The sequence below is a fragment of the Micromesistius poutassou genome (assembly GCF_964030765.1).
Source record: "Micromesistius poutassou genome assembly, chromosome: 10".
In the NCBI taxonomy this organism is placed as follows: Eukaryota; Metazoa; Chordata; class Actinopteri; order Gadiformes; family Gadidae; genus Micromesistius; species Micromesistius poutassou.
This window is the reverse complement of record NC_140280.1, coordinates 10,827,314-10,889,278: the sequence shown is the minus strand read 5'-3', so window position 1 is coordinate 10,889,278 and position 61,965 is coordinate 10,827,314. Positions and strand designations below refer to the sequence as shown.

At 44.5% G+C, this 61,965-nt stretch overlaps 2 protein-coding genes across 2 annotated transcripts; both read right to left on the bottom strand.

The window, feature by feature from the left end:
* Positions 1-4,398: 4,398 nt before the first annotated feature.
* Positions 4,399-33,622, bottom strand: tex14 (testis expressed 14, intercellular bridge forming factor; the record flags this gene model as incomplete). The annotated part of the gene is made up of 24 exons (XM_084474220.1): positions 4,399-4,547; positions 4,632-4,697; positions 5,131-5,461; positions 5,575-5,699; positions 5,827-5,951; positions 6,149-6,275; positions 6,576-6,672; positions 6,815-6,907; positions 6,989-7,086; positions 8,527-8,609; positions 8,972-9,054; positions 9,203-9,984; positions 10,541-10,595; positions 13,289-13,479; positions 13,778-13,926; positions 14,081-14,259; positions 15,265-15,388; positions 15,981-16,076; positions 32,160-32,293; positions 32,388-32,475; positions 32,577-32,728; positions 32,836-33,004; positions 33,332-33,446; positions 33,538-33,622. 24 exons carry the CDS (start codon positions 33,620-33,622, stop codon positions 4,399-4,401), a joined length of 3,696 nt encoding a protein of 1,231 aa, XP_084330346.1.
* Positions 33,623-39,983: 6,361 nt separating this feature from the next.
* Positions 39,984-54,240, bottom strand: mks1 (MKS transition zone complex subunit 1). Its single transcript, XM_084474116.1, has 18 exons — positions 54,130-54,240; positions 52,642-52,763; positions 52,291-52,343; positions 52,016-52,174; positions 48,591-48,688; positions 47,773-47,901; positions 46,680-46,784; positions 46,169-46,277; positions 45,912-45,968; positions 45,743-45,785; positions 44,611-44,673; positions 44,219-44,289; positions 44,065-44,134; positions 42,947-43,054; positions 42,363-42,496; positions 42,082-42,164; positions 41,687-41,784; positions 39,984-40,563 (listed from the first exon to the last, which is right to left on the bottom strand). Exons 1-18 carry the CDS (start codon positions 54,204-54,206, stop codon positions 40,472-40,474), a joined length of 1,671 nt encoding a protein of 556 aa, XP_084330242.1. The 5' UTR covers positions 54,207-54,240; the 3' UTR covers positions 39,984-40,471.
* Between the last annotated feature and the right edge of the window lie 7,725 nt (positions 54,241-61,965).

The window sequence follows — 61,965 nt, the reverse complement described above, 5'->3', positions numbered from 1 at the left end:
TGATGGCTGTTACTTTAGCATGCTTGTTCTGAACTAGACATGAGTGCGAAATGTGATAACTAGAAATGTGTAACAAAGAAACATTTGTGAAATGCAGATTGTAAGATGACACCGGGCCCCCACCTTTTAGAGAATAGGAGCAGAGGAGGGTCTCTTATGGTATAGAAAGTTTTAAGATTTTGGAGTTCTTTAGAGTCTGTTGAAGCAGTTCGTTGCTAGCAGTCGCTTGGTGTTGATTGCTGGGGGTAGAGCTGTGTGGTCATCTCTCTCTGCCTATTCTGATCTCTTTTTCTCACCCTGTACTAACCAACTTTTATCCTCTTATTTTATTTCTAAAAGAAAAAAAAAAAAAAAGAAAAAGAAAAAAGGAATCCCGAAAGGGAAGATTCCACCTCTGATGCCGAAGCCTGCAAACAGAAGTTTCCCCCTTTAAGATTTGGAAGCCTGCGAATCTAGGAATTTTCCATTTCTGACTTGGAATCCCGAAAAGGGCAATGATCCACCCTTAAATTAGGCCAATTTTTAATTGTTTTAATTGTAATGGTTTATCTTGCACTAACCCTTTCACCATCACCATCTACATCTTTTCTATCTATCTATCTCTCTCTCACTCTCTCCCTTTAGTTTAGGAAACAGTGCCTTATATCAAAGTTCTAGTTAGGACCGAGCACTCTATATTTGTAAAAGTTAATTTTGTATTATTGGACCTAAAAATAAATCTACCTAACTACATTTGTAGTAGGCGAGTTTATCCCTTTTTGCGAGTCCCTTACCTGTCGACTCATCAAGCCGGCAGAAGCAGACCGACCGACACCTCACGGTAAGTGGCGCACATTACGAGCGGTGATTGGTGATTGTGACTGATGCGGGGCAACGCTAAGTAATAAGGGTTTTTTTGTGGTTTTTTCTGTGGCTCGACGTCGAGGGGCCGAGGCCGTAGAATTAACTAAAGCGATAGGAGCATTTGCGATCGGGGCTTAACCAAGTGACCTGGGTCGGACCCAAATAGAGCTGAGCCGAGCACACACCCTCCGTGAGACGACGGGATCATGGTAGGGGGGGGAGAGACGCGAGGGTTTCGACTTAGGTTAGTCCCGGGGGTCTTCCGACACCTACGGCGGCGTGTCTTCCGAGGAGGCCCTATAAACAGTGTGCGAAATACGGGGGGGTCCGGGGGGGCTGGGCCCCCCCGATTAACCCATGAGACCCCCTGAAAGCCTCAAAAGCAAAATTTGAAGGGGGTCTCAAATTATATATATATATATATATATATATATTGTGGCGACCACTGCCATGGACACCTATGGGGGTCCTGCGCAAGGGATGCTGGAGGGGGTGCACCTCTGATAGGGGTTTGGACCTTCTCGGCGCCCCCTGGATCACCTTGGGGTTGGTGGTTGGGGGGTTGTTCATTGTGTGTGTTCCCTTACTGTGTGATGTGCAGTGTGTTCATGACCGTGAGTGAGTGTTAGTTGTGTTGGTCAGGTGTGCCGTGTTTCTGTGCTACCGTGAATGTTCAAGATAAAGACAACTACCGGAGTCGAGCGGTGTATGGGGCACGGGAGTTGTTTGACCGTTTAACCCTGGGCTCCTGTCTCATTCTTTCCGTGCCGTCGCCACCATATTTTATTGACACTAATGGTCATTTAAATATGTTTAAGCGCACCATGTCCAGTATCCAGAATGTGAAACATTTATTCACAAATGTTCTATTTATTTTTTCACAAATGTTCTATAATTTTTTTTAAATGCGCGCCCATCTGTCTAAACACACGCAAATTAAACACGTAACGCATAATGCAGTCCATGGCGATGTATATTAACAGGGGGGCACATGCATATTATGAACACAAGTCGACAACGATAATGTATACAATACTGGTAACAAACGATGTTTGTTAATGTATTGCCGCATATCATTAAATAGACCCACAGTTGCGGCCATCGAGGACCGCGTCCGCATGTTTTAAGTTGTCTTGGCCGCAATTTACATGACGAATTAGTGTTTCTGAAGTTGGAGAAGAAAACGCTATTCCATGTGTTAATTATGCCTATTATTTGGCCATAAACTGAGCCATTTGAAGTTTGAAATCCATGTGGTCATGCATCTGTCTCAGCGGAGACTGCAAACGCGCTGTCAAAAATCAACTCGTCAAGTCAAAATGCGCTGGCTCTTAAAGGGGATGGGAGATGTCACTCTCATTGGTTTATTGCATGTTACGCCCAAAACACACCTACGGGTTTCAGCCCAACCCATTTTAGATTTGCGCTGGGCGGAAAGCTAATTTATCTCGCCGTCATAATAGCAACAGCGCCATAGAACCGCCCACAAAGTACTTTGACTTTGACTTTGAAGTATGCTATAGGCCTACTGTATGAGGAAAATTTAGATCGATATTGCGCAACAATCGTGAGATGCGGACCCCCCCGAATATTGAAGGGTATTTCGCACACTGCCTATAAATCATCAGCGCGGCGTAGGCAGCGTACAGCGCACGGCGCGGGTGACAACACTTCGACAACACCTATTCAACATTGCGTGGGAGTCTGGTACAGTGCCAAAGGAGTGGCAAACCGGGGTGGTGGTTCCCCTGTTCAAAAAGGGGGACCAGAGATTGTGTGCCAATTACCGGGTATCACACTTCTCAGCCTCCCTGGTAAAGTCTACTCTAAGGTGCTGGAAAGGAGGGTTCGGCCGATTGTCGAACCTCAGATTGAAGAGGAACAATGCGGATTCCGCCCTGGATGTGGAACTACAGACCAGCTCTTCACTCTCGCAACGATCCTGGAGGGGGCCTGGGAGTATGCCCATCCGTCTACATGTGTTTTGTGGATCTGGAGAAGGCATATGACCGGGTCCCCCGGGAGAAGAACGGAGAACGGGGGGGGAGGGGCTGCAGGAGTACGGGGTGAGGGGGTCACTCCTCAGGGCCATCCAACCTCTGTACTCCCAAAGCGAGAGCTGTGTCCGCGTTCTCGGCAGCCAGTCAGTTCCGTTCCCGGTGGGTGTTGGCCTCCGCCAGGGCTGCGCTCTGTTACCAATCCTGTTTGTGATATTCATGGACAGGATATCGAGGCGTAGTCGTGGTGGGGAGGGGTTGCAGTTCGGTGATCTGAGGATCTCATCACTGCTCTTTGCAGATGATGTGGTCCTGATGGCATCATCGGCCTGTGACCTTCAGCACTCACTGGATCGGCTGGCAGCTGAGTGTGAAGCGGCTGGGATGAGGATCAGCACCACTAAATCTGAGGCCATGACTCTTAGCAGGAAACCGGTGGATTGCCTTCTCCAGGTAGGAAATGAGTCCTTAGCCCAAGTGAAGGAGTTCAAGTACCTCAGGGTCTTGTTCGTGAGTGAGGGAACGATGGAGCATGAGATTGGCCGGAGAATCTGAGCAGCGGGGGCGGTATTGCGTTTGCTTTACTGCACGGTTGTGGGTAACCCTAACCCTAACCCAAAGGAGTCAGTGGAGGTGGTTCATCTGGTAAGGATGCCCACTGGACGCCTCCCTAGGGAGGGGTTCCAGGCACGACCAGTGGGGAGGAGACCCCGGGGAAGACCCAGGACTAGGTGGAGAGATTATAGCTCAACACTGGCCTGGGAACGCCTCGTCAAAGCTGGTCAAAGTGGCCCGGGAAAGGGAAGTCTGGGGCCCCCTGCTGGAGCTGCTGCCCCCGCGACCCGACCCCGGATAAGAGGATGAGGTTGAGGATGAGGATGAGGGTACTACTAGAATAGGGTTACATGCCTGTATGTTAGAAATACCCCTTATTATTCTCACTGTTCATTTCTGCAAAACCAATTTCACCATCAAAAACGTCTTATCAAAACTAATTTTTATCATGTCGCATTAAGGCCCCCCTCCCGAGTAGCCCAGTCTGCTGTGATTGGTCAGCACGCCAACTCTGCTGTGATTGGTCGAACGCTTTGCGCGTGTATTCGGCAAATTCACACTCCTAAGAAGTCATAAACATTGTGGGTAGCCGGGAGGGGCGACTTTTGCACTAAAGCACCGCCCACTTATTGAGGGGCGTTCTCGGTGGGCGCCAATACTCCCCCTGGCCTGGACTTTGATTTGTCTCGCTTAGCAGACGTAAAACATGTATACATACGTCATAGAACGTCATAGAACTTCTAAATGGTTATACGGTACAATGTGTGTGTGTATAAAAAGCTACACTACCAAAGAAATTAAAAACCACCACACTCACCCAAAAACATCCTGCACCTTTCCCTCTACGTTTCTAAGCCAATGGAAGTGTTGCATTCAAGCAACAGTTGATTGATTTCCCGAACCAATCAGGCAAGAGATGCCCTGATTGGTCAGAACTAAGGCGGGAGCGGTCTCATACAGAGGCAGCTGCATTCAAGTGGAAACAGATATCCTCTCAATGTTCTCACTCGTAATAGCTGGCTATTGTATTTCTAACAATAACAATCACATTCTGGCTCTCAAGTCTTAGCGACAGTGGGTACACACACCTGTCACTCCTTTCCAGTGAGCTGGGGTCTTCTGAGGGTTGACCTCCAACTGGTTGAAGGTCTGCTGGGGAATCGTCATTATCAGCCAACAGTGAACCACAGATGAACCTCCCACCACGCCAACTGAAGCCCACGTGTGTGTGCTCACCACGCTGGTCAGCACAGGCCTTATGTAGGGCTCCCTCCTCGTCCTCGTCCAGGAGTCCCTTCAACTCTTGGGAAAAGTTTATGTAAAGTCAACAACAAGTTGATGAACGCTCTTCACTTCTCCAAGGTTACTAAAATCACTTTCCACTGCACAATAATACAATAATACAAATAATACAAATAAAATTAATGGACAAGGACAAGGTGATGGACAAGGTGTCGCCCTAACTCTAGAAAGTTACTTGTTTTTTTATTTACAAAGGGATGGCACATAATGCCATGCAAAGATAGTAAATATAACTTCATATTCAGATGGGATCACCACGTGATGAACGTATCTGTGTTCTGTTCAGTCACTATCAACCATAGCACTCGTTCAATTGTGCAAATGCAAAGGTCCATGTGTGCTGATCTTGCCAATACCTTCCTCTAAAAAGGAATTAATTTTTTTTGTCAGAAGTAACACTTAACGGAATCCAGTGACGGGTCATTCTGCCAACCTCCAACGCTAGCGGCGCCACAGGCTCCAGGCTTGGGCTGCTCAACGGTGCCTCGGCGGTCCGGTCCTGCCTGCTCCGCTGCCTCCACACGGGGGCTCCTCCCGCCCCCCTGCTGTCCACCTCCATCCCCCTCATCCAGCCCTGCACACGCTGCTGCTCCCTGAGCCTGTGGCTCCTCCTGCCTGCCCTCCACTGCCTCCCTTCCTGCTCCTCCGGGCTCCTTCCCAGGCCCAGGCCCCGTGGAGCCACAGAGGGCCGTGTCAGGGCTCTGGGGGAGGGGACTAGGAGGCCCGGGGCCAGGGTCCACGTTTGTGGCTACCTGGTTGTTTTGCTGGTAATGGCAGAAGAAAGATAGTTGATAATTAACCAGTGCAATCCCAGACTATTACATTGTACCAGAGAAGTAGCCAATGGTTTGGGACTGGTGACAACAGGGCCACTTACGAGGCTGTCCCCTGAGACATCTGCAGCTGCTGTGGCAAAGCTCTCAGAAGAGCAGTGGACTCCTGGAGACTCCAGACTGAGGCGGGGCTTCACCACAGTGCCAGGACGGTTGGATTTCAAATGTGCTGTCCATAGAATTATACAACACAAACATCAACTGTTTTTAAAAACATGGATACTATTCAGCCCTAACAAAGGTTTGGACATTGTGCTACTCTTACGAGCAAAGGGCTAAAGGTAAAGGAGGTTCACCCAGTGGCGTGCTGTTGTAGGGTGGAGGAGGCCTGTTCAGGGAGGTCTGGTGGAGGCCGTCTTGGTGCTGGGCTGGAGAGCCTGTGATGATGGAGATTTCGGCCAGCTCTGTAAAGTGTTGCAGCCTGTTCATGGAGCGGCAGAAATCACCTCATTATTTGACCACAAAGGATGGCTTTAAAACCCTTCTTTTTAATTATTGAGTCAAAGAAGGAAGACCTTTACATAGGCTGTAGTCCTCCTATGTATCTCAGGAGTTGTTGCCTCTACAATCGTAGAGGAAAAAGTATATAAAGACACATCTATAGATGTGGACGTTTACATGTCTGAGTGGACTTGAGCCAGGCTGCATGTTGGTTCTGATGTGGTGTTCTCGAGACTCGACAGCGCTGGTCCAGCAGAGAGCCCATCCAAGGGCATCTCCTTTTCACTCAGAACACATTCTTCCTCTGGATGAAGTGATTACAAAGGAGCATTATTGGCCTTTACTGCTTTTTAAATTTAAATATTATGAACTGAAACTGGTTCATATTTGTATACTTAAGTCTACTCTTATTTTGTTCCAGAGAGCTTTCCATGGAAACTGTAAACGTCTTTTCCCACAAAACAGAGTTTGTCTACTAAAACGCTAATATTAAATAATACAATGAAGAGTAATGAGGAGCATTTCACCCATAGTTGCACGTATAGCTTATTCTCTTTGTGCATGGGTGTGATGAATAATTTTAGCTTTAATACTAATTTCTGACCACTGTGTGTGATGTTGGCTACAGGTCCTCCTGGTGTTCTAGCCTCGGGTCTGGACACCACTGGGATCACATCTCCACCCTCTTCTGAGCCAGGATCCTGGGTCGGATTCAAATGGAAGCACACTCAATACACTCGTCCACAGAATACACCATTCTGTGGCATCAGGAATATCCTGTGTGGCTGCAACACAGTGAAATAGTCAAATGACTATTTGTTTAGGGATGAACGTCTCCCTTACTTGACTCTGGGTAGCCTCTGGGTCGGGGTTATGCGCAGTAGGACATGGCCTCAGGGTAGTGTGGCGTTCGACTGTATCAGAGTCGGATTCCTCCTGGAAACACAATCAAACAGGTCAGGGCGAGCGTGGTGTTGTTTCAAGTAGTCCACACTCTGGGTTTGACTCTTGTTTTACCTGTGTAGGCTCTTGGTCGTCCCAACCTTTGGAAGTCAACGCCAAGGTCTGGTTGACTGTGTGGAAATCTCCGTCAGACTCACTCTCACTGCTGCTATCTGCAGTGGACCTCAGTATCAGTGAACAGGGGCAACATGAACACTTACTCTCATGTTTAGCTGACTCTTTGGTATTATACTTTGTCTTTGCTTTCAGATCAGATTCCATGAGGGCATTTAGAAAACCCTTCCAGCCAAAGACAGTCAGGACAACAGTCAGGATCCTGATGCCTGAGGTGATGAGGGTCCTGCCTTCCCCCCCAGGGTCCTTCTATGTACCAGGTCAACCAACCGACTGCTAGACCAAGAGGGTCAATCAGGCCCAAAGGAAGTGCTACATTATCTTTGCCTCCACCCTGACAAATTCAAACCACGCGGTTTCCCTTAGCAGGGAGTAGAGGTAGAGGTAGGCGGTAGAGAGGTAGAGGTAGAGGAGGATGTAGAGGTAGAGGTAGAGGTATAGAGGTAGGAGGTCGAGGTAGAGGTATAGAGGTAGAAGGTAGGAGGTAGGAGGTAGAGGTAGAGGTAGGAGGTAGAGGTAGAAGGTAGGAGGTAGAGGAAGAGGTAGAGGTAGAGAGGTAGAGGTAGGAGGTAGAGGAAGAGGTAGGAGGTATGAGGTAGAGGTAGAGAGGTAGAGGTAGGAGGTAATGAGGTAGAGGTAGAGAGGTAGAGGTAGGAGGTAGAGGAGGATGTAGAGGTAGAGGTAGAGGAGGAGGTGGAGGTAGAGGTAGAGGTAGAGGAGGAGGTGGAGGTAGAGGTAGGAGGTAGAGGTATAGAGGTAGAGGTAGGAGGTAGAGGTAGAGGTAGAGGAGGAGGTGGAGGTAGAGGTAGGAGGTAGAGGTATAGAGGTAGAGGTAGGAGGTAGAGGTAAGAGGTAGAGGAAGAGGTAGGAGGTAGAGGTAGAGAGGTAGAGGTATAGAGGTAGGAGGTAGAGGTAGAGGTAGAGGTAGGAGGTAGGAGGTAGAGGAGGATGTAGAGGTAGAGGTAGAGGAGGAGGTGGAGGTAGGAGGTAGGAGGTAGGAGGTAGAGGTAGAGGTAGAGGTATAGAGGTAGAGGTAGGAGGTAGAGGTAGGAGGTAGATGGCTTTGTTCATCGTTGTGAGCCTGGAGATGGGCGACCTTCATACCGTTCATTTTCGTCAAAATGTTTGCTAATGTTAGCCGCACTAGACGATGATAACCAACATATATGATTACAGTGACTACTCAAACTCAAACTAAACCAACATATATGAATACAGTGACTACTCAGTACTCAAACTAAACCAACATATATGAATACAGTGACTACTCAGTACTCAAACTAAACCAACATATATGATTACAGTGACTACTCAGTGCTCAAACTAAAGAAAATGGCATTGGGGCATTCCTAAATGTCCATTATGCGACTCTCTCCTGGCCTGAGTGGCCTAGAGACCACAGAACAGGCTCTGTGGAACAACAACAACTTTGTTGACCAAGAACAACCAAAAAAACCGAAGCAGGTTTATGGATTTACCGGTCTCCGTGGCGGGGGCCTGGACGCCCACCGGCTGTAGAGACGACTCGCTCCCTTCCAGAAGGTCAGGCGAGGCGCATGACCTGGAAAGAAATCCACTCACTGTTGCTGTACTGTAACTGCTGGTGGTCCTTTGGCTGTAACAGTGCTGGAGGTCAAGGAGTCGGCCCTTTGTGCCCCACACATTGTGTTGGGCACAATGTGGCGGGGAACATGCCAAGCCTTTCATCCTTTTTGTGTTCTACACTACTTTAGAAGGTCGTTTAGCAACACCTCATCAGTCAGGGTCAGTGACATGCTGCCAGCTACCTACCACAGTGCTCCCACCTATCACAACCCAAGCAGAGATGAACAGGATCCTCTGTAACCTCACTGACTGCTTCAGATTACAGTTGAACAGATGATAAGTAAAAGCATCCTGTTTCTACCTCTGTCAGAAACGTACCTCTCTATGAGGTCATTTATTTTCCGTGTTCCAGGGAGATGCTGAAGGTGGGACCAAACCCTGGAATTTATACCTCCGACTTCCTAGTACCAGGAACAAACCACATAAATACCTTATAAGAAGTGGAAATTAGTTACACAAAAATAATAATATATATCATATATATACAAAGTTATTAAAATGTACATTGATATGAGTTTGAGTTAATGTCTTCAACTAACAGTTCCTTACCTCATGCTTTGATCTTGGATGAATATCGAATAATCCGTTCTTAATCAAGCTGCTACTTCTATTAGTCTGCACAAAATATTTCTTTCTAAATTCCTGACAATCATTCTTCAAAAAGGGAGAAGGAGCCATCCCAAAGGTGAGCTCTTCTCTCTGTCTCTCCTGCGCTTCCTCTCCATAATGTCCTTTTCTGTCGAGTGTCGTGGCTAGAGGACGAGGTGGTCGGTGGTAGCGGGGGGAAGGCGGGCCGACAGCACTCCTGTACTTGGATGGGTTTGTGGGGGCAGCGTCTCTACAGTCCACCTCGTCGTTCCCTCCCCTGTTCTGGCGGTAGCTCTCCGCAACATCTAGGCTGGCGTTGCCCTGCTGCAGCAGTACCTGTGACACTTTGAGATTCAGCACAATGGAACTGATCTGCTCCTGTCTCACTTTTGACAGCCTAAGGCCACCCGCCGAGAGGTGTGTCTCCTGGGCTAGCTCCAAACAGTCCTCCCCACTGGGTGAGTGCATGGAGCCCTCGCTGAGTGTGAGCGGGGCGGTGGGGGACACGCGCCACTCATCCAACGGTAGTGCGCCATTGACCGAGGGGACAGGGTGGAGACTGGAGATCAGAGGACCTTCATCGCCTTTAACCTCTTCTGTCACCTGCTCAACTCTCTTTACTGCCCTCTCCTCCCCCGGCTGGGTCCCTTCATGCTGAAGGGGTTGCTGCCTGGCCCGTTTACTGGACACTTTGTGCTGAGTCTTTTCATTCACCACCTGCCAGGACTTTGTGTGAGGGGCAGCTAGACGAAAGAGGCAGAATTGAGAGCTTATCAAGAGCTGCTGCCACAGTGCTTTGAATAACTCTTGCATCTTGATGAATACAACATAATTTCCGTATATTAGGGGTATTATATTATTATTTACTTGATTTTAATCTTAGGCGAATATGGTCCAACCCAATACTTTGATTGACATCAAGAACTACAGTCTAAACTCTGTTCATCTGGGCACACTTCCTGGCTGGCATTCTCTGTCCTCCTAACCTCTAGTTAAGCCCTAGTGTAGTCAAATAATATGTATATGCATCAATTTGCATTACGAAGGAATGCAATAACGTTAGAATCTAGTGTAATCTCCAGGAGTCTTCTGCTGTGTGAGAAATACACCCAAAGCCACAATCTGGAAACCTGGGCTAATGCTAGAACCCGCGGCATGGCCACGGCGGTGCAGGCTGCGTTACATTGACTGTATGGAGCTGTGCCCGCAGGACACCGACAGTAGTGCAGATCCTTGAGCCTGAACGGTAGCCCTGTTTGTGCGACTACTTCACTGATCAGCAGGTTATACTAGTCTTACCTGTTGTGTTCCCCCAGTCTCCGGAGGAGCTGAACTTCAAGTCGGGCGATAGACTCTATGAAACATCCAAACAACATAAGATGGTACTTTATTACTATTTATGAATGGTCATTTATGGATTTGAATTTTTTTTCAATCAGTGTTAATTGTTTATAATATCTGTTGGTCAATACACACATTGATACTTTTGTTACTACATTTATCCCAGTCTTTCTTAACCCACATGAATCTCTTGCAAACCATCACAACATCCTGTTTAAATCGCCACCTATGTTACACGAAAGAAAGGGTTAATCTTATTATCTTATTAAGATTGTAAGATTGTAAGATAAGTAAGGGATCATGTATAGAACGCCGGTCATTATCGGTAAAATCAGCCCCGACAGGGTGGACCAGACCGACGTGGAGCGGAGGGGTCTTGCTTCACCCTGAAGTAGGGATGTCACGAGAACCGATACTTCGGTACCAAGTCGATACCAAAATTCAAAAAACGTGACGGTACTCGTTTTTCTTAGTACCGTAGGTACCGAGGACGCAATTCCTCTGGACGTCACGTGGGCAGCATATACACCTACACGGGAACATGGAAGACGGCAGCTGCAGCGAGTGCGACGGCTCCGCCTCGACTCGTCGATAAAAAGAATAACAAGAGTCGCGTCTGGAAGTACTTTGCGTTTGGAACGCTGCGCCGCGCGACTGTTTCAGACGGGACCCGTTTCAATGTTGCGCTTCTAAACACGCATGGTACGACTGCGTCCGGCATCACTTACATGATGTTGTTTTGATTGAAGATCGGCAGGTTGTAGTAGGTGCGGCGGTGAATGTGTGCGTGCGTGTGCGCGTGTGCGTGAGTGTTGCGAGCGTATGCAATTTCAAAGTAAACAAACCAACTCAAAGCCGATGCATGCATCCAAAATTATTCGTTCAAAACCAAATAAACAAATCAAAAACAGCGTTGCTTATTCGCTTCAAATACTTTTTCTTTTCAAAACTTGGTTAATTAATACGGCGCGGTACCGAGCAGTTGAAAACAATGTTGGCGTCTCCTGTGGCTGCCTTGCGCACCTGCGTTATATTACTTAATATTAGGTTGGAAGTTATGTTTTAAACCCCGCCATGCACGCAAGTGTAAACGCCAGTCCCATAGCTGCATGACTGCCTGCTTTCAGCGCGTATTATTATTATTTTTAATTATTATTACTTGAACGCTACATGCCACTGTTCTTTTTTTGTAATGTTAATAGTGGTTTATTTTTATTCATTACTTGAAGGCTACATGCCAGTGCCACTGTTTTTTGGAATGTTTAAATGTTTTTAATAAATAAAGTACATGGGATTTATTGTTTTGTTTTTGACCGTGGTATCGAATTGGGTATCAAGAATCGTGGAATTTCACTGGTATTGGTATTGACTACAAAATTTCTGGTATCGTGACAAAGTACATGGGATTTATTGTTTTATTTTTGTTTTTTGCCGTGGTATCGAAATGGTATCGAGAATCGTGGATTTTCACTGGTATTGGTACCGACTTCTAAATATTTGGTATCGTGACATCCCTACCCTGAAGGGGCTCATTCTAGATAATGACCGGCGACGTTCTATACATTATCCCTCTTATTACACGGCTACTTGCCAAAACGAAAGAATAACTTCACACGGTGTGTCTTTTTACAATTTATTTGTTACCATTCGTAGTGTTGATCAGCAGAGAAATAGTCCGCCAAAGACGTTGACGTTGCTTAGCAACCGAACACGCTGGGGTTGATAAGTTACCAGATAACTTGCGGAATGATATGAAAATCAGAGGCAAAAAATTCCCTTTCCTTGACAGCGGTCAATTATGCTTGGCAACGGTCAATTATGCAAAGATAATTGACCGCCAGACGTTGGGAAGGCCCATTCAAATGAATGGAGCATTCTACATTGTTAAGAAGGGCCGTGTAATAATAAGAATAATAATTCACCCATGGATGTTATAGGAGTTTGACCATAACCAACAATCAATATAACCTGACAGAGTGAAACAAAGCAAAACTGTGGTCTGTGTCTGTTATTTGAGCCAACCTAGAGGAAGACACGGCATGGCAGGGTAGCCCAATAATCCTAATGAAGATCTAAACACACTCAAAAACAAAAAATAAAAACACTCTAATGTCAGAGCGCAGTGTAACACAGAGGTCCTGCACACTGTGGGTTTGGTAACACACCTTAATGTCAGACCTCAGTGTAACACAGAGGTCGTGCACACTGTGGGTTTGGTAACACACCTTAATGTCAGACCTCAGTGTAACACAGAGGTCCTGCACACTGTGGGTTTGGTAACACACCTTAATGTCAGAGGTCCTGCACACTGTGGGTTTGGTAACACACCTTAATGTCAGAGGTCCTGCACACTGTGGGTTTGGTAACACACCTTAATGTCAGAGGTCCTTCACACTGTGGGTTTGGTAACACACCTTAATGTCAGAGGTCCTTCACACTGTGGGTTTGGTAACACACCTTAATGTCAGAGGTCCTTCACACTGTGGGTTTGGTAACACACCTTAATGTCAGAGGTCCTTCACACTGTGGGTTTGGTAACACACCTTAATGTCAGACCTCAGTGTAACGCAGAGGGCCTTCACACTGTGGGTTTGGTAACACACCTTAATGTCAGAGGTCCTGCACACTGTGGGTTTGGTAACACACCTTAATGTCAGACCTCAGTGTAACGCAGAGGGCCTTCACACTGTGGGTTTGGTAACACACCTTAATGTCAGACCTCAGTGTAACGCAGAGGTCCTGCACGCTGTGGGTCCGCTCCGTGGCGTGCGGTTGCAGGCCCACACAGATGAGGCCGTAGAAGGGCTCTGGGACGCGGCTGTCGGCCCGCAGAGCTTGGCCCCCTTCCACAAGCTGTTTGATCCAGGTGTGGTCCACCGCCCCCCAGGGCACCGCGTCTACAAGCAGAGCACTCAGCACGCTCAGCTCCTCACTTCACCTTCAGCTTTATCCAAAGGGGGGCTTGTTTGGTGGGGAATGACCCACCAAGGCAACAAAGACTGCACAAACGCTTATTGAGTGAAGAAGTGTTAAGGGTTGCCTAAGAGGAAAGTTAAATAGATAATAAAGTGCTTTTATATTTGTTTTTAGATTAATGCTGTTTGTACATTTTCCATCTTGAGTTTGTGAGAGAGACAGAAGCACTTTCTCTGGCGGTATACCTGTATATATACCTATACATATATATATATATACCTGTATACATCTCCTGAAGGATGGTGCACAGGCTGTACAGGTCAGCCTTCTCTGTGCACTTTCTCCTCCTGACCACCTCTGGGGCGGCCCAGTTGTACAAGCTGGGGGGGACGTCCAGCTGAACTGAAGGCTTTACACTGGGACCCTCCCTGAGAAGCACGCACACACACACACACACACACACACACACACACACACACACACACACACACACACACACACACACACAGGGTAGAAATAGGATTTTATTTAAGACTGCATTCAGTGCTTTATAGCTGTGTTGTTATGGCCACTACCACCTACCTATGAACCATAAAGCCAAACCCAGTAAGTTTGGCCAATCCCGGACGCGTGAGAACGACGCTGTGGGATGAGAGGGCTCTGATCACAAGCCCACGGCTGTGGAGGTGAATAACTCCTTCACACACCTGCAGCAACACTGCCAGCAGCCCCGCCCCCTGCAGTACTGGGAGCTCTGCTTGCTGTTTGGAAAGAACAGACAAAACGACAGACAAACACAGCCGCTAGCTGCAATGGTTCAGCTGAGACCTTTAACACCTCATGGCTCTGGCTACAGGCCTGAGACTCTAACGGACATCAGCCTCATGAGCAGGCCATAAGCCTCTGTCACCACACCAGGCAGGGTGCTACTACCGCCCACTACCACTACTCTGATGGCATGAGAGGACGGAGCCTATTGAGTCTACCAGACAATGATCACTACATTCAGCCATTCATACTGTATAGATAACCCTACATTCATTCATTCATACTGTATAGATGATAACCCTACATTCAGTCATTCATACTGTATAGATAACCCTACATTCAGTCATTCATACTGTATAGATAACCCTACATTCATTCATTCATACTGTATAGATAACCTTACATTCATTCATTCATACTGTAAAGATGCCGGTCTGAATCAGTTAGGATCTGTGCTCACGGATTGGGAAAACCGAGTATGGTTTTGGAATCCGAGGGAACGGTTTACAAATCTGTGCTCACAGATTTACACATCAAGCTTTTTTTCTACAATGCTCCGTAGATATCAGTTTTTTTTGCTATTTTTTGCAATGGCTCGTTAAAAAGTTCATAGTGTCACAAACCATGTCCTCGATATTTATGTAAAATTCACGCAAGAATCGTGATTCTTGATGTTAGATATCTGCTTTGATTCTGAATCGATCACAACTTCCAAAAATCATAATCTTTTTTGGTCTTTGGTTTGGTTTGCTTCGTGTATCAACATTACTGCAATCAGTTGGTACAACTTTTTATCATCTTATTTTAATCTTAATCTTTACTCTGCTTTCAGAGACATCCTTTCTACATCCTGAAATTAGCTCCCCTGTGTACTAAATCCAGAATTTATTTTTATCGACTCAATCTTAAATCAAATCGGGCCCCCCAAGAATCAGTCGAATGGGTACAATAAGCAAAGAATGATATCCCAAAGGACGATTGCTGAACCCTCCCCTTACTTTGTGGTGTAGCAGGTTGTGGAGGGAATCAACATGGACCCTCTCAAACACTAGCCTGGTCTTCAGAAGGTCAGCTGACAGACTCACTGCCATTAGCTGCAGCAGGTGGGGGTGAAAGAGCTGGCTGTTTGGGACACAAACACACTTATTAAACAGGAATGCTCAGACAATTTCGGGAAATAAGGATATTATTCCACTTGCAAGAAGTCAAACTACGTCAAACTACGAGTTAACCAAAATCAATGAAAGCCATTGAGATAAGACAGGCTTGTTGAGTAACAGTGCTTCTCCTTTGACTATGGGTAAGTGGAAAATAACCTTATTTCACAAAAAGTCAGAGTAGTCTTTTAATAACTAATCCGCATTATACATTACTGTTAGAATGACTTGAGGACCGCAAAAAAGGAATTGGATTGGTTCTGTCCTCCCTGTAGTTAACTAATGGTTCTGTCTGTCCTCCCTGTAGTTAACTAATGGTTCTGTCTGTCCACCCTGTAGTTAACTAACTCCCACCTCTTTGGGGCGACTCGGGTACAAGGAGGCCCTTTAAAGGCTTTCTGTGTTTGATTTAAAAGGACTGTTTAACAACAGTCCTGGTATTTGGTTCCCATGTTTGCGGTTCTGCCCTTAACTCACCTGCAGTAGTCCTGCTCAGAGAGGACAGGTCTTAACTCACCTGCAGTAGTCCTGCTCAGAGAGGACAGGTCTTAACTCACCTGCAGTAGTCCTGCTCAGAGAGCAGGAGGTCTTTGTATGCTGCCTTCGAGGCTTTGATCTGTTTCACCGTCACCCTGGAGCCTTTCCAGCTGTAACTGACACATCCAACATACATCCAGACACACAGTATTTTGGAGTAAATACTGTCTCTCTCTATATATATACAGTATATATAAATATATATTAGGGCTGGGCAATGATTAAAAGCGATTTTTTAATCGCGATTAATCACATAGTATTAGTGAGTTACCTCGCGATTAATCACACTTTTAAAAGTATATTTTAAATCCACTGCAATTGAAGTTAAATGAGATTATCAAATGGAATGACACATTATCATCCAACCTGGTCTCACAGGGTTCAGGATTAACTCACAATCCGTGGCCTCATGGAATCACTGATATCTCCGTGATATGCCCACAGATTTATTTATTTATTATATACAGAGACCACCAGACCTCCTCGAAGCAACGAAAGTGGTCCATACAATAGAACAATCAAGATGGGTGGGCAAGAATAGGGATATAGTGCCATACTGTCAATATGAATAGGGATATAGTGCCATACTGTCAATATGAATAGGGATATAGTGCCATACCGTCAATATGAATAGGGATATAGTGCCATACTGTCAATATGAATAGGGATATAGTGCTATACCGTCAATATGAATAGGGATATAGTGCCTGTCAATATGAATAGGGATATTGTGCCATACCGTCAATATGAATAGGGATATTGTGCCATACCGTCAATATGAATAGGGATATAGTGCCTGTCAATATGAATAGGGATATAGTGCTATACTGTCAATATGAATAGGGATATAGTGCCATACCGTCAATATGAATAGGGATATAGTGCCTGTCAATATGAATAGGGATATAGTGCTATACTGTCAATATGAATAGGGATATAGTGCCATACCGTCAATATGAATAGGGATATAGTGCCATACCGTCAATATGAATAGGGATATAGTGCCATACCGCCAATATGAATTTCATTCATAGAATTTCAGAGAGGATGGTCAATGGTCAGATACAGATCTTGTTATAACAAGAATTTATATCGATGAGAACGAGAAAAGATGTAATGATAACATAGCATTTGAACCGAATTCGGCCTATAACCTTATACATATAATAGTCTAACTCTATATACATGTCAAATGTATGATATGCTGTACGTATAGCCTAGTTTTTTATATTATAAACATTTGAATATTGTCTGGTTATACCTGAACCACACTCGCCATAGAAAAAGTAGACCGTGTTAGTTGGTGTTACAACCCTCTTCGTTGATTGGATTGGTGGAGGTGGCGATACAGATCTTGTTATAACAATAATAGCTACATGGTCTACTTATAATATCATAACTAAATAATTGTATATTTAGGGACCGAGCCAAACATGGCAAGGTCCCTATTGTTATTGGTCTGTTTTTAGGGACCGAGCCAGAACTGGCAAGGTCCCTATTGTTTTTGGTCTGATTATTATTATTCTTCTTTTTAGCCACTTTGACTGCATTTTTCCCCCCCTGCACATATTCGAAAACTCATTTTTATTTGGCACATTTGTGGGGACTGGTGAAAAATTTGATATTCTAGCCGTCAAATTCACATTGGCCCCAAGGTGGCGCTATACCAACTGTTCAAAAATGCAAACTTTGCACAAGCAGCACGCGTCACCGGTTTGACTTACACTCATGAAACTTTGCACACACATGCAAATCCTCATGATGATCAAAAAAGTCTCTCCAACTGAAATTTTCCGGGTTGCCAGATTTTCCGCCATTTTGAATGATGTTAAAAACAGCAAATTCCCCAAGGATCCCAGGTTTTTCGACTTTGACAAAAATCCTTTGGCACACATCATCTATGGCCCATTATCTTCAATCTGACATAAGGATTAGTCTGTACAATAAAGTTTAAAGCTCCCATGAGCCTTTGAGTTCTAAAATTGGTGTGGTTAAAAATTACTCAAAAGTTAATTGCTCATATCAACATCAACTTTCACTCCTATAATGTTGACCCAGATACAAAAGTTGTTCAGAATTTGATTCTGAACAAGATAGAGTAAAAAAAAAAAATTATGGGGCGTGGCTTCAAAATGGGCGTGGCCTGTTACTAAAATAGCCACAGTTCATAGACGCAATGTTTGATTTGAGCGGGACCAACTCAGTCGCCTTTGGGGACCAAAGTTATAACTGCTGAAATCAAATTACGTAGATTGGAAAAACAACATGGCCGCCAGAGGAGGGTAAATCACACTGCGGAGACTGTAATAGTTATGAATATGGAATTCACAGGACACGTGTAAACTGGTGCCTGTAGCTCACATACCAAAAATAGTGGTTGTCGTGTTTTCAGCGCCCCCTACAGGAACTTTAAAAAGCAGCCCCTGCGCCACGTTTCACCAATATGTATGAAACTCGGTATGCACGTACAACATCCCAATACCTACAGAAAAGCCTCTTGGAACCATGCCCCAAACCCTACCGGAAGTCGGAAATTTCCTTTTTTTCATTTGCACTCTCGGCGGCAAATTTCACTTTTTCGCCGTGTATTTGAACGAACTCCTCCTAGGGAATTTATCGGATCTGCTTCACAATTGGTCAGTACAGTCATGAAATGGAGCTGAACCAACGCCGTGTTATTTGTGACTGTACGTTGAAGGTCGTGTCCGTGGCGTGCCGTCAAAGTTGGCCGTTTTGAATTCAGTCGTCTTATTTTCGTTTTTTTCGCCTTGTATTTGAACGAACTCCTCCTAGGGAATTTATCAGATCTGCTTCACAATTGGTCAGTACAGTCAAAAAATGGGGCTCAACCAACGCCGTGTTATTTGTGACTGTACGTTGAAGGGCGTGTCCGTGGCGTGCCTTCAAATTTGGCCGTTTTTCATGGAATTTTTTCACTTTTTCGCCTTGTATTTCAACAAACTCCTCCTAGGGAATGTATCTCATCTGCTTCTACAGATTACATGAATTCGCTAAAAATTAAAATTAAAACTGCGCGCAGTGATGAACGGGACCTCGTGGCAGCGCACATGTTACGAGGTCCCGTTCATCACTGCGCGCAGTTTTAAAAAAGCGCACATGTTACGAGGTCCCGTTCATCACTGCGCGCAGTTTTAAAAAAGCGCACATGTTACGATGTCCCGTTCATCACTGCGCGCAGTTTTAATTATTTTTAAGCCTCTTTGACTGCATTTTTCCCCCCCTGAACATATACGAAAAGCCAATTTTACTTGGTGCATTTGTGGGGACTGGTGAAAAATTTCATATTCTAGCCGTCAAATTCACATTGGCCCCAAGGTGGCGCTATACCAACTGTTCAAAAGTGCAAACTTTGCACAAGCAGCACGCGTCACTGGTTTGACCTACACTCATGAAACTTTGCACACACATGCACATCCTCATTATGAACAAAAAAGTCTCTTGAACTGAAAATTTCCGGGTTGCCAGATTTTCCGCCATTTTGAATTTTGTTAAAAACAGCAAATTCCCCAAGGATCCCAGGTTTTTCGACTTTGACAAAAATCCTTTGGCAGATATCATCTATGGCCCATTATCTTCAATCTGCCATAAGGATTAGTCTGTACAATAAAGTTTAAAGCACCCATGAGCCAAAAGGTGTGTGGTTAAAAACGCTAAAATCTTTAATTGCTCATATCAACATCAAATTGGACTCGTATGATGTTCACCCAGATACAAAAGTTGTTCAGAATCAAATTCTGAACAAGATAGAGTAAAAAAAAAAAAATATGGGGCGTGGCTTCAAAATGGGCGTGGCCTGTTACTAAAATTGCCACAGTTCATAGACGCAATGTTTGATTTGAGCGGGACCAACTCAGTGGCCTTTGGGGACCAAAGTTCTAACTGCTCAAGTAAAATGACGTCGATTGGAAAAACAACATGGCCGCCAGAGGAGGGTAAATCACACTGCGGAGACCGTCATAGTTATGAATATGAAATTCACAGGACACGTGTAGACTGTTGCCTGTAGCTCACATACCAAAAATCGTGGTTGTCATGTTTGTAGCGCCCCCTACAGGAACTTTAAAAACCAGCCCCTGCGTCACGTTTCACCAATATGTATGAAACTCGGTAGGCCCGTACAACATGACAATACCTACAGAAAAGCCTCTTGGAACCATGCCCCAAAACCCACCGGAAGTCGGCTGTTCTCTTTTTTAATTTGCACTTTTACCGGCAAATTTCGCTTTTTCGCCTTGTATTTCAACGAACTCCTCCTAGGGAATTTATCGGATCTGCTTCACAATTGGTCAGTACAGTCAGAAAATGGGGCTCAACCAACGCCGTGTTATTTGTGACTGTACGTTGATGGGCGTGTCCGTGGCGTGCCTTCAAATTGGCCGTTTTGAATTCCGTGCTCTTATTTTCGCTTTTTTCGCCTTGTACTTGAACGAACTCCTCCTAGGGAATTTATCAGATCTGCTTCACAATTGGTCAGTACAGTCAAAAAATGGGGCTCAACCAACGCCGTGTTATTTGTGACTGTACGTTGAAGGGTGTGTCCGTGGCGTGCCTTCAAAGTTGGCCGTTTTTCATGGAATTTTTTCACTTTTTCGCCTTGTATTTCAAAAAACTCCTCCTAGGGAATGTATCTCATCTGCTTCTACAGATTACATGAATTCGCTAAAAATTAAAATTAAAACTGCGCGCAGTGATGAACGGGACCTCGTGGCAGCGCACATGTTACGAGGTCCCGTTCATCACTGCGCGCAGTTTTAAAAAAGCGCACATGTTACGAGGTCCCGTTCATCACTGCGCGCAGTTTTAAAAAAGCGCACATGTTACGAGGTCCCGTTCATCACTGCGCGCAGTTTTAAAAAAGCGCACATGTTACGAGGTCCCGTTCATCACTGCGCGCAGTTTTAAAAAAGCGCACATGTTACGAGGTCCCGTTCATCACTGCGCGCAGTTTTAAAAAAGCGCACATGTTACGAGGTCCCGTTCATCACTGCGCGCAGTTTTAAAAAAGCGCACATGTTACGAGGTCCCGTTCATCACTGCGCGCAGTTTTAAAAAAGCGCACATGTTACGAGGTCCCGTTCATCACTGCGCGCAGTTTTAAAAAAGCGCACATGTTACGAGGTCCCGTTCATCACTGCGCGCAGTTTTAAAAAAGCGCACATGTTACGAGGTCCCGTTCATCACTGCGCGCAGTTTTAAAAAAGCGCACATGTTACGAGGTCCCGTTCATCACTGCGCGCAGTTTTAAAAAAGCGCACATGTTACGAGGTCCCGTTCATCACTGCGCGCAGTTTTAATTTCTTATTCTTTTCCTTTACTTTCGACTGCATTTTCCCCCCCCTGAACATATACGAAAACTCATTTTTATTTTGCACATTTGTGGGGACTGGTGAAAAATTTGATATTCTAGCCGTCAAATTCACATTTGCCCCAAGGTGGCGCTATACCAACTGTTCTAACGTGCAAACTTTGCACAAGCAGCACTCGCCACCGGTTCGACCTACACTCATGAAACTTTGCACACACATGCACATCCTCATGGTGAACAAAAAAGTCTCTTCAACTTAAAATTTCCGGGTTGCCAGATTTTCCGCCATTTTGAATTATGTTAAAAACACCAAATTGCCTAAGGATCCCAGGTTTTTTGACTTTGACAAGAATCCTTTAGCACATATCATCTATGGCCCATTATCTTAAATATGACATAAGGATTAGTCTGTACAATAAAGTTTAACGCACCCATGAGCCAAAAGGGGTGTGGTTAAAAACGCTAAAATATTTAATTGCTCATATCAACATCAAGTTGGACTCCTATGATGTTCACCCAGATACAAAAGTTGTTCAGAATCAAATTCTGAACAAGATAAAGTCAACATTTTTTATAATGGGGCGTGGCTTCGAAATGGGCGTGGCCTGTTACTAAAATAGCCACAGTTCATAGACACAATGTTTGATTTGAGCGGGACCAACTTAGTGGCCGTTGGGGACCAAATTTCCAACTGCTCAAGTAAAACAAAGTCGATTGGAAAAACAACATGGCCGCCAGAGGAGGTTAAATCACACTGCGAAGACCGTAATAGTTATGAATATGAAATTCACAGGACACGTGTAGACTGGTGCCTGTAGCTCACATACCAAAATTCGTGGTTGTCATATTTATAGCGCCCCCTACAGGAACTTTAAAAAGCAGCCCCAGCGCCACGTTTCACCAATATGTATGAAACTCGGTATGCACGTACAACATGCCAATACCTACAGAAAAGCCTCTTGGACCCATGCCCCAAAACCTACTGGAAGTCGGAAATTTTCTTTTTTTCATTTTCAATCTCGGCGGCAAATTTCACTTTTTCGCCTTGTATTTGAACGAACTCCTCCTAGGGAATTTATCGGATCTGCTTCACAATTGGTCAGTACAGTCATGAAATGGAGCTGAACCAACGCCGTGTTATTTGTGACTGTACGTTGAAGGGCGTGTCCGTGGCGTGCCGTCAAAGTTGGCCGTTTTGAATTCCATCGTCTTATTTTCGTTTTTTTCGCATTGTATTTGAACGAACTCCTCCTGCGGAATTTATCAGATCTTCTTCACAATTGGTCAGTACAGTCAAGAAATGGGGCTCAACCAACGCCGTGTTATTTGTGACTGTACGTTGAAGGGTGTGTCCGTGGCGTGCCTTCAAAGTTGGCCATTTTTCATGGAATTTTTTCACTTTTTCGCCTAGTATTTCAACAAACTCCTCCTAGGGAATGTATCTCATCTGCTTCTACAGATTACAGAAGTTCGCAAAAAGTTAAAATTACATAAGTTCGGGAAAAATTAAAATTAAAACTGCGCGCAGTGATGAACGGGACCTCGTGGCAGCGCACATGTTACGAGGTCCCGTTCATCACTGCTCGCAGTTTTAAAAAAGCGCACATGTTACGAGGTCCCGTTCATCACTGCGCGCAGTTTTAAAAAAGCGCACATGTTACGAGGTCCCGTTCATCACTGCGCGCAGTTTTAAAAAAGCGCACATGTTACGAGGTCCCGTTCATCACTGCGCGCAGTTTTAAAAAAGCGCACATGTTACGAGGTCCCGTTCATCACTGCGCGCAGTTTTAAAAAAGCGCACATGTTACGAGGTCCCGTTCATCACTGCGCGCAGTTTTAAAAAAGCGCACATGTTACGAGGTCCCGTTCATCACTGCGCGCAGTTTTAAAAAAGCGCACATGTTACGAGGTCCCGTTCATCACTGCGCGCAGTTTTAAAAAAGCGCACATGTTACGAGGTCCCGTTCATCACTGCGCGCAGTTTTAAAAAAGCGCACATGTTACGAGGTCCCGTTCATCACTGCGCGCAGTTTTAAAAAAGCGCACATGTTACGAGGTCCCGTTCATCACTGCGCGCAGTTTTAAAAAAGCGCACATGTTACGAGGTCCCGTTCATCACTGCGCGCAGTTTTAAAAAAGCGCACATGTTACGAGGTCCCGTTCATCACTGCGCGCAGTTTTAAAAAAGCGCACATGTTACGAGGTCCCGTTCATCACTGCGCGCAGTTTTAAAAAAGCGCACATGTTACGAGGTCCCGTTCATCACTGCGCGCAGTTTTAAAAAAGCGCACATGTTACGAGGTCCCGTTCATCACTGCGCGCAGTTTTAAAAAAGCGCACATGTTACGAGGTCCCGTTCATCACTGCGCGCAGTTTTAAAAAAGCGCACATGTTACGAGGTCCCGTTCATCACTGCGCGCAGTTTTAATTAGGGACCGAGCAGAACCTGCAAGGTCCCTATTGTTTTTGATCCGATTATTATTATTAGGGACCGAGCAGAACCTGCAAGGTCCCTATTGTTATTGGTCCGCTTTTTCTTCTTATTCTTATTTTTAATTATTTATATATAATATATATTTTAATATTTAATTAATTCAATATTAAACCAATGCATTTCAATCGGGAGACTTCAGAAGGGGGGGCGGGCTGTGCAGGATTCGTCAAAACAACAATCCGATTTATCCGATTTTTTCAGCAAACCCCCTCAAAAACTGAAACTAACCACGTCCGTTAAACACAGTCTCACAGCACATTGTAGTAAAACTGCTTGTAGTAAAAACACATTACAATAACAGCTCTAAACATGTGACACGCCTACGTTTTTTGGCCCATTCTTTTCAATGGGCCTGCGTCCAAGTCACGTGACTGTCATGGTTGCTATGGTGGTTGCCATTGACCGCCCCCCATATCTTTCTATTATCCACAGTTTAGAATTGTAATTAATAAGTTACTTTTGTAATCAACGTGACTAATTTTTTTACCAATCACTGTCTAGTGGCTACGTCACTCTGAGAGATGCGCACTGACATATTTGGTAGTGACACAGCCTATAACCTATTTGTGAAAGCAAAACATCAAGCTCATTGATTTAATGAGGCAGGGTTATTTGAAACAATGAATTAAGTTATCATGTGTGAGAGGTCATTCCTCCTCCTGAGTGTGCTTCCTATTTATGTCTAGTGTACCCCTACTGTTCACAAGCACCCCCCCCTCCCCATGTGGATATGGAGAATTGTTGCCACGTCCCAGTGGTGGTGGTGTCATATATATGAAAGAGGGCGTTCAAATATACTACATTGATCAATTAGGAGGCCGAAGCCCTAAAGGAAATGATGCAATAGGTAACTTCTGAGTCGAGGACAGTAACAAGTAAGCTATAGACCTGGGGTCTCTTTTATATCAACGGGGGTCTCAAAGGACACATACGATTATCAACTTGGGGGCTCAAGCCCTAGAAGAAATGACTCAGCGAGTGCTCCATCTTGTTGCACCTCACCCAGCGGCTTGCAAGATTTTGGCCTGAAGTTCTTCCCAGACCTACACCCTAGCCATCCAACATGCATATCTGAGAATCAAGCCTCACTTTAATAATGACAAAGTTATGAGAGAAATGCACATTAACTTTTTGTTATCTCATAAGGGGCGTGGTGCTGGCTCCTTTTGACCCCAGACTTCAAAAACTTGTCCACAGGCCAGCTGTGTCTACACACCTTAAGGCACACATTTATACCTCCATCCCACCAAAAATGGGGACTAGACACTAACCTGTCTTATGCACATTTACCTTACTGTTGGAGGTCACAGATTTGGAGTTCTAGCCCTTACAGAAAAAAAGTTTTTCAAAATGGACTGTTTTTTGGACAAAGCCTCTCAGAAGTGTTGTGTGCAAGACTTAGTGGATCAGAATGTGGTGGAAAGAAAGTTTTTGGGATAGGAAGGTCCTACCGCCCTGAAACTTGACTACCTTATTCTAGGGCCTAACTGGGACCCCCACACCGAAACTTGGCCTTCTCGGACCCCAAGGGCAGGGAGGGAGGGGTTGGGTTAGGGTTAGGGTTAGGTTAGGGTTAGGGTTAGGGCTGGCTTTTTTCCAGAGACCCACAATTTTCACAGAGTAATCCCAAGATGCACCCTGAAGGTCTAATGGACGAGATTCTATCTCGTCAGCTTGTTGCTAATGTGTTTCAATGGACTATTGATGATGCTGTGTGAGCCTTTCCTGTAGGGCTTGAGTCCCCAAGTTGATAATCGTATGCGTACTTTGAGACCCTCTTTGATAAAAAAGAGATCTATAGCTTACTTGTTAATGTCCTAATGTCACCTATTGCATCACTTCCTTTGGGGCTTCGGCCTCCTAATTGATCATTGATATATATTATATATTTATATATTTGAATGCCTTCTTTCATATATATGACACCACCACCACTGGGACGTGGCAACAATTCTCCATATCCACATGGGGAGGGGGGGGTGCTTGTGAACAGTAGGGGTACACTAGACATAAATAGGAAGCACACTCAGGAGGAGGAATGACCTCTCACACATGATAACTTAATTCATTGTTTCAAATAACCCTGCCTCGTTAAATCAATGAGCTTGATGTTTTGCTTTCACAAATAGGTTATAGGCTCAAAATTCAAATAAGTAGCGCCACAGATTTGTGATTTGTAATCACGTGACTACTAATCAATGTAGTCACTTACTGCAAGTGTAGTTGAATGTAACGTAAGTGGAACTAAAAACAAAAATGATTTCAGATATGAATGTTGACATTCTGTGGGCATAACCTTTCAAAATCAAAGAAAATCATCTGAGAATGTGCGTTAATGTGTCAATTTGTATTAATCGCATTAAAATTCAGATTCAGGGATGCAAATGAACAAAAAAGAGAGCGCTAAAAAAATATACGACGGCGTAATATCCTATTAACATGAGAAGACCTGTGCTGTATGCTTCAATAAACAGGACATTTAGTAGTCTTTAGTAGAAGAAATGACCGCGCATAGCTGGTGATGGGCAGTGATGGAAAGGTCCTCGCGAAGAATAGCATTTTAAGACTACTCATATGAGCGTGACAGCGAAAAGGCCTTTAATTGTGAAGGCTGATTTTTACTCCTCCGTGAAGTGCTGTACGTAGACACGGAGAGCCCTCTACGTCGTCGGAGACCCTGGCCCAGTTTCCCGAAAGCATCGTTAGCCTAAGTGGTTTGTGAAGTTCGTCGTACGAGCATCATACAGTTTTCACACCGTTTCCCGAAAGCATCATTGCGTAACGAACGTTGTGAAAACCAGAACCGCCGCTAAGCTTTTGGGGGCCCTACGCGCTGGTTGTGGGTGGGGGGGGGGCAGGGGCTCCGCCTCCGATGTGGAAATCTGAGTGTAATTCGCAATTGAGAAATAACAATGGTGGACCTGTTCGTAATTCATTTATATATTTTGAAAATTGTAGTTTTGTAGTTTTGTAATGTAATAATTATCACCCCCCTACTATGCGTATGGGGAGCGGCGTATGGGGAGCGGCGTATGGGGAGTGGCGGCACTGGTGAAAACCCTCATAGCTAACGAGGGCTCCAGGGGTACTCGTAGAGCGCTAAGAGCATCGTTACTATAGCCTCAGTGGAGCCACCAGCTGGACATTCCGTGGTATAGGATGTTTTATTAAGTCCAGTTCAGACCAAAGATTCGCGACGCAACGAGACAGTTTTAGAACGTCGCAGGGGAAAAGTTGCAGCAGTGTGAACTGGTTGTCGCAAGTCGTCACAAGGCGTTGCAAGGCGTTGCAAGGAGTCGCCAAAGATTGAACATGTCAAATCACCAGGTCCAGTTTTAGAACGCAACGATGTGGCTATTTCTCTTCAGCCAATCAGGACACAGCACAGAACAATTTAGGCTTATTAAATAGGCCTACAAGTTGGAGATGCTAATGGTATTATCTTTGGTTCCAGAACAACGATTGTAGATAACGTTAGGCTTGAGCTGATTCATTGACATTATTTTAACGAGACTACCGTTATCGTTACACGTTAGCCGTTGTTATGGTTACATGCTGCCAGTCCGACATGTTCCCATTCCGACAGTCCTGTGCACGTATGCAAATTAGCCATGTGCGCCAAACAGAAGAAGGGCCCTATCTTGCGCCCGGCGCAATTGACTTTCTACACCGTTGCTAGTTTGCACCCGGCGCAAAGCTGATCTTCCCCCGCAGCAACCAGGCACCACTACACTTGCATGTTAAATGTAATGTTGTGGAAACATTTTTTTTCCATAGGGCTGCATGAATGAACATGAATGAAGTATAGTAGGCTATGCCATGCGTTAAAATAATAATAATAACAATAATACATTCGAGCAAAGTATATTCCAGGCTTCCAAAACAAAATCTAGTTTTAGGGTAAATGATTGGTTAAATGATTTGGGAAAGAACAGCTGATACAGCGGTAAGTTGTAGGCCTACTTTTAAATCAATGCATCTGCAAACACCGTACAGCAAACACATATGTTCTTGACAAAGACATCGTGTACAAGCCCATTACTTTTAGGATTGATGAGTATTTGATCGTGAGAAAACAGTTTTACCGCGAGTGAGTGTTTAAAAGAATGAATGAATGCGGGTGATGCTTGGTGCGCGTGTGTGTGCGCGCCCATCTGTCTAAACACAGGCAAATTAAACACGTAAGTGTATGAGAAGGAAATCGAGTCAGTCGACCTGCGATAAGCAGCTGATTCTGAACGAACTCGTCTTCGAGATGGACGTGTTCTAACGCATTTTTAATCAAGGAAATGTTAACACAACAGTATATATCTGACCATTTAATTTTCGAAATTTTAGGTGAAGCCGAGCTTCCCTTGCAGTCGAGAAGTCGCCACTACGAAAGAATGCAATGTATCCAACTAGCGGGATCTAAACAAACTAAGCTCCAGCGAATTACTACAATGCAGACGTGGTGGAGAATGGCGAAACACAGCAACTCTAGCCTACTCTCAACCAAAATAAAACTAATAAAACAAACCTAAGTTTGTTTGGTCGCAAAGACCATATTCAGGCAAAAGTAACGTGGCAATGACATGCTTTAATGTCACAGACTCTAAAACTCTTGTGGAAACTGTGACACAACTGAAGCCATCCACCTGTTGCCTTGATACTTTACCTACCAACCACTTTAAGAATGTTTTTGACTGCCTAGCAATAGACATATTGCAAATAGTTAACAACTCTCTCCAATCAGGCACTTTCCCAAAAGGCTTAAAAACTGCAGTTATCAAACCCCTTTTAAAAAAGCGGAGCCTAGATGCCTCTGTTATTAACAACTACAGACCAATATCAAATCTACCCTTCATAAGTAAAATCATTGAGAAAATTGTCCTCCAGCAACTTAGTGACTTCCTGGCATCAACTGGTTGCTATGACACCTTCCAATCCGGATTTCGACCCCTTCACAGCACTGAGACCGCCCTTATTAAAGTTGTAAACGACATCCGTCTTAACACAGACTCTGGCAAAATCTCAATACTAATGCTACTAGACCTCAGTGCTGCATTCGACACTGTAGACCATACAATACTTTTGGACAGATTAGAAAACTGGGTGGGGCTTTCAGGCACAGTTTTAAATTGGTTTAGGTCCTACCTACAAAATAGGAACTACTTTGTTTCCATTGGCGACTTTGTTTCAGAATCAACAAACGTGACATGTGGAGTCCCACAAGGTTCGATCTTAGGACCCTCTCTATTCAACATCTACATGCTCCCACTAGGGCAAATCATGCAAAATAACAATATTGACCATCACTGCTATGCTGATGACACACAAATCTATGTATCTCTATCACCAAATGACTATCAGCCCATAGATCTGTTGTGCCAGTGCATTGAGCAAGTCAAAGACTGGATGTGCCAAAATTTCCTTCAACTAAATGAGGACAAAACCGAGATAATTTTATTTGGTGCTAAAACCGAAAGGCTTAAAGTTACCCAACACCTTCACTCTCTGTCCTTGAAAACCTCAATCAAAGCCAGAAATCTAGGGGTTATTATGGATTCAGATTTACATTTCGACAGTCACATCAAATCAGTTACAAAATCGGCATATTATCACCTTAAAAACGTAGCAAAACTTAGAGGGCTCATGTCTACCGAAGACTTACAAACACTTGTACATGCCTTTATCACTAGCAAGCTTGATTACTGCAATGGTCTCCTTACAGGTCTCCCAAAAAAAACTCTAAGGCAACTACAGCTTTTTCAGAATGCTGCTGCTAGAGTTCTAACAAAGACCAAAATATTTGAACATATTACACCAATTCTCAAATCATTACATTGGCTCCCTGTATGTCAGAGAATTGATTTTAAAATCATGTTGCTAACCTACAAATCCCTACATGGTTTAGGGCCAAAATATTTAACTGATATGCTTCCACTACATAAGTCTTCTAGACCACTAAGATCCTCTGAGACCAATCTGTTAATTATCCCCAGAGTCAACACGAAACATGGGGAAGCAGGATTTAGTTACTATGCAACAAATAGCTGGAATAAACTCCCTGAGGATTTAAGACTTGCCCCAACTCTGACAGCTTTTAAAACAAGACTGAAGACTTTTATGTTTGCTTTAGCTTTCTGCTAAATCTTAAATCTACAATGTTTCTATTTTTATTTTAATTTTATTAGTAACTTTGCCTTTCTAAAATGCATTTTTATTAACTCTGCCTTTCTAAAATGTTGTTTTTTAACTTTGCCTTTACTTTCTATCTATTTTACTTTTTACTTATCTATTATTTTATTTTATTGTATGACAATGTTTATATGTGAAGCACTTTGAGTCTGCCTTGTGTATGAAAAGTGCTATATAAATAAAGTTGCCTTGCCTTGCCTTGCCTAAGTTAGGTTACTATTTAGCAGGATGGAAGTGATGCTGATGCGGCTCTCAGCTGTGCCAGAGCGTTCACAGTTGCTAGGGAGACCACCTGCCGTCGCCGCCCGGTGCAGCAGTGTGAACTGCCCAGTTTTTAGAATGTCTCAGCCCGTCTCGTCGCAAAGAGTCGCAAGGAGTTGTGAGTTGCAAGCAGTTGCAAGCAGTTGCGTCGCGAATCTTTGGTCTGAACTGGGCTTTAAAACACATCCAATACACGGAATGTCCAGCTGGCGCTATTTCTCAATACCCCAAAAACAGTGGTTACCGCCGATATATTACGTAGACTACTGTTAACAATATAATAATTTATTGCAGCAATTCCAAAAATACCTGCGCAGCCGAAATATACAGATCAAACGCCACGTCACAAGGCAACCCTATCACAAGGCATATCATAAAATCAAATGATTCCGTTGCTCGTGTGGGAGGTCGCTTTCGAGCTGCACTTGCTGATTTTAATTCAACCATCGTGGTAAAAATGTCCTTGTATTGATCAATGACAGAAGACATACTGTACATGAATCATGCTGAGACCAGCGGGTGTCTGCAGGCGTTTTTTGTTGTGATAGTTTGCCATAAAGCACTGTAGGCGCGTCGGTGAGGCTGTGATGAAGTTGACTATTTATTAGACCGTGTCCAGACAGTTACGAACATCCCTGACCTTAGTGGAGTGCACAATCACTAAGTTGAGAGCGTGGTTTCTGCAGTGAACGTAGACTGCTGCGGGAAACTGTGCTGCGATGTGTGCCTTTCCCGCTTAGATTGCCCGCACCATCGTACCCCTGCCCAACAATATGGGCAGGATCTAGACCAGCAACAGCAATAGCCGTGTCAATGCCTCTGCGTTTGAATGATAATTGATTGATTGAATGAATGGAACGTTGCATTTTTAATGTTGACACCAAAGATTCTAGACTAGAGAGTGCGTGCCAATCAATGAAACCTTCTGCGGAATCAGAGAAAGTCTGCTCTCTTTGCTGAGCAAAGCATGTTTCAGAAATAAGCAGATTTAGATAAATCCTATAGCTGTCACACAGACACAAGCTATTTTTTTTTTCAGTTACCAATTATAAAAGTAGGCCAAAGTATACTACTCCGACTCGTTAATCCGACTGCGTATCTACAGAGACCCCTCGAGCCATCGCAGTTCTCCGTCGGGATGTTGGATACGCAATGCAATTTGCTGCCCGATCAATCTTATATGCTGACTACTAACCATGTAAATGGTGTTGTAAATAAACTTCCAAAGCTTTTCAGATCTTATTTGTTGTTTTATTGGTCCTTAATGTGCAAAGTAAACAAGGTATAAAGTAAATAAGGTGCAAAGTCAAACCGGGAAAAGTGATTTCAGAAATGATTTAGTTAGAGGACCAATCACAGCCCTTTCAGTCTCTGTCCGTCTCCGTTGCGTTGACGGATTGTTAAAAAATATTGGATGTCCACGTAGAGTTACGGAGAGGGTCTCCGTCGACGGAGAGGGCTCTCCGTGTCTACGTACAGCACTTTACGGAGTAGTAAAAACCAGACTTAACTTACTGTACATTTTTAGTACATTTTTAATGTTCTGATGAAAAAACTGCTTCAATTATAGTAACGTGCCGCATTTTTTGGAAGTAACGGCGTTCTAATGATGGGAAGAGTAATCAGTTAGATTACTCGCGCACCGACCCCCCCCCCCCAAAAAAAAGAATCTTCGGATCTGCACAAACCACACAGATCCCCAAAAACTGATGATAAAAAAGAGACATTTGCATGTCTGAAGATTGCGTTAACGCGTAATTAACGTGTAAACTTGCCCAGCCCTAATATATATATTACTAACTTTAAGAAATAACTCATTCAAAGTAGTGTAAGGTCATATCATTTGAGAGCTTGAAAACATTATAAATTAAAAATTTCTGAACTGGGTTTTGCAGTACTAGACTGAAGATACTTTGACATTTTGTCTTGTATTCTTACTTAGTCATGGATGTCAAAGAACCACAGCTGAAGGAGTGAAGAGTTTCATCATCAGCCTGGGTGAGGTCAGTCTCCTGGATCAATGGAATAGACGCCAGAACACCCAGTGACCTGCAGGGTCTGTCCATACACACCTAGACACACACAGAACACACCCAGAGGATTAGACACGCTTAGACATCACTTCAGTTCCCTTTGTACATTCTGGTGCCAGGTAGGTGAAGGTACCTTTCCAAAGCCAAAGCACTGAGCTGTCGTACATAAGCCTTTGTTGTAGTTGTTGTTGCTCTTCTTGTGGAGCTGTTGAACCAATCCACTAAAAAGGCAAAGAAAGTGAACACAGAAAACACAAACAGACTCAATTAACTATCCATCAATTAAATAAAGCTAATTGAGTGCTCATGTTTCATATATTACCGTGACTTTATGAGACCTAACATAGAGGGCGTTGGCAGCAAGATCTTAGAGGAAGTAGAAATAAAGGGTCTGCTTTGACTCAGCTCCCTGACCGCTGGCCTCTGGTACCACTGCTGCACATGGGACGCACAGCTCTGCAGGAACACTCTCATCTGAAACACGGAGATCAGAGGAGGCGGTCAGTCTTATATCAGCCCACTCAACCAGTGGCACACTGATTAATTATGACACCTTTCTCATTGTCATCCTGCTCTCACACCTCACAGACTCCATGCTCCTGAATATTAGCCGTAGGCCAATCACCAGGGACTCTGCCCTCCTGGTCATGGAGTCTGACGTCGCCCCCTGAATCCAGCAGGCTGCTGAGCAGCCGAGTGTTACAGGAGAACACAGCCGCGTGGACGGGAGTGCTCAAGTCCTTACAGCGACTGGAGCAAGAGTACCATTTATATTATTAGAGATGAGAGTACAGTGCACTAAAGTCAGCCACACAGCCACTTTAAGATCTCCGTGGGATTTGTTTGAATGGTATCTAAATCATTATATGGGAGACCAGAAAAGGACAATTGTATTGAGCTGAAACACTGCCTAGGACATTAAATTGACATTTTGAATGGAAAACTTTGCAGCCACTTTTCTGGGGCTTTTATATTGGCCTTCTTAAATCTCCATGTGTATGATTAGAGCAGGGGGTCTTTTGGATGAAATAAGAAGCACCTTTCTTGTGGAGAAATGCTAATAATCCGTATACTTACTGATTGGGGTCAGCTCGATACTGAAGTAGCAGCTCAGAGACTGCTTCATGGCCCAGGAGGGCAGCACAGAACAGGGCTGTCTGACCCAGGTGATTGACACAGTCCACATCCACGCCTACAGCACCACAGGGCAACAGGACCTCCAGCTTTACAAACAACAGCCATGGCAATCTGATTGGTTGCAGGTAGTGTGAAGAGTAGCCTACCCTTTCTCAATAACTTCTCAATCTTGGTCAGGTTCTTCTCTAGTGTGTATCTGTGCAGCTGCTCCTCCAGGCCACAACTCTTCATGAAGCCCAGTCTCACAGGGCAGAGGAAGGGCAGCGTTGTCATGGTGTAGGGGCCCTGTATTTAAATAGGGACCAAACCCTTTAAAGTTTTAAGACTTTATGTTATGATGGACTACTTAAAGTAGGAGAAATGTAACAGAATATATAACTGTTGTAAGTGGTTTTTAACGTCATGCATTTTATTGTTAAATGTGCATTCATCTGCATATTCTAGATTTGATTTACAATATTCAGCAAAAATGTATTAATCAATGGCTGAAGCAGGTAGCATTTGTCCCATTGGTTAATTGTGGTAAACATCAAACTGTTGGTAGGTTTGTAACTGTTACCTGATTTTGATGTTACCTGAACTAATGTTATGTAAGGGACAATGTATAGAACGCCGGTCATTATCTGTAAAATCAGCCCCGACAGGGCGAACCGGACCCCGACGTGAAGCGGAGGGGTCTTGCTTCGCCCTGAAGGGGCTCATTTTAGATAATGACCGGCGACGTTCTATACATTATCCCGCTTATTACACGGCTACTTGCCAAAACGAAAGAATAACTTCACACGGTGTGTCTTTTTACAATTCATTTGTTACCGTTCGTAGTGTTGATCAGCAGAGAAACAGTCCGCAAAAGACGTTGATGTCGCTTAGCAACCGAATCTGGAGCTGATAAGTTACCGGACTACTTGCGGAGTGATACGAAAGACGTGAATCAGAGGCAAAAAAATCCACTTTCCTTAGCAACGGTCATTATATGCTTAGCAACGGTCATTATCGAAAAAGAACTGACCGCTGGAAGTGGGGAAGGCCCATGCAAGTGAACGGAGCGTTGCACAATGCTTATTCGGTTGTAATAACATTAGTTATTACACATTAGTTATTAATAACATTAGTTATTACACATTAGTTAATAATAACATTAGTTATTACACATTAGTTATTAATAACATTAGTTATTACACATTAGTTAATAATAACATTAGTTATTACACATTAGTTATTACACATTAGTTATTACACATTAGTTATTAATAACATTAGTTAGTAATAACATCAGTTATTACACATTAGTTATTAATAACATTAGTTATTACACATTAGTTATAATAACATTAGTTATTACACATTAGTTATTAATAACATTAGTTATTAATAACAAGTTATTACACATCAGTTATTAATAACATTAGTTATAATAACATTAGTTATTACACATTAGTTATTAATCCTCATCCTCATCCTCATCGTCGTCCGCTTATCCGGGGTCGGGTCGCGGGGGCAGCAGCTCAAGCAGGGGGCCCCAGACTTCCCTTTCCCGGGCCACATTGACCAGCTCTGACGGGGGGATCCCGAGGCGTTCCCAGGCCAGTGTTGAGATATAATCTCTCCACCTAGTCCTGGGTCTTCCCCGGGGTCTGCTCCCCACTGGTCGTGCCTGGAACACTTCCCAAGGGAGGCGCCCAGTGGGCATCCTTACCAGATGCCCGAACCACCTCAACTGACTCCTTTCTAAGCAAAGGAGCAGCGGCTCTAATCCGAGTTCCTCCCGGATGACTGAACTTCTCACCCTATCCCTAAGGGAGAAGCCAGCCACCCTCCTGAGAAAACTCGGCCGCTTGTATCCGCGATCTCGTCCTTTCGGTCATCACCCACCCTTCATGACCATAGGTGAGGGTAGGAACGAAGATCGACCGGTAGATCGAGAGCTTTGCCTTGCGGCTCAGCTCTCTTTTCGTCACAACAGTGCGGTAAAGCGAACGCAATACCGCCCCCGCTGCTCCGATTCTCCGGCCAATCTCACGCTCCATCGTACCCTCACTCGCGAACAAGACCCCGAGGTACTTAAACTCCTTCACTTGGGCTAAGGACTCATTTCCTACCCGGAGAGGGCAATCCACCGGTTTCCTGCTAAGAGTCATGGCCTCAGATTTAGTGGTGCTGATCCTCATCCCAGCCGCTTCACACTCGGCCGCCAGCCGATCCAGTGAGTGCTGAAGGTCACAGGCCGATGATGCCATCAGGACCACATCATCTGCAAAGAGCAGTGATGCGATCCTCAGATCACCGAACTGCAACCCCTCCCCACCACGACTACGCCTCGATATCCTGTCCATGAATATCACAAACAGGATTGGTGACAAGGCGCAGCCCTGGCGGAGGCCAACACCCACCGGGAACGGAACTGACTGGCTGCCGAGAACGCGGACACAGCTCTCGCTTTGGGAGTACAGAGATTGGATGGCCCTGAGGCCCATTAGTTATTAATAACATTAGTTATTACACATTAGTTATTAATAATAGTTATTACACATTAGTTATTAATAACATTAGTTATTAATAAAATTAGTTATTACACTCTTCTCAATGCTAGTCGGTAACTCATCAGTCCCGGTGTACTCGGTTGCTAAGCGACGTCAACGTCTTTGGCGGACTGTTTCTCTGCTGATCAACACTACGAACAGTAACAAATGAATTGTAAAAAGACACACCGTGTGAAGTTATTCTTTCGTTTTGTCAAGTAGCCGTGTAATAAGCGGGATAATGTGTAGAACGTCGCCGGTCATTATCTAGAATGAGCCCCTTCAGGGCGAAGCAGACCCCCCCGCTCCACGTCGGTCCGGTCCGCCCTGTCGGGGCTGATTTTCCCGATAATGACCGGCGGTCTGTACATTATCCCTTACTTAATGACCGCTGCTAAGCATATAATGACCGCTGTCAAGAAAGTGGATATTTTGCCTCTGATTTTGCCTGATTCACGTCTTTCCTATCACACCTTAAGCAGAGTCAGTTGTGGTGGGGAAGCACTGGGTTCATACCATATAATTCAAGAAGATGTCATTTGTAACACTAGGTACGACTTAATTATATGACCCACCTATGAGTGCCAGCAACTTACCTGAGAGTCTTGAATCTTAGCACAAAAAAACGCTGCTTTCGTCTACTCGTGTTGAACCGGATTCCCTCACCGTGCAGTTAGTAACGGTCTGGGGCCCCCTGGTGGCCCCCTGTGGTACTGCCTCACCGTGCAGTTAGTAACGGTCTGGGGCCCCCTGGTGGCCCCCTGTGGTACTGCCTCACCGTGCAGTTAGTAACGGTCTGGGGCCCCCTGGTGGCCCCCTGTGGTACTGCCTCACCGTGCAGTTAGTAACGGTCTGGGGCCCCCTGGTGGCCCCCTGTGGTACTGCCTCGCTGTGCAGTTAGTAACGGTCTGGGGCCCCCTGGTACGTACGTACGTACGTACGTATTGAAAGCCTACGGATGGGTTAACAACGCTGTCGTATGGGAGGTGAAAAACTGGAATATCTTCATAATCAAAGCAAAGGTGAATGTTACTATTCCACCATCCACTATGAAATGTCCCCTTTTGTCCGCGATTACATAGCCAATGTGGTCTTATTATAGCCCGATCATTCACTAAAAAACACATAGAAAGATTAAAGCATCCAGCATATGATTTCAACAATATGTGAGGGCAGGGATGATCACACAGTTGCTGTTACAGAATGCTGCGCGATTTCATCTGCACAGTGGAATGAGCGCTGGGCGGAGATGTTCTCGCATTTCAGAAGCAGGGAGATTCCGTACAAAAATATATGTCTAATTTGTCAGTTTGCCATGTGTAGTTGCTGGAGTTCTTGCCCGCCAGCCAGTGGTTGTGACGTCACGTGCAAAGTATTAATACATTATCCCGCTTATTACACGACTACTTGCCAAAACTAAAAAATAACTCCACACGGTGTGTCTTTTTACAATTCATTTGTTACCAGCACTTGTAGTGTTGATCAGCAGAGAAATAGTCCGCCAAAGATGTTGACGTCGCTTAGCAACCAAGTACGCAGGGGTTGATAAGTTACTGGACTACTTGCGGAGTGATACGAAAGACGTGAATCAGAGGCAAAAAATCCACTTTCCTTGACAACGGTCATTATCGAAAAATAACTGACCGCCGGAAGTAGGGAAGGCCCATGCAAGTGAACAGAGCGTTGCACAATGCTTATTCGGTTGTAATAACATTAGTTATTACACATTAGTTATTAATAACATTAGTTATTACACATTCGTTATTAATAACATTAGTTATTACACATTAGTTATTAATAACATTAGTTATTACACATTAGTTATTACACATTAGTTATTAATAACATTAGTTATTACACATTAGTTATTAATAACATGAGTTATTACACATTAGTTATAATAACATTAGTTATTACACATTAGTTATAATAACATTAGTTATTACACATTAGTTATTAATAACATTAGTTATTAATAAAATTAGTTATTACACTCTTCTCAATGCTAGTCGGTAACTCATCAGTCCCGGTGTACTCGGTTGCTAAGCGACGTCAACGTCTTTGGCGGACCGTTTCTCTGCTGATCAACACTACGAACGGTAACAAATGAATTGTAAAAAGACACACCGTGTGAAGTTATTTTTTCGTTTTGTCAAGTAGCCGTGTAATAAGAGGGATAATGTGTAGAACGTCGCCGGTCATTATCTAAAATGAGCCCCTTCAGGGCGAAGCAGACCCCCCCGCTCCACGTCGGTCCGGTCCGCCCTGTCGGGGCTGATTTTCCCGATAATGACCGGCGGTCTGTACATTATCCCTTACTTAATGACCGCTGCTAAGCATATAATGACCGCTGTCAAGAAGGTGGATGTTTGCCTCTGATTTTGCCTGATTCACGTCTTTCCTATCACACCTTAAGCAGAGTCAGTTGTGGTGGGGAAGCACTGGGTTCATACCATATAATTCAAGAAGATGTCATTTGTAACACTAGGTACGACTTAATTATATGACCCACCTATGAGTGCCAGCAACTCACCTGAGAGTCTTGAATCTACGTACGTACGTACATACATACATATATATATACAGTATCATCCGACATGCCTTACTGTCTACTGGGACATGAGGTAGTACTAGTCTTAAAAAGTGACATCATATTTGGCTACTATGTTCTAATATGTTACCCTGGAAATCCAGAGTTCTCACAGGAGCACAATTTGAATTTGCTCAGCGAGTCACTCTGGGAATGAGCAATATACTCACTCCCCGATTCCCCTGGCCCAGAACATTAACCAATCACATCGGTGTATCTGATGCTGTTTTACCGACCAGTCTTATCTATTGGTTAGCTCCGCTGGTCTGGATACGTCACCCCTTGTATTCTTCTGATTGGTTGTGGTGTTATCCAATCGCGTGCAGTGATTCAAATGCATGCTTGGTGCCGCCCCTCGAGTTTCATTACTCGTTGCCAGACCCTACAGCTCTCTAGATGTGATTCTGGATCTCCAGGCTACTAATATGTAGCATAGTACATCTGTTTACAGTTGAAAGACAAAAATGATATTATGCTCTACATTTGTCTAGTTCAGCATACCGCAAATATTAACACAACTGTCACGTTTAGTACATATACTGTATTTGAGGTTGAAAACCACCAGGCATGTATTGGTTCTGTAGAAATAGTCCAGGTACTTCCATTTTTATCTTCCTAAACTGTCTAAGTCCCACCCAAGCGACCCAGCACCCCGGTACCAGGCAGACTGGAAGCATGGCCCCTGATGAACCAGAGATAGCCCTGATGAACCAGAGATAGCCCTGATGAACCAGAGATAGCCCTGATGAACCAGAGATAGCCCTGATGAACCAGAGATAGCCCTGATCAACCAGAGACAGCCCTGATCAACCAGAGACAGCCCTGATCAACCAGAGACAGCCCTGATGAACCAGAGACAGCCCTGATGAACCAGAGATAGCCCTGATGAACCAGAGACAGCCCTGATGAACCAGAGACAGCCCTGATGAACCAGAGATAGCCCTGATGAACCAGAGACAGCCCTGATGAACCAGAGATAGCCCTGATCAACCAGAGACAGCCCTGATGAACCAGAAATAGCACAGGCTTTGGGAGGGGAAGGAGAGATACCCTTCATGTATTTATTTAAACATTTTATTTTGATGTACTCACACATTTGGATCAATGGATGTAACAAATCCATTGATCCAAATACACAATACATATTTAGAAACATTCAAATAAATCAAGTCAAATAAGTAATACAGTGTAAAAATTATTATAAAAGTATTTATATCTTTACAAAGTGTTGATGCGCATCACCACAGAAAGGTGATCTGGTAAAGGTGATTGATAGCATGTTTGTGAAAAGGGTTTCTCATAGTTTCTGTAATACTTACATACTGTAATGTCTCTAAAGCTTGTTCCTGATTTCAATGGACAGGTCTAACATAGACAACATGTCGGTTTTCAAACTCCAGATGCTAGTCAAGGTCTACTTTTCTATCATTAACATTTTCATCAATTTGACCAGAATAAAATCCCTTCAAATCCAGCGCACAAATATCAAAGTGTGGAAAGTCCCAAACACAAAACATGTTCCACACTCCACCACTACAGCGTCTAGGTCACAGTCTGGGTCTGGTCTACAGTCTGGGTCTGGTCTACATCGTGGTCTGGTCTACGTCAGGACTCAGCCTGGGTCTGGTCTACAGTCTGGGTCTGGTCTACGTCGTGGACTGGGTCTGGTCTATGTCGTGGACTGGGTCTGGACTACGTCGTGGACTGGGTCTGGTCTACAGTCTGGGTCTGGTTCTGGTCTACGTCGTGGACTGGTCTACGTCGTGGACTGGGTCTGGTCTACAGACTGGGTCTGGTCTACGTCGTGGACTGGGTCTGGACTACAGACTGGGTCTGGTCTACGTCGTGGACTGGGTCTGGTCTACGTCGTGGACTGGGTCTGGGCTACGTCGTGGACTGGGTCTGGTCTACGTCGTGGACTGGGTCTGGTCTACGTCGTGGACTAGGTCTGGACTACAGACTGGGTCTGGTCTACGTCGTGGTCTGGGCCCTGGTGTTGATGAGGTCTCCAGGTAGGCTCTCCCGGGCCTCCTGCATGCGTCTCCTGGCCCTCTGGAACGCCTCTGGGACCACACACACACACACACACACACACACACACACACACACACACACACACACACACACACACACACACACACACACACACACACACACACACACACACACACACACACACACACACACACGATATTTAGCAACAGGGAAAATGCAACTTTGCAATGTCGACGATTTAGGAATATCTCAACCATCAGTGATGGTTAAAACACACGGGGGCAATGATACAAATGTACCTTTAATCATCCTTAATTATTTAATCTATAAATATAAATACATCACTTAAACCATCATTATATGTCTCATCTATTAATAGTAATACAACACTTTAATCATCATTATTTATTTAAAATAATAATAGGGAGAAATGTTTAAAAATAATAATTATATATATATATAAAAAATAATATAACTACTCTTACTTATGATTGCTATCTAATCATTTGTTGTAAGATGATTTATTGTATTGAGTTTATAATCAGCTCAGTAGCAGTTGGTCCTGGGACCAGTTGGGCTTTCGCTTGCGTTTCACGTCTTCTTTGTCTCCGCTTTCCTTCATCGTGATAGGAGGACTTGAACGGCGGTATGGGCTGATATTTAAAGTGTTTAAGTGCTGGAAATATTCTCATTGGATAATAGTTTGCAGGGTACTTTTAATTACCTCCTTGATATAATGCAATTGACGTATTTTTATTGTTTTCTTTCTCTCTTTAACGTACATACAACGTCATTATCGTGGTCTGACAAACGTGTCATCGTGCGTGTATTCTGCTAACTGCACTGTCCAGAACTGTTTGATAGGACTTCATTTGTAGCCTATGTTGCAGGGATGTTGTGGATGAGTTTCAATGAGACCGCCGTCACTCAACAACCTATCACCGTAATGACCGCTTCTCAACTCGTGCACGAGAATCGACCTAAGGGAGCGTTAGGGGGCATGACTCTTAGTTCACTCTTAGTGATGTATCCTTAGTATGAGTAGGTCTCAGCGGCTTTGTGAATTACTTTAAGAAAAAACTCCTACATAAAAACTTTTAGCGTGAGTTAGGAGCACTCCTAGCGGTAAAAGCTTTGTGAATACGGCCCCTGGACACTTGGGTGTGGAAACATTCTGAAAGTGTCTCCTACCCATGATGTTGTAGACGGCCCCCTGCTGGCTGAAGCCCCCCAACTGGTCCACGACACTTTGTCTCTTCTTCCTTAGATCTCTGGCGTCAACGAATGCCCTGCAGTACGGAACAAAACATCAACTAACCCAACTTAATCTAACCCAACATCAACTAACCCAACATCAACTAACCCAACATCAACTAAATCTAACCCTGAGGTTAGGACGGTGTGTTTTAGCAGAGTGTCTGAGGACATGGTGAGCGTACACCTCACGTTGATGCAAACTGCTTCAGCAGATTGCATAATGGTGAAAACTAATGTGAGTACTAATAAGTAAACTCTGGTCATGGGAAGGCAGCTGCCTCACAGCTGTAACACAAAGGTCACGTCAGCAGGACGCGTCCATCACTCACCTGGCGTGCTGCAGACAGTGGAGGTTAAAGACTACACTTCCTGTAGTCTCCGTACAGAATCCAAAGCGACTCAGTCTGACCCCCTTAAAAACATAATATATACATGATCAATAAGTTATATATATATATATCTTTATATATCTTTATGGGTCTGATAACATTTCTTCTAATATGTATACCCAGTGAGCAGGGTTCAGGTTATCAAAATAAAATAAAGTGAGCTGTATCCGGAGCTCATTCCTGACCTATGAATATGTTCAACCCCAGAGGGGTACTCTTACTTTGAAGGTTCCCGGGACCCGGACGTAGCTGTGGTCCTCCAGCTCAGGAGACCCCCCGATGAAGAAGCGCCTCAGCCCGGACACGGTGCCCGCCTGCAGGGGGCGCCACGTGGGGCACGTCACCACGTGCTCACCTGCCACACACACACACACACACACACACACACACACACACACACACACACACACACACACACACACACACACACACACACACACACACACACACACACACACACACACACACACACACACTTCATAAGCATGTGTCTGGACGACCAAACAGCTGCTGAGAGGCGGCAGGTTCCAGATTTGATGTAACATTAAGGATTAACATTAATGTTCATTAACAACATTAATTAATATTAATGTTCCACAATGAACTCATTATGACTGCGAGGACCAGTCAACAGGTCCCCTCTAAAGCCATGCCCAACATTTGGTCACACACGCTTCACATTGCTTGACAAATGACAAATGACAAATGAGTAGCCAGTGGACTGGTTGGACATGAGGTGCTGACTCACCAGGAGTGGACCTCATGTCCAGCCAGTGGACTGGTTGGACATGAGGTGCTGACTCACCTGGAGTGGCGGGGAACAGCAGGTAGCCGTAGCCCTCCGTCCGGTAGCGCTGCCAGTAGTCCAGAGAGAGCACCTTGAAGTACAGCACGGGCCACTGGGGCAGGGCTTCTGGAGGCAGCAGAGCGGAGGTCAGTAGCAGCCTTCACACAACAACACTCTGAGGGCCGCACGGTCAGTAGCAGCCTTCACAACAACACACGGTCAGTAGCAGCCTTCACAACAACACACGGTCAGTAGCAGCCTTCACAACAACACACGGTCAGTAGCAGCCTTCACAACAACAACACACGGTCAGTAGCAGCCTTCACAACAACACACGGTCAGTAGCAGCCTTCACAACAACAACACACGGTCAGTAGCAGCCTTCACAACAACAACACACGGTCAGTAGCAGCCTTCACAACAACAACACACGGTCAGTAGCAGCCTTCACAACAACACACGGTCAGTAGCAGCCTTCACAACACACTGTCAGTAGCAGCCTTCACAACAACACACTGTCAGTAGCAGCCTTCACAACAACACACGGTCAGTAGCAGCCTTCACAACAACAACACACGGTCAGTAGCAGCCTTCACAACAACACACGGTCAGTAGCAGCCTTCACAACAACACACGGTCAGTAGCAGCCTTCACAACAACACACGGTCAGTAGCAGCCTTCACAACAACACACGGTCAGTAGCAGCCTTCACAACAACACACGGTCAGTAGCAGCCTTCACAACAACAACACACGGTCAGTAGCAGCCTTCACAACAACAACACACGGTCAGTAGCAGCCTTCACTACAACACACGGTCAGTAGCAGCCTTCACAACAACACACTGTCAGTAGCAGCCTTCACAACAACAACACATGGTCAGTAGCAGCCTTCACAACAACAACACACGGTCAGTAGCAGCCTTCACTACAACACACGGTCAGTAGCAGCCTTCACAACAACACACGGTCAGTAGCAGCCTTCACAACAACACACGGTCAGTAGCAGCCTTCACAACAACACACGGTCAGTAGCAGCCTTCACAACAACAACACACGGTCAGTAGCAGCCTTCACAACAACAACACACGGTCAGTAGCAGCCTTCACAACAACACTCTGAGGGACGCACAACCAACCTGGGCTCTCGTTCTCCCTCAGGTGGAACGCCTCGAAGCTGAAAGGGTAGCTGAAGAGAGCAGTGCTTTCCTGTGGACGGGGACACAGCTGGTAGGTCACTTGTCTGGCTGGGCCTTCAGACGCACTGCCTTCTGTTCCTCACTTGGGACTCACCTTTCCTATGGTCTTGGTCCGGCAGGTCTGGGTCACCCCGGAAAGAGGCTGGAAGGGCAAGGTGGACCAATCTGAGGAGGAGGAGAGGTCACATGACACTGAGACATGAGTCTGGACCAATCTGAGGAGGAGCAGAGGTCACATGACACTGAGACATGAGTCTGGACCAATCTGAGGAGGAGCAGAGGTCACATGACACTGAGACAAATGAGCGTCCAGTCAGAACCATCTCTGCAGTAGAATGTATTCATTAAGACGTTTTCATACTCCCTGAAACACGGCGTTATCACTCTCCAATACTCTAATCAAATCAACTCCTTGTGGTTGGTTGAAGTTTTTCAACAGTATTTTAAAACAGCCAAACTAAAACCTTTAGTACAACAGAGACTCACTATTTGGCAGCTCCATGAAGAAGTGGACGTACAGGTTGTCGTATTCAAAGCCCGACGCAGACACTGGGACAGGGAGGAGAGGAGGAGAGGAGGAGGAGGAGAGGAGGAGACAGATCAGAGTAGTCTGGTGTTCTGGGGCCATATTCACAAAGAATCGTAGGGCTAAAAGTAGGTCCTAAGTGGCGAATTTAGGAGTAACTCCTAAAAATAATGGGCGTGTCAGTCCTAAATTTAGGACTCCTATTTTCTTTTACTAAGAGCAATTCACAAAGTATTTTAGGCCTAAAAGTAGCACCTAAGTCTAGGAGAGCTTAAAAGTCCTGGAGAGGACTCCTAACTCACTAAGACCTATTCACAGAGAATCTGAAAGTGGCTGCAGCGAGACGGAATGCTTTGGAGACAATGGAGGACAGCGAATTGATAAGGCGATATAGGCAACATCCTGAGGGTATCAAACTTGTGGTTGAATTAGTGAATAACACTCCGATATTTAGCAACAGGGAAAATGCAACTTTGCAATGTCGACAATTTAGGAATATCTCAACCATCAGTGATGGTTAACACTCACGGGGGCAATGATACAAATGTACCTAAATATAAATACATCACTTAAACCATCATTATTTGTCTCATGTATTTATAATAATACAACACTTTAATCATATTTATTTATTTCAGGAATAAATGGTTTGAAGTAAAAAATGATATAACTTCTCTTACTTATGATTGTTATCTTATCATTTATTGTAAGATGATTTATTGTATTGAGTTTATAATCATCTCAGTAGTGGTCCTGGGAGTGGGACCAGTTGGGCTCGTGGTACTGGGACAACGAAATATTTTCAGATTTAAATCATTACGATTTGTTTTAATTTAAACTCAAATATCCGTTCTGTCTTTGCACTACTTTTTATTGAAGTCTCAGGTGATGCTTCTTGTGTTTCTCTTATAAATTGTAGTTTTTATATTATTGCATTGTTGAAGGGAGTCTGAGACTTTAATTGTTGTGAATATGACACATAAACCATCTTGAAAAACAGCCACATCCTTTGTTTAAAAATAATGCATCTTAAAATGATGCATTCAAATGTACAAAGCAAAAGGTTGGGAGGCCCTACTGGGCGTCACTCACCGATCTCCCCGTTCACCACGAGACGCAGGACTCCTGGTGGTGGCTACAGGAAATGCACCAACAAACATTAACATAGCAACCCATTTCTAAATGTCTTGTGTATAGATCTCCTTTCTCAAACAGAAATTGTCACTCTTCAATATATGACCCAAATTTTACATTGACTCACCATTTCAAAATCATGTCCAACCAGGCTGTTAAGGTAGTCTTTGTGTCGTAAGTATAGCTGTGGATAGTATAAGTATTGAGTTATAATAGCCTTGGTAGCACATCCATGTGCTAGGTCAAAAGATTTAAAAACAGCCAAACCATGGTTGGTCTGGTCTGTTCAACCTGAGCGTGACGTGAGGAGAGCTGAAGGTTGAACAGACCAGACCAACCATGGTCTGGTCTGTTCAACCTGAGTGTGACGTGAGGAGAGCTCACATCTTTGTACATGTGCTGCTCTTTCTCCTTGTCCTCCGCAGCCATCGCCGTCGACACGTTGTCCAGAGTGAGACGCCACACTTCTTTCTTCGCTCCGCTGGTCTGGATCCTGTGAGTCCCACACAGACATGTTGATATGAGAGTCCCACACAGACATGTTGATATGAGTCCCACACAGACATGTTGGTATGAGTCACACACAGACATGTTGATATGAGTCCCACACAGACATGTTGATATGAGAGTCCCACTCAGACATGTTGATATGAGAGTCCTACTCAGACATGTTGATATGAGTCACACACAGACATGTTGATATGAGAGTCCCACTCAGACATGTTGATATGAGAGTCCAACACACACATGTTGATATGAGAGTCCCACTCAGACATGTTGATATGAGAGCTGTTCAACAACAGGGGGGGTGTAGTGAGATGTGTCTGAGAGGGGAGAAGACCCAACATGAACTACAGGATGAAGAGGATGAGGAAGGGTCCCGCTAGAGACCCACCTGTAGGGGTCCTTCCCTTTGTTAAAGTCGGGCTTCAGGAGGACGATGCCGTTCCCGTCCGTCCTCACAGTCAGCAGAAGACACTCGTTCTCCTTGAGGCCCAGGCTGGGAACACACACAGACACACACACGGTACACTACAAGACAAGCAACATCCAATAGCAAAGCATTTGGGGATGACTGGATATTGAATAATTCGTCATAAGAGGTGCATCCCATTAAGAGGTGCTGTAGGTATGATTATTACGTAAGTAAGCAGTTATTTGCATTTCATTTGTTAGGAATGCCTCAGCCATCCATCAGCTATCACTGAGTGAAACGCGCCTTGGAAATATCTGTACTGTTTGACTACGCCTGCTTCTGGATGGGAACATTTTCTAGACTGCTCGTGGCTAATCAGCCATCTCTTCCTTGATTGGTTATGAGTATCCATGTTACCTCCAATTCACAGGTGCATGAATGCAGCACTTCTAAATGGCAGAGAAACGTGTGTAGAGGAGGGGAGCAGAGAGGGAGGGGAGTTTATATTGTTGTTTAATTCATTGTTTCATTTCTCTTATCTCGCTCTCTTCTGTTCTTTCACTTCACAACTTCCAAATCTTACATTATAAAGAGTATATCAGATACTGCACAGAATCCAGTACTTTGATAATTGAACGGTTTGAGATGGAGGACATTAGTTCTAATATAATCAGCGCTAACGAATGCATCCATACTTCACAAGTAGGATATTCTGTTACTTTATTGACCCTGCTCTCTGACTGCATCCAGACATATCCAGCTTCATGGATCCACTATTAACTACTTACACAAACATTTCACAACCAAAGAATGACATGGTGAGGTTCTACAAACACCATGCTAGGTTCCTGAGGTCAGGGCGTGGCCGGTGGTTCTCCCTCCACTAGGTTCCTGAGGTCAGAACATGGCTGTATGCGGTGGTTCTCCCTCCACTAGGTTCCTGAGGTCAGAACATGGCCGTATGCGGTGGTTCTCCCTCCACTAGGTTCCTGAGGTCAGGGCATATGCGGTGGTTCTCCCTCCACTAGGTTCCTGAGGTCAGAGCGTATGCAGTGGTTCTCCCTCCACTCACCTGCCTGGAGGTCCCAGGTCGGCCATGATGTGCATAGTCATCATGGCGTTGGTCACCACATGACTGCTCTTCACAAAGTCCTGCGAGGGCTCCCAGGTGATCATCTTGGAGCGGGGAACACTGCAGTCTCTGCGGGTGGACCTCAGCGTCATCAACACGGCCTTAGCTCACAGTCAACAACATGAGGACTCCTTTTCTCTGTTGTCATCATTCTCAAACGGAGGACATCATGGGCATAAGTAGAACAGTGGATTATGTATGAATACCATAATTGTATTCAAATGTTTAAGAAATATTTGACAATCAGAATCTGACTTTTTTTCAGAATCTGACCCTATTTGTGTTGCCCTCTGTACAGGAATTGTGTAGCACTAACGTAGCTTTGTGTAGCACTAACGTAGCTTTGTGTAGCACTAACGTAGCCTTGTGTAGCACTAACGTAGCTTTGTGTAGCACTAACGTAGCTTTGTGCAGCACTAACGTAGCTTTGTGTAGCACTAACGTAGCTTTGTGTAGCACTAACGTAGCTTTGTGTAGCACTAACGGAGCCTGGGAGACAATCCAGATACTGAAGTTTGTGTTTTACAATGATAACACTATGAGTGTTGCCTTACTATGTTGGAAATACAGCCATTAAATCAAAGTGACACTCTTGCTCTCTTATAGCTCTTACCAAATCCAGTTCAAAGTAAAGCAGAAATATCTGACCTCCCATCATGCAAATGACCATGTTCATTTTCTAACATTGTTATTCAGCCTACATCCAATAAAAGCCTTGAGCCGAGGTGGAGGCCGAGCTGAGGAACAGGGCGCCCTACCCGGTACGTCTCTCCTGCCGTCGGTTCCTGACTGTGGACATCCTCTCAGCCAGAAAGGTGGGGGCCGATTGGGCTGTGGTCACAGAGTCTTGGCTGTGCTGTAAAAATAAAAAATAGAATCACAACAGAGCTTTAGAATACAGAACTGTGGAACAAACAAACAGTGTTTTTATCACAAGGGTGGACTGACGCTGATCCAGTGGTACGGTACGTCGGTACGTCCCACCTGCTCTAGGGAGAACGTGACGTCATTTCCTGGCTTGCAGCACTTAAAGCATTCCCGTTTCTCATTGGCTAGTCATTAGGGACCGAGCCAAACTTGGCAAGGACCCTATTGAAATCCTCATGTTTCTTCTTCTTATTATTATTTTTCTCCGTCTTCGACTGCATTTTTCCCCCCCTGCACATATTCGAAAACTCATTGTTATTTGGCACATTTTGTGGGACTGGTGAAAAATTTGATATTCTAGCCCTCAAATTCACATTCGCCCCTAGGTGGCGCTATACCAACTATGCCAAAATTTCAACGTTTGCACAAGCATAACTCGTCACCGGTTGGACCTAAACTCATGAAACTTTGCACACATATGCAAATCCTCATAATGAAGAAATTTGCAGATACTAACTTAGCATTTCCGGTAGCCAGATTTCCCGCCATTTTGAATTTAGTTAAAAACAGTAAATTCCCCAAGGATCCCAGGTTTTTCGACTTTGACAAAAATCCTTTGGCACATATCATCTATGGCCCATTATCTTCAATCTGACATAAGGATTAGTCTGTAGGATAAATTTCAAAGTACCCATGAGCCATTGAGTTCAAAAAGGGGTGTGTTTTTCACCCCAAAAATAGTAAATTGCACATATCTACATTAATTGGACTCCTATGGTGTTGGACCTCTCTACTAAAGTTGTTCATAATCAAATTCTGAACAAGAATAAGTCAACAATTTTTCAAATGGGGCGTGGCATCGAAGTGGGCGTGGCCCGTTACTAAAATAGCCACAGTTCATAGACGCAATGTTTGATTTCAGCGGGACCAACTCAATGGCCGTTAGGTACCAAAGTTCTAACTGCTCACCAAAAATTAAGTCGATTGAAAAAACAACATGGCCGCCAGAGGAGGGTCGATCACTCTGCGGACACCGTAATAGTTATGAATATGAAATTCACAGGTCACGTGTAGACTAGTGCCGATAGCTGACATACCAAAAATCGTGTTTCTCATGTGTGTAGCGCCCCCTACAGGAACTTTAAAAAGCAGCCCCTGCGCCACGTTTCACCAATATGTATGAAACTCAGTATTCACGTACAATGTGCCCATACCTACAGAAAAGCCTCTTGGACCCATGCCCCAAACCCCACAGGAAGTCGGCTATTTGCATTTCTAATTTTCACTTTTGGCGGCCATTTTGAATATTTTTTCACTTTTTGGCCTTGTATTTGAATGAACTCCTCCTAGGGAATTTATCGGATCTGCTTAAAAATTGGTCAGTACAGTCATGAAGTGGTGCTGAACCAAAATCGTGCTATTTGTGACTGTACGTTGAAGGGCGTGTCCGTGGCGTGCCGTCAAAGTTGGCCATTTTGGAATTCCGTCGCCTTGTATTTGAACTAACTCCTCCTAGGGAATTTATCGGATCTGCTTCAAATTTGGTCAGTACAGTCATGAAGTGGTGCTGAACCAAAATCGTGCTATTTGGGACTGTACGTTGAAGGGCGTGTCCGTGGCGTGATGTCAAAGTTGGCCATTTTGAATGGAATTTCAATTTTTCGCATTGTATTTGAATGAACTCCTCCTAGGGAATTTATCGGATCTGCTTCAAAATTGGTCAGTACAGTCATGAAGTGGTGCTAAACCAAAATCGTGCTATTTGTGACTGTACGTTGAAGGGCGTGTCCGTGGCATGCCGTCAAAGTTGGCCATTTTTGAATTCCGTCGCCTTGTATTTGAACTAACTCCTCCTAGGGAATTTATCGGATCTGCTTCAAATTTGGTCAGTACAGTCATGAAGTGGTGCTGAACCAAAATCGTGCTATTTGGGACTGTACGTTGAAGGGCGTGTCCGTGGCGTGATGTCAAAGTTGGCCATTTTGAATGGAATTTCACTTTTTCGCATTGTATTTGAACGAACTCCTCTTAGGGAATTTATCGGATCTGCTTCACAATTGGTCAGTACAGTCATGAAGTGGTGCTGAACCAAAATCGTGCTATTTGTGATTGTACGTTGAAGGGCGTGGCCGTGGCGTGCCGTCAAAGTTGGCCGTTTTGAATTCCGTGGTCTTATTTTCACTTTTTTCCCCTTGTATTTGAACGAACTCCTCCTAGGGTATTTATCGGATCTGCTTCACAATTAGTCAGTACAGTCAAAACATGGTGCTCAACCAACGCCGTGTTATTTGTGACTGTACATTGAAGGGCATGGCCGTGGCGTGCTGTCAAAGTTGGCCATTTTGAATGGAATTCTTTCACTTTTTCGCCTTGTATTTCAACTAACTCCTCCTAGGGAATTCATCGGATCATTGATGTAGGGTTAATGAACATGTAATTCAGTTAAATGTGGTCTTACATGTTAATGTCAAAACAATCAGTAGGACACCACAGGGCACCTCTGCTTCTACAGATTACATAAATTCGCGAATTTTTTTTAAAACGGCGCTTTTTAAAAACTGCGCGCAGTGATGAACGGGACCTCGTGCCGGCTTGCGGCTGCGTCACGTGCGGTCCTAACATGTGCACATCTTGCCAGCACACATGTTACGACGGCACGTGACGCGGCCGCAAGCCGGCGCAAATTTTTTTTAAAACTGCGCTTTTTTAAAACTGCGCGCAGTGATGAACGGGACCTCTTACCGGCTTGCGGCTGCGTCACGTGCGGTCCTAACATGTGCACATCTTGCCAGCACACATGTTAGGACGGCACGTGATGCGGCCGCAAGCCGGCGCGAGGTCCCGTTCATCACTGCGCGCAGTTTTAATTGTTATTGTTATTAGCTACATTAGCCTCTTTAGCAAACCAGCTCGAAGACAAACAACACAACTTTACATTGTATTGAACGCACAGCAAGACCGTGCAATGCATACATTGGTGACCGGAATGAAGTAGCAATGTAATCAAGTGTGTAAGAGCATTTAAATCAACATTAAAATGACCAACGTGGTACAAATACAAAGAAAATACATCTCTTTACGGGCGCAGACATCCTGAACTCGCCCTACTCTCAGAATAGCGAGTAGGACCGACCAAAAGGGGGCGTTCCTCCGTGAAATGCCACAAGAAAGCTGTGAGATTTACACCTTACGACTCGTACAGGCGGGCGTACCATACAAATGGATCGCAGCATTATTCGTACTTGCACATAACAAAAGTTACATTTCCTCATGTCCAACTCATGCATTTCTGTGTGTGTGGTGTGTGGAGCCCCACCAGCTGCTGAAGGCTGGTGAAGCGGTCGTGGTCGGTGTAGGTGAAGACCCTCTTGTTGCGTCGGCCTTTGGAGCGGAGGAGGGCCCTGACCTCGGTGTGGTACTGCTGCTCCAGAGGGCTGTGGCACGCTGCCTCGCTTTGGAACAGATCCATCTCACTCTGATCACACAGAACAACACACTGTTGCTCAAAGAGGTAACGCTTGAGCATTAAGAAATAACGAGACTTTAGAAGAGATCCATTCTAACTTCAAACTAACTGGCCTGTACTGGTACCTGGCTGAAAAGCTTCTCCTGCCAATGCACCACAAGCTCTTCCACATTATCTCCTAGAGAGAGAGAGAGAGAGAGAGAGAGAGAGAGAGAGAGAGAGAGAGAGAGAGAGAGAGAGAGAGAGAGAGAGAGAGAGAGAGAGAGAGAGAGAAAAAAATAAAAGACAGTGTTGTGCTGTATTTTTTGCAAGAGGGGTGTGCATACTAAGGATTCTTGATCATGTTTTTATATTTTACGCACTAAAATGGGTAGCCTACCACATGTCAGATCTTGTACTATCATATACTACTATACTACTACTATAAAGTGCACATTCATCTAGTTCTAACACAGTATCAATAGCGTGAAAAGTACCGGCTTGGGCCTGCGGGGTCAGGGTCTCCAGCTCCATGAGCCCTGGGTTGTGTTGGGACAGCACTGTCTGCTGGAGGTGCTGCGACAGCACCACGGTGGACGTCACCCTCTCCACACGCACCCTGAGACACAGAGACCACTGAGTCATGAGCAGGATTCTATGGTCATTAGTGTTGGTCTTTAATGTAGTTTCATGACGGGTTGGTCTTTAATGTAGTTTAATGACGGGTTGGTCTTTAATGTAGTATCATGACGGGTTGGTCTTTAATGTAGTTTAATGACGGGTTGGTCTTTAATGTAGTTTCATGACGGGTTGGTCTTTAATGTAGTTTCATGACGGGTTGGTCTTTAATGTAGTTTAATGACGGGTTGGAGGTCTTTAATGTAGTTTAATGACGGGTTGGTCTTTAATGTAGTATCATGACGGGTTGGTCTTTAATGTAGTTTAATGACGGGTTGGTCTTTAATGTAGTTTAATGACGGGTTGGTCTTTAATGTAGTTTAATGACGGGTTGGTCTTTAATGTAGTTTAATGACGGGTTGGTCTTTAATGTAGTTTAATGACGGGTTGGTCTTTAATGTAGTTTAATGACGGGTTGGTCTTTAATGTAGTTTAATGACGGTTGGTCTTTAATGTAGTTTAATGACGGGTTGGTCTTTAATGTAGTTTCATGACGGGTTGGTCTTTAATGTAGTTTCATGACGGGTTGGAGGTCTTTAATGTAGTTTAATGACGGGTTGGAGGTCTTTAATGTAGTTTAATGACGGGTTGGAGGTCTTTAATGTAGTTTAATGACGGGTTGGTCTTTAATGTAGTATCATGACGGGTTGGTCTTTAATGTAGTTTAATGACGGGTTGGTCTTTAATGTAGTATGACGGGTTGGTCTTTAATGTAGTTTAATGACGGGTTGGAGGTCTTTAATGTAGTTTAATGACGGGTTGGTCTTTAATGTAGTTTCATGACGGGTTGGAGGTCTTTAATGTAGTTTAATGACGGGTTGGTCTTTAATGTAGTATCATGACGGGTTGGTCTTTAATGTAGTTTCATGACGGGTTGGTCTTTAATGTAGTTTAATGACGGGTTGGAGGTCTTTAATGTAGTTTAATGACGGGTTGGTCTTTAATGTAGTATCATGACGGGTTGGTCTTTAATGTAGTTTAATGACGGTTGGTCTTTAATGTAGTTTAATGACGGGTTAGTCTTTAATGTAGTTTCATGACGGGTTGGTCTTTAATGTAGTTTCATGACGGGTTGGTCTTTAATGTAGTTTCATGACGGGTTGGTCTTTAATGTAGTTTAATGACGGGTTGGTCTTTAATGTAGTTTAATGACGGGTTGGTCTTTAATGTAGTTTAATGACGGGTTGGTCTTTAATGTAGTTTCATGACGGGTTGGTCTTTAATGTAGTTTAATGACGGGTTGGTCTTTAATGTAGTTTCGTGGTGGGTCGGAGGTGACGTGAGGCCAAAAGGTAAAAGAGACTTACGCTATCCTGAGGTTCTTGACGGCGTCCCCGGAGCGGTACACGGCCTCGCTCGTGTCTGTGTTCCAGCTCTCTGCCATCGCTGATGTGAAGGTAACCTACAGACTATCGCTGATGTGAAGGTAACCTACAGACTATCGCTGATGTGAAGGTAACCTACAGACTATCGATGATGTGAAGGTAACCTACAGACTATCGCTGATGTGAAGGTAACCTACAGACTATCGCTGATGTGAAGGTAACCTACAGACTATCGATGATGTGAAGGTAACCTACAGACTATCGATGATGTGAAGGTAACCTACAGATTAAACCGAGTACTTCTGGGGTCCGGCTCAGCCAGACTAGTAGTAGCGTCCGGGTCCGAGTCTCAACTTGCTCCCCGCGTTCAGTGGAGGCTAAACGGTATTAAAGCCTCGTTCCATCACCGATCTGGAGGTGGTTGCAGAGTGACCCACCGTGACGCTAAGGACCAGGTCTGAACCACAGGTCCGAGGAAGCCATGAGCGTTACGGCTGTTGCGTAGTAACGGACTTCTTCTTCACCTGAGCAGCAGTACATGAACTGCACCACAGCGCCGCCTGCAGGTCGGGACGAAACAACGTGGACAACACACCAACATTATCACAATCAGAACTACAAAATGTATTTCCTTGTTAAGTGGCATAAATCAAGTGAAGGGATTTGAACAGAGTCTTAATGGAGAAAACAATGTAAACATACACACCATTTGAAAAATGTACAATGGTTGGAAACAAATAAAGTGAATAGTTAAATAAATAGCTAAAGGGATCAATTTGAATACATTTGAGATAAAATAAAATATTCTATATATAAAATATATAATAGCTGAGCTGATGTGTGTCTGATGCGTGCGTGCGTGTGCGTACGTGTGCGTGCGTGTGGTGGTAGTTACTTGGAAAGGTATGTTATTGACCTTATTCCTTCACATCTAGTTCATCGAAATAAGCTCGCAAAATGATAAGTGATGAGGCTTATACCGTTGGACTCCTTTGAGTCTCAGTGCTCACATACAGTCGAACCTCCTGCTCTACAAACGCGGAGAAAAGACGGACGACGTATGTGAAAACGGCTATTGTTAACCCATTACATATTTGGGAGGTTTTCAATGCATCATGTCAGTTCTATGTGTGGGTTTTCTTATATCTAATAATTTAAACATATTTTTTTACAGTCCTCTGTCCGCTCAGTCCTGTCCTCTTCATGTCTATCAGGTTCACCAGCAGCATCAGACTGGCTGGACTGCTGCTCTGAGATATCAAGATATCAATATCTTATATTTTATATAATTGACTATCACGTTTGTTCTGTCTTTTATATTTTACATGAAATATGTTGTCCAGTCTTGCCTCTTCAGCGTCGGACTGGCTTTATCTCTTCTGATGCTACAAAAAAGAAGGGGTGACTTTATTGCTTGGGTAACTTGCACAGATCATGCTGGAGTTTACATGTTAAGTTTCACAAATTATATTTGTGATTCGTCATATGGCTTAACAAAATGAACTACAATAATGATGAATTGGTTTAAGTTTATGTTGTAAATGAATCATTAGATCCACCTCTCTACCAGCTGCAGCTTGTGTCTGTCCTCTAAACAGGTCGTTTATTTTGGCACATTTGGCGGAATCTTCCTCCAGTGCCCTTCTTTCTTTAAATCAGGCTTTCTCGGCTCCTCCTTGGCTTTTCCTGCCCTCTAGTGATGGGTCGTTTGTGAACGAATCAGTTCGAATGAACGACTCTTTCTTATAATCCATATTATATATACTGCGATGCTGGGGCTGAAATTTCAGATGAATTAAGTATTTTTTTCTTCCACCCAAGCGGCCCAAAATACATGAAAGTGGACCGGCCCAACGGGAAACCTCCCGAACGTCCCGATGGCCACCCCGGGCTGTCTGTGTCTGTCTGTGTGTCTGTATGTCTATAGGTGTGTGTATCTGTACGTCTGTAGGTCTGTGTGTCTGTCTGTAGGTCTGTGTGTCTATAGGTCTGTCTGTAGGTCTGTGTGTCTGTCTGTAGGTCTGTGTGTCTATAGGTCTGTGTGTCTGTCTGTAGGTCTGTGTGTCTGTCTGTAGGTCTGTCTGTCTGTAGGTCTGTGTGTCTGTATGTCTGTAGGTCTGTGTGTCTGTGGACGGGATGGCAGCATAGATTCCTTAGCGCAACCCAGTATTGTCAATTTCATTATTTTATACCGTTGAGATAATGTTTTTTTTGGTCACTCGATGTCGTTAAGCTGTCTGTAAGAAGCCGATTCAGCTAAAAAAGCTCTGGTAACGAGAGGGAAATCTGAAATGGAGGCCCTGGCGGATGCGGTGCTAGAGAAGCAATGTGGCTACCTTGAGTCACGCTTCGATCAACTTCAAACGATGGGAAAGGGCACAGAGGACGCATTAAAAGCTATCCAAACAGACTTGGTAGCACTGACTAGGAGTATTGGCACAGTTAAAGCAGAAATGGGCAAGATACGGTCAGATGTTGTGGGCAACTCCAAGATGCTAGCCAACCACGAGAGCACGCTGGATTCAATTCAGCTTAAGCTAGCTGATATGGAGGACAGAAACCGAAGATGCAACGTCCGCATCACTGGCCTAGCCGAAAGCCTTGAGGGGTCTAACACCATTCTGTTCCTCACACACTCGCTGCAAAAGTGGTTCCCTTCCCTGGGCAACCTTGAGGGGGAGATCATGCGCGCCCATCGCATCTACAATGACAACCATAAGAAGCAAGGTGTCTCTCGTACTCTGATCTTCAGAGTTATCCGATATACTGCCCGCCAAAACATCCTCTGAGCCGCAAAGAAATCCCCCCTCACCATTGACGGGCGGAGGATTCACTTCTCGCCTGACTACAGCAGTATGGGCAACGTGTACATTTGTGTCATGGTGGACTACTACACGAAATGGGCTGAAGTGTACGCCATTCCGAACAAAAGTGCAAAGTGTATTATAAATTTTTTTCTACAGGTTTGGTGCACCGCAACGTATCCTCACAGACCAGGGCAGTGAGTTTGTGAATGAGGTTAGTCAATTTTGGCTTGGTGAATAAACCAGCACTGCTCTTCATGGTCAGCATGCTGTATGTACCATTATACAATACAAAACACATCTGTTGCTAAATTGTACTCTTCATGTTTTTCAAACAGCTGAACTCAAACACACATTTTTAAATGTGGAGAGGAGTCTGTGTGCGCCCTACCATCCACAGACAAATGGTCTTGTGGAACATTTGAATGGAACAATTCAGAGGTGAAGCTGTTATTAGAAAATGATTCAAAATGGATTGTAGAAGAGCTATTAGTAGCTTTTCTACAATATAGGTGTCATTTAAAAAAAACATGATGACTGATGACAATTATTTCCTTGTGCCTATACAGAGCATTGTGTAAACTTGTCACGGAAAAGTCAAACACATGGGACCATTACCTGGATGCCGTATTGTTTGGCCTAACAACAAAGACACACCTAACCACCAGGTTCTCCCCCTTTTTTCCAATGTTCAGCATGGAAGCACGGTACCCATGCGAAGTAGCAGAGGATTTCACGGTATGGCATGATGTGTCTCACATGTCAGGTAATTTCAGCATTCCAATTCCATTCTTAATCTTTGTTTATTTTTCTATTGGAAAGGTGGACAGCTCAGTGGAGGAGGTGGTTGCTAACCAAGTGGTATCCTCAGGCATTGCCTTAAGGAGAAACTGGATGGCATGGTTCAAGAGAATGTACTGAAGAAACAGGAAAAAAGGCAGAAAATTTCTTCCAAGTCTGCGTTCACTGTTGGCCAGAGGGTGCTGAGAAAAAACATTTGAATGCAGCAGAGGAAAGGAGGCAAACTAGAGCGCACCTGGCTGGGACCTTACACAATTACTCACATTGAAAATTAAAGTGCAGACCTCCAGGACGATGATGGCAAACAACATCCAAAAATCAACACAGACCACCTCAAACCCTTCACTGATCCCACACCTCGCATACCACACAGGATACAAAACACATCACATGAAGAACCCCCAATAAAAAAAAGCTCTCATTGTCACTCTCCCCTCAGCAGTCACCCATTCACCTTTACCGGCACCTCTTGACCTTTCCAATAAACCAGCCTACCAATCACCACCTGCTCCATCCTCTCTCCAATCACCTATTGATCTAACAGTGCACACAACATCTGCACCTTCACCCATCAAGTCTCTTGCCACCTGCACACTGGACGATGCTGTGCGCAGCCCTAAGTGATACATACTGTTGTCCACTACCTGATTACACCACTAGGTGCGCTCTACTGTCATGTAGTGTGTTGTAGTACTAGAGAGGAGGTAGAAGACAAGTGAGAGATAGGCCGTTTCTCAATACCAAGTACGCGGACTACGTTCTCGCGGACTTGGAAGTACGTACTTGGCAAGTCCGGACTTTCAAGTACAGACTTCCGAGAACGCGAGTACGCACCTGCAGCGGACTCGATGATGCATTCTGGGATATTTAACGGTCCCAAGTCCACACGAGTCACCTCCGATGCATCCTCGGTAGAATGGCCTCATCGAGAACGCATCGAGAACACTTCCGGGTTTTACGACAGTACTCGCGTTCTCACGTACTTGGAATTGGAACAGTGCTTGGGCTACCACTGATGACGTTTATCGAGAACGCAAGTACACGAGAACACACGAGAACGCGAATTGAGAAACGGCCATAGTCTAGGGAGATAGACCTACAGTACTGTGCTACGTGCTTACCTTCAATATACTTACACTTGAACGTATGTCGGTCTCCTGTGCTTATTATACAACTTTCAACATAACACATACCAACAATGGCCTTTATTTAAGGCCTGTGCTCTGTGTTACAGGTATCATGGATGCGTGGAAGGGTAATCAAAGCCATGTCTTGCTGGCTAAAGTAGGGCCCTACAAGGTTTTTTACCGAGATTTCTTCCAGCTGGTCCCTTTTACAATCCCATTACCATATATATATTTTTTTCCCAGGCCATGTATCCATCATAAAAAAAAATATTCTACTGGACTCTGGGAGAGTCAGCAGCAAAAAAAAAAAAAAATACATGTTTGGCGACAAGGTATACTAGCCTATATTTTCCTACACCAGTGACATTTGGTCACAAGTCACGGTCCTTGTGTTGACTGGTCCACACTGGCGTCTTCTCTTTACCTCCGTATTATCCAAACGACCAGCAAGATCCTCATTTCGGCACGTATCTCACTTTGCAGCACTCAGCCTTCACCGCGTCCACATCTGGATGCAGGTTCAGCATCTCCCGCAAAACTCAGAAGAACGTCCACAATATCTAGCGTTTCTGAACCTCAACATATATATATAAATACACAATCACTGATCTGGTAGTTATCTATCGCACAACCGGAACAGTATACCGCTAGTCCTATATTCTAGACAGAGTATTCACATGTATCTATGGTAATGAATAGCGAGCTCGGACTAGCCGTCCACACTCTTCCTTCACACCCCTTCTTCCCCCCGCTAACTTCCCAGCTTCTGACCTTTGAACCCTCCGGTTCAAAGGTCATATTAAGATATCAACCAACAACATACATATTCAAATGAAAATAAAATACAGGCCATAGGAAAATAAAACATTCTGCATAATGCATTCAAAAACATTTATTAACACCTTTTAACTAAAAAATTAAAGGAAAATATAGCACAGGGCTACACTTTATTATGAAAACACTTTGTTATTCAGCACTTATTTTTCTTATGTTGGAGGAGGAATGAAGCAGCTTCTAGTCCAACCTACATGCATGGTTCACCAACTAGGCCTAGAGCATAACTGCTTGAGTCCATAAAGCCTGTGTGGCAACCTGGCTGGGCAAGTTACCCACCTCCTCCCAATCAGCACACGATTTTGCTTGCTTAAAGCCGAAAAGGCCCTTTTTTCCAAACATATCTTACTCAAAATAGCAAAAAAAACCTTGGAGGAATATCCAGATGTGTCCTTCTGGTCAGAAACACGGCCCTCTGGGTATTTGTCGGTCTCTCCCCCTCGTGGATCAGTCTCTCAACACGAGAACCGGGAGAGCCCTGAATGAGTGTTGAAGCAGGCTATTTAAGCCATGCTTCTCCACCTGCTCCTCAGGTGCTTCGCATCCCACTGATCGGCACTGGCACCAATGCGCTCGCTGGTGCCATCTGGTGGAAATGGGTGGTACACCGCCTCTACCATCTGCCCCCTGGACGTCCAGGGGTGTTGTGCCGGAGCCAGCAGAACAGCAGCCACACCTGCAGAACATAAACATATCATCACCCTCTTAAAGTAATGGCCTATGTCATATTTTCAAGTTGTTGTTCTGTATATACACAGTGAACACAGTTTTCAACAGGATTGGAAATATATCCTCTCCATAGGTGTATTACAGGTATCTGTCCTATCACAGCTTTGTCAGCTGGTGCTAGTTGCGCCGGAATGTAGGGTTCCGGCCGCACCTTGACTGACGCGGGAGACATGGTGGGCAACCACTTCCTCCTTTGGGGGTCCCTGTAACCTTTATTTTTCCAGATAAAAACAAGGTGTTCCAGTCAAAAGCTGTTGCAAAATGAAAGGAGTTTCGGCCAAAGGTAGTCCTGGAGCGTGGGTTGGTAAGTTTGATAAGCTCAGATGATCTTGTGCAGTAAGTGCTTCTGAAGAGATGGAGAAGGGAGGAAAGGTAAGACGGGGTCTTGCCCAGGATTGTCTTATAAATAAACTGGAGCCAGTGTCGCAGTCGGTGGGTTTGGAGGGAGGGCCAGTCCACCAGTTTGAAAAGTTCACAGTGGTGTGTATTAAAAGTAGCATTGGTGGCAAAGCGGATTCACAAACCTTTAGTTTGTGAAGCTCTGTTTTTGAAGCCATTTTATAGATTATATCACCATAGTCAAGGATGGGCAGGATGGGCAGAATTTTTACAAGCGTGTGGAGGAGGCTTTGTTACGGAAGAGAAAGGCCAATCTGGCTTTCACCTTAGTCTGAAGATTATTAATATGGGTAGAGAATGAAAGGGAAGGGTCCAGCCAGAGCCCTAGATATTTGTAGGACTTGACAAACTCCAGTTCAGAGTCATCAGCACAAAGGATCTTGGGGGGGCTGGAGGTGTTATTTTTTAAAAGGATGCATTTAGTCTTTTTAGAGTTGAGCCGAAGGTGGAGGTTGAGAAAAGAGTGCTCGATAAAAGTGAGACTGTCTTGAAGAGTTGAGGCTGTGGAGCAGAGAGAAGGGCCAGAAGCGTACAGGATATTGTCATCAGCATAAAGGTGGATCCGGGAGCTGCCCGCAGCCTTGGCCACATCATTAATATAGATGGAAAAGAGGGTAGGACCCAAGACTGAGCCCTGAGGCACCCCTTTATTAATGGAAAGTGGCTCAGACATGCTGGGATGACAGGATGGCGGGGATTGGGATTGTCTTTAACAAATGGGGATGGATCCTCAAACACCTCATCAAAGACCAGGATCATTAGGTGACTGTGTTGAGTGTGTACTGTGTATGTACTGGGGTTACAGGGGTGTACAGGGGTTATGTACAATTCAGGAGAGGTGAGCCTATCAGGAAGGAAATTTCATTTTTTTAATTTGGGTTAGGGTTAGGCTTATTCAGGGCCTGACATGTTTGGTCTGCATGTGTTATTTCATTGCAGAGATAGTGAGCAGTCACCAACCTTTTTTTATTTTCTCCTGCAGAATAAACCAACCCAAAGCACGTCATTGTCCTGCTGTTCTTTTGTCTAATGAACATCGTCCCATCAGCTCAGTTAAAGGTCCCATGGCATGAAAATTTCACTTTATGAGGTTTTCTAACATTAAGTTGAGTTCCCCTAGCCTC

What these genes read in the sequence shown, in the direction of transcription:
- mks1 (XM_084474116.1), bottom strand. Translation starts at nt 54,206, where the DNA reads ATGGCAGAGAGCTGGAACACAGACACGAGCGAGGCCGTGTACCGCTCC. An exon ending in GACCCCGCAGGCCCAAGCCG is followed by an intron (nt 52,344 to 52,641) that starts GTACTTTTCACG and finishes CTCTCTCTCTAG; the next exon opens with GAGATAATGTGGAAGAGCTT. An exon ending in TTGGACATGATTTTGAAATG is followed by an intron (nt 45,786 to 45,911) that starts GTGAGTCAATGT and finishes CATTTCCTGTAG; the next exon opens with CCACCACCAGGAGTCCTGCG.